General features: G+C 41.5%; 2 protein-coding genes and 1 long non-coding RNA gene across 5 annotated transcripts; all 3 read right to left on the reverse strand.

The window, feature by feature from the left end:
- Positions 1-829: 829 nt before the first annotated feature.
- On the reverse strand, positions 830-3,394 carry LOC121839223. The gene is made up of 3 exons (XR_006078759.1): positions 2,531-3,394; positions 1,934-1,989; positions 830-1,611 (listed from the first exon to the last, which is right to left on the reverse strand). It is a non-coding gene; the product is annotated as an uncharacterized LOC121839223 (long non-coding RNA).
- A 5,550-nt stretch (positions 3,395-8,944) lies between these two features.
- LOC112266357 lies at positions 8,945-29,104 on the reverse strand. 2 transcript variants are annotated; one of them, XM_042296758.1, is made up of 11 exons: positions 28,784-29,103; positions 22,237-22,524; positions 21,855-22,106; positions 21,641-21,703; positions 17,784-17,810; positions 17,575-17,643; positions 14,416-14,460; positions 11,075-11,362; positions 9,575-9,658; positions 9,261-9,348; positions 8,945-9,112 (listed from the first exon to the last, which is right to left on the reverse strand). In XM_042296758.1, exons 1-10 carry the CDS (start codon positions 28,848-28,850, stop codon positions 9,269-9,271), a joined length of 1,263 nt encoding a protein of 420 aa, XP_042152692.1. In that variant the 5' UTR covers positions 28,851-29,103; the 3' UTR covers positions 8,945-9,112; positions 9,261-9,268. The 2 variants fall into 2 exon arrangements, with proteins under 2 accessions (XP_042152692.1, XP_042152693.1); XM_042296759.1 differs by lacking the exon at positions 17,575-17,643 and having other exon boundaries at positions 28,784-29,104.
- Positions 29,105-53,308: 24,204 nt separating this feature from the next.
- Positions 53,309-62,337, reverse strand: LOC112242295 (carcinoembryonic antigen-related cell adhesion molecule 1-like). Of its 2 annotated transcripts, none has more exons than XM_042296761.1 (9): positions 62,164-62,337; positions 58,923-59,210; positions 58,487-58,753; positions 57,944-58,210; positions 57,722-57,796; positions 57,396-57,422; positions 53,919-53,966; positions 53,750-53,782; positions 53,309-53,633 (listed from the first exon to the last, which is right to left on the reverse strand). In XM_042296761.1, exons 1-9 carry the CDS (start codon positions 62,228-62,230, stop codon positions 53,536-53,538), a joined length of 1,170 nt encoding a protein of 389 aa, XP_042152695.1. In that variant the 5' UTR covers positions 62,231-62,337; the 3' UTR covers positions 53,309-53,535. The 2 variants fall into 2 exon arrangements, with proteins under 2 accessions (XP_042152695.1, XP_042152694.1); XM_042296760.1 differs by having other exon boundaries at positions 53,919-53,969; positions 62,164-62,336.
- Between the last annotated feature and the right edge of the window lie 8,050 nt (positions 62,338-70,387).

Raw genomic sequence — 70,387 nt, forward strand, 5'->3', positions numbered from 1 at the left:
TTTGAAATTCACAAGCTGCGATTTAAAACAGAAAGTGCATTGGGTTGGCATTAAGCGCTCTGGGGAAAATACCTGAAAAGGAATCATACAACCACAAAGTGATTGACACTATCAGACCTCATGATAAGGCCCAGACAGTTTGAAGAAACAAAAGTGTATTACAAACAGAGTAGGTAAAACGACAGGTCAACAGGCTCATGGTCAGGGCAGGCAGAGGTTAGTAATCCAGGACAGTGTCACAAGGTACAGAACGGGCAGGCAGGCTCAGGGAAGGTGGGCTCAGGGCAGGCAGGCTCAGGGCAGGCAGGCTCAGGGCAGGCAGGCTCAGGGTAGGCAGGCTCAGGGCAAGCAGGCTCAGGGCAGGCAGGCTCAGGGCAGGCAGGCTCAGGGCAAGCAGGCTCAGGGCAAGCAGGCTCAGGGCAGGCAGGCTCAGGGCAGGCAGGCTCAGGGCAGGCAGGCTCAGGGCAGGCAGGCTCAGGCTCAGGGCAGGCAGATGGTCAAAACTGGGAAAACTAGAAAACAGGGACTAGAAAGACACAGGAGTATGGGGGAAAACACTGGTACGCTTGACGAGACAAGATGAACTGGCAACAGACAAACAGAAAACACAGGTATAAATGCATAGGAGATTATCAGCTTTAATTTGAGGGTATTCTCATCCGTATCAGGTGAGCCGTTTAGAAATTACAGTTTTTTTTTTACATAGGCCTCCCATTTTATGGACCCAAAGTATTGGGACAAATTCACCATATTTGGTCCCATATTTCTAGCACACAATAATTACATCAAGCTTGTGACTAAAAACTTGTTGGATCCATTTGCTGTTTGTTTTGCAGATTAATTTGTGCCCAATAGAAATGAATGGTAAATAATGTATTCTGTCACTTTTATTGTAAATTAGAATATATGTTTCTTTACACCTCTACATTAATATGGATGCTACCATGATTATGGATAATCCTGAATGAATCATAAATAATGAGTGAGAAAGTTAGACGCACAAATATCAGACACCCAAGACTTGCTAACCTCTGCATCTAACTTTCTCACTCCTCACTGCATTATTCATGATTCATTCAGGATTATCCGTAATCATGGTAGCGTCCGTGTTAATGTAAAAGTGTTTAGAAACATTATTTTCTTATTTAGAATAAAAGTGACTCAATAATACACATAAGTGAATTTGTCCCAATACTTTAGGTCCCCTAAAATGGCGGGACGATGTACAAAAGTGCTGTAATTTCTAAACGGTTCAACTGATATGGATGAAAATACCCTCAAATCAAAGCTGTCAGTCTGTACTTTAACTTTATAGTCATTGTATAATTTCAAATTCAAAGTGCTGGAGTACAGAGCCAAAACAACAAAAGATGTCTGTGCCAATACTTCGTAGCTCACTGTACTTCATCTGATTCCATGCATGTTACTTTGTGCAATGTTCGCCTGTTGTTTTCCCTCATTTTACATTTCATTTAAAACATCTCCAACAGTTCAAACATGTTTCTCTCTTCTTGGTCGTTTGTCTCAATGTAACAGATATGGAGTCATGTACTGAGAGCCTTCAAACCCCATGTTTCTGCTCCTCAGTTACCCCACAAGGAAGACCACCAGCTGGAAGGAAGCAACAGAGGAAAGAACTCATGAGACAAAACATTACTAATGACTAGGGCCAGGAGTTTTTCCTGGTCAGGTCACATGGTCTGGAAAAACTCTTGGTCTTTTGTTATAAATGCAACAACAGGTGTTGTTCCTTTCCTTTAAGAATACCAGCACCAATCAGACTTGTTCATCGTTTGTCTTTCATTGCTTCCAAATTAAAAGAAAAATACCATGTTGATCATCACTAACATAATAATGTGATAACAATGTGAGCACTTCCTAATGCCTTCTCAATAAATGTAGTGGTTGGCGTCTTTCTCAGACTCAGACTTACCATCCTAAAATACTGGATTCTTTACTGGTGGTCGATATACTTCAATGGAGTGGCATCTGGCAAGAAAACACACAACAGAAGAGTTGGACATAATCATACGCACATGCAGGTAAACACACACATCCCTGCTCTCCCTTCACACCCTCATAAGCTACAACAATACAAAAAATAAAAAATAAATCCTGGTTAATGTCTATTCTGGACCACTAACTAGCTCTAGTTATATCATTTCAAGTAACACTCTAGATCACGTGACAAACTCATTCCAAGGAGGGTCGAGTGTCTGAGGGGTGTTCGCCCCTCGTACTCGATTGATTAATTAATGTCACTAATTAGTAAGGAACTCCCCTCACATGGTTGTCTAGGTCTTAAACTGAAAGGAAAAACTAAAATCCGTAGACGCTAAGCCCTTCGTGGAATGAGTTTGTTCTAGATGAACCCTCTCTTCTTATAATACAACACACGATAATGTATTTAGCTTTTCAGAATCAGTCAGTTACAGGAATCAAATCATCAGGACAAATATGGTTTGAGTTCACTGTAACTGCCGGAGCACTCTATTACCAGGTGAACTATCTGCTTAAGTTTCATACACACCTTCCTTCCCCTGCCCAGCTTGGTCTGCGTCCTCTTCCCCTTCATTCCCGTTGAAAGCAAGTATCAGAAGCATTCTATGTGTGGTATTTCTATGCTTCCCGTTTCGGGTTTTGTACACCAGCTTCAAACAGCTGAATACACAATATGTTTGGTTATTCAAAATATTTTTTACACAATGACTGCTTATTTTGTCACAAAGTGAAATTATGTACACTTTTATAATTATATCACCCAGGAAATGGAGGAATGATTTCTGTATAGTCCATCTTTAAAGAAGTTGCTTCTGTTTGTACAGCCTTAAATTAACTGGATGACTTGCCTTGTTCTGACTGGACTACATCACTGCCTTTAGTTGACAAGAAGAGAGGAGAGAAGTTGAGCTTAGCATTCTCATACACAGATCACATTAGCATTGGTTGTGTTCACTTCTGGATAACAATGAAAAGGATGCTAAGTGGCAGAATTCCAGGTGAATGCCACTGTCTTCTTACCCTCAGGCTTTGACTCATCTTTAGGACTATTGGATCTGCTAGGTTTATCTGCTAATGAGAACAGAAGGACAAACTCTTTCTAATTCGATCATTTGAAAGAAATCTCCAATACTTTTATAATACACAGTATAATGTATACTAAACAAAAAAATGCTTGTGAGGCATTGCATAACCTTCTACATGACCACGCACAGACATACACACGGGTACATACACAGATATATACATACACACACAGAAACACTTACTGATAACAGTGTACAGTCGTGGCCATACGTTTTGAGAATCACACAATTTATTTTCACAAAGTCTGCTGCCTCAGTTTGTATGATGGCAATTTGCATATACTCCAGAATGTTATGAAGATTGCAATTAATTGCAATTCATCTGATCAAAGTCCCTCTTTGCCATGCAAATTAAAAAACATTTCCAATGCATTTCAGCCCTGCCACAAAAAGACCAGCTGACATCATGTCAGTGATTATCTCGTTAACACAGGTGTGAGTGTTGTAGGCTGGAGATCACTCTGTCATGCTGATTGAGTTCGAATAACAGACTGGAAGCTTCAAAAGGAGGGTGGTGCTTGGAATCATTGTTCTTCCTTTGTCAACCATGGTTACCTGCAAGGAAACACGTGCTGTCATCATTTCTGTGCACAAAAAGGGCTTCACAGGCAAGGATATTGGTGCCAGTAAGATTGCACCTAAATCAACCATTTATCGGATCATCAAGAACTTCAAGGAGAGCGGTTCAATTGTTGTGAAGAAGGCTTCAAGGAGCCCAAGAAAGTCCAGCAAGTGCCAGGATTGTCTCCTAAAGTTGATTCAGCTGCGGGATTGGGGCACCACCAGTACAGAGCATGCTCAGGAATGGCAGCAGGCAGGTGTGAGTGCATCTGCACGCACAGTGAGGAGAAGACTTTTGGAGGATGGCCTGGTGTCAAGAAGGGCAGCAAAGAAGCCACTTCTCTCCAGGAAAAACATCAGGGACAGACTGAAAGTCTGCAAAAGGTACAGGGATTGGACTGCTGAGGACTGGGGTAAAGTCATTTTCTCTGATGAATCCCCTTTCTGATTGTTTGTTGTTGATTCTTCACAAAAAAATACAGTTTTATATCTTTATGTTTGAAGCCTGAAATGTGGCAAAAGGTCGCAAAGTTCAAGGGGGCCGAATACTTTCGCAAGGCACTGTATCTTCAATCCACTGATTCTCAGCTCTCCAGTAGTCTGGTTCAGGGTTGTGCGGTTTATGAAGGCAGCATAGACACCCAGACTACCTGGATCTGTGTACTTCCCATGCTTCCATACGATGCTTGTGATGGAGTCAGGCACTGTGGACTTGTCCGGCGCCAACACGAGCTCACCTCCCAGGTGGTGAAGGTAGGAAACAACATCTCCACCCCGCTGATCCGCAACACTGGGGCCCCACAAGGGTGCGTTCTCAGCCTTCTCCTGTACTCCCTGTTCACCCATGACTGCGTGGCCTTGCACGCCTCCAACTCAATCATCAAGTTTGTAGACGACACTACAGTGGTCGGCTTGATTACCAACAACGACGAGACGGCCTACAGGGAGGAGGTGAGGGCCCTTGGGAGTGTGGTGTCAGGAAAATAACCTATCACTCAACATCAACAAAACAAAGGAGATGATCGTGGAATTCATGAAACAGCAGAAGGAGCACCCCCCCATCCACATCGACGGGACAGTAGTGGAGAAGGTGGAAAGTTTTAAGTTCCTCGGCGGACATATCACAGACAAACTGTAATGGTCCACCCACACAGACAGCGTGGTGAAGAAGGTGCAACAGCGCCTCTTCAACCTCAGGAGGCTGAAGAAATTTGGCTTGTCACCTAAAACACTCACAAACTACCTGCCCTCCAGGACACCTGCAGCACCCGATGTCACAGGAAGGCCAAAAAGATCATCAAGGACAACAACCACCCGAGCCACTGCCTGTTCACCCCGCTATCATCCAGAAGGTGAGGTCAGTACAGGTGCATCAAAGCTGGGACAGAGAGACTGAAAAACAGCTTCTATCTCAAGGCCATCAGACTGTTAAACAGCCATCACTAACATAGAGAGGCTGCTGCCAACATACAGACTCAAATCTCTGGCCACTTTAATAAATTGACTTAATAAAAGTATCATTAGTCACTTTAAATAACGGCACTTTAATAATCTTTACATATCCAACATTACTCATCTATATACTGTATTCTATACCATCTACTGCATCTTGCCTATGCTGCACGGCCATCGCTCATCCATATATTTACATGAACATATTCTTATTCATCCCTTTACATTTGTGTGTATAAGGTAGTTGTTGTGAATTTGTTAGATTACTTGTTAGATATTACTGTATTGTCAGAACTAGAAGCACAAGCATTTCGCTACACTCACATTAACATCTGCAAACCATGTGTATGTGACCAATAAAATTTGATTTGATTTCATGATAAAGATCATCTGAAAAGCAGACATTTCATACATGTATCAGAGTATCAATGTATCCAGGGTAACACATTATGGTGAGGGTATAAATATGTAGTCCTAACCCTATTGGCATTGAAAGTGACATTATTATCAACCTTTACTGTTTATCTAGAATTCTGTTTGCTGATGTGTATCTGGTCTATGTAGTCTGGCCACATTGACTAGTATCCCCCCACCCCCACCACCACCGGAGCAGAAATGTATCTAGACTACACCACAGATTAAAGTCTTTGGGGACACCCTGTCCACTATTATATCAATATAGATCCTATTAAACCACTAGAGGGGCTATGTCATAGTCCCTCAAAGTTCCAGAATGGGGCAAAAATGGCAAACATCTTGTTCAGGGAGAAATCCAAAACCAGTCTAATTGGATTGGATGGCAGTAGAGGCATAGATGATGCACTTCCTGATTTTACTGATGCAGGAAAATAAAAGTAAGGCATGAGATGTATCAGAAATTGTGTAATGAAATTATAGTCAACCTAAAATATTGTCATATAATTATAGATACAGCGTATAGGAAGAGGATGAACTTTAATGTCCCAAGGGGAAAATGGTCTGAGACACACAGTACTGCTGTATACAAAATAGACACTGTACATTACACACTCAACATAATACATACATTACACATAAGCCTTATCATACACTTCTCATACAGCCACGGGGAGGGATGTTGTCTCACACCCATATGGGTTTTATACAAATTGTATGTACTGTACACATAGTCATTAAGATTTACTGAATAAAAATAAAAATATAAACTTAACATGTAAAGTGTTGGCCCCATGTTTCATGAGCTGAAATAAAAGATTCCAGAAATGTTCCATATGCAAAAAAATTCTCTAAAGATTTCTGCACAAATTGGTTTACATCCCTGTTAGTGAACATTTCTCATTTGCCAGGATACAGTGCATTTGGAAAGTATTCAGACCCCTTGACTTTTTCAACATTTTGTTACATTAGTCTTATTATAAAATGGATTCAATAGTTTCCCCCTCATCAATCTACACACAATACCCCATTGTCTGCGTTCGAACGACCACCCCTCATCACTGTCAAACGCTCCCTAAAACACTTCAGTGAGCAGGCCTTTCTAATCGACCTGGCCCGGATATCCTGGAATGATATTGACCTCATCCCGTCAGTAGAGGATGCCTGGTTATTCTTTAAAAGTCCTTTCCTCACCATCTTAAATAAGCATGCCCCATTAAAAAAAATGTAGAACTAAGAACAGATGTAGCCCTTGGTTCACTCCAGACCTGACTGCCCTTGACCAGCACAAAAACATCCTGTGGTGTTCTGCATTAGCATCGAATATCCCCCGTGATATGCAACTTTTCAGGGAAGTTAGGAACCAATATACACAGGCAGTTAGGAAAGCAAAGGCTAGCTTTTTCAAACAGAAATTTGCATCCTGTAGCACAAACTCCAAAAAGTTCTGGGACACTGTAAAGTCCATGGAGAATAAGAGCACCTCCTCTCAGCTGCCCACTGCACTGAGGCTAGGAAACACTGTCACCACCGATAAATCCACGATAAGTGTGAACTTCAATAAGCATTTTTCTACGGCTGGCCGTGCTTTCCACCTGGCTACCCCAACCCCGGTCAACAGCTCTGCACCCCCAGAAACTTGCGCAAGCCTCCCCGATTTCTCCTTCACCCAAATCCAGATAGCTGATGTTCTGAAAGAGCTGCAAAATCTGGACCCCTACAAATCAGCCGGGCTAGACAATCTGGACCCTCTCTTTCTAAAATGATCCGCCGAAATTGTTGCAACCCCTATTACTAGCCTGTTCAACCTCTCTTTCATATCTTCTGAGATTCCCAGAGATTAGAAAGCCGTATTCTCTTTGTTCTTGTTTCCTTATTAGGATGCCGGTGGGCGGAGTTGGGAGGGTCGTCAGCTACATGGGAAACACATGGGCCCCGCTGTGTCATAGAATAAATACTCCACTTCCCCATTCATGGAAGAGACTCTCCATGCAGACACCTTTATAGATTTTGTTGTGTTTCTTGGTGGCTTTTTGGTTGGTTTGCTTTGGCATCTTTCAACACCCTGCATTATCACATTTATGCATGCAAAACACTCACTTACACTACTGATTACTGATTACACACACAACTTTGTATATTGTACTTAGTTTAGTTTATTTAGTAAATATATGTTTTGTTACTCCTTATCTCCACGTTGTCTCCCTTTTGTTACAGGCTTTGAGCTGGTTCGTAACACTATTCTGTATACTTCTGGCCCTTCTTTGGACACTGTGTTAACTAACCTCCAGATGAGCTTCAATGCCATACAACTCTCCTTCTGTGGCCTCCAACTCTTCTTTTAAATGCATGTAAAACTAAATGCATGCTCTTCAACCGATCGCTGCCCACACCTGCCCGCCCGTCCAGCATCACTACTCTGGACGATTCTGACTTAGAATATGTGGACAACTACAAATACCTAGGTGTCTGGTTAGACTGTAAACTCTCCTTCCAGACTCACATTAAGCATCTCCAATCCAAAATTAAATCTGGAATCGGCTTCCTAGTTCGCAACAAAGCATCCTTCACTCATGCTGCCAAACATACCCTCGTAAAACTGACTATATAAACCGATCCTCCGATGTCATTTACAAAATAGCCTCCAACACTCTACTCAGCAAATTGGATTCAGTCTATCACAGTGCCATCCGTTTTGTCACCAAAGCCCCATATACTACCCACCACTGTGAACTGTATGCTCTTGTTGGCTGGCCCTCGCTTCATATTCGTAGCCAAACACACTGGCTCCAGGTCATCTATAAGTCTTTGCTAGGTAAAGCTCCGCCTTATCTCAGCTCACTGGCCACCATAGCAGCACCCACCCGTAGCACGCGCTCCAGCAGGTATATTTCACTGGTCACCCTAAAAAGCCGATTCCTCCTTCAGGCCGCCTTTCCTTCCAGTTCTCTGCTGCCAATGACTGGAACGAACTGCAAAAATAACTGAAGCTGGAGACTCATATCTCCCTCACTAGCTAAGCACCAGCGGTCAGAGCAGCTCACAGATCACTGCACCTGTAAATAGCCCATCCAACTACCTCATCTCCATAATGTTATTTATTTTTGCTTCTTTGCACCCCAGTATCTCTACTTGCACACTCATCTGCTGCACATCTATCACTCCAGTGTTTAATTGCTATATTGTAATTATATTGTAATTATTTCGCCACTATGGTCTATTTATTGCCTGTATATATACTTTTTCTATTGTATTTTTGACTGTATGTTGTTTATTCCATGTGTAACTCTGTTGTTGTTTGTGTCGCACTGCTTTGCTTTATCTTGGCCAGGTTGCAGTTGTAAATGAGAACTTGTTCTCATCTAGCCTACATGGTTAAATAAAGGTGTTTTTTTATATTTTTATAAAATAAAATAGTCAAGAAGTCAAAGTCAAAAAGAGATTCAGTTCCTTTAAATCCATGATTCTCAATAATGATTAAATTCAGATTTTTCCCAAAAAAGGTAAATCCACAAAAAAACGCAACCTCAGAGGGGCACCCATGTCGTCCAGTGCTGGTGGTCAAGATGGGACGGTGCCTTTGGTCCACAGTTCCCTGGCTAGAGAGATGTCAGTTAGGAATAAATCATTAGGAATAAGAGTTGGTAACAGACTAACAGTCTACTTATAGTGAGTTGACCAGAAGTATTGCACAATAAAGGGAAATGAAGTGAAAACAGTCTACATTGTTATCCCACTCCAACTTACCGTCCGTCCTACAATGCTGAATTCTCTTCTGCTTCCACCTTTCCATTGTCGTACTTCACCGTGTCTTCTTTCAGCAGCACGGACCCCTCTGCAAGAAAACACAATAGGAGAACTCAACTAGAGAAATGGAACCATTCAGAATGAATGTGATTCAAGAATGCTGTAATAACAATGGCACTGATTCCTTCTCTGTTATCACCGTTTGTGACAGTTTAAGATGCCAGTCTTTCCCATCCATTTGAGACTGAGGTCTGTACATTTATCCTGACGCATACAGAGGGACTTGAGGTGAACTGTCCCTTTCTCATACACACCTCCATTTGCCTCTCCTTTTTCAGCGGCGTCAAGGTCGCCCCCTGGTGCAGTGCTGCCATTCATTGTAGTCTCATCATCGCCCCCTGAGGAAACACACAGAGAAGGTAAAACATGTACGACAGCCTCTCTACTGAACCACCAGTGTTTCCCAGAAAGTGTTTTCTTAGACAGCAAGCCCTCCCACCACAATATGTTTTTTAAACCAGACTTGTTCTAACAATCCTCAACATATTTGATGGTAGAATTCCAGTGTAACACCACTTTCACCTCAATCTGTAACCAGGTTTCCATCCAACCTTTTTATGCGTACCGTGTACAATTACACCATCAACATTGTTTACAGCAAACAGAGTAGAAGAGGTTCCTTGAATTTAAAATGTGCTTGCCCTTTAAATTTGCATAAGGTTGAGAAAAAAATATTCTCAGCGGTGGGATTTACAGCTGTGCAATCTCACACACTCACACACACACACACACACACACACACACACACACACACACACACACACACACACACACACACACACACACACACACACACACACACACACACACACACACACACACACACACACACACACACACACACACAAAAGGTCCCTAATTGAATTAAAACAGATTTCTGGAGATGGCCATTAGTGGAACCGTAACCTCTCCAGAATCAAATAAAAGGAAAACATCAACTACAGCCTCTCTCCTACTGCATCAAACACTGCTTAAAGCAACAATATGTAACTTTTTGGGCGATCCAACCAAATCCACATAGAAATGTGAGTTATAGATCTTTCACTCCCATTGCAAGCAAGTCTAAGTGGTAGATCTGTTCTATGTGTGATAGTTCTATGCTTCCCATTTTGGTTTTGTACACCAGCTTCAAAAATATGAATATACAATATTTTTGGTTATGGAAAATATATTTTTCAGAGGTTTAGATGGTAAAATGATTCTCTACACAATGGCAGCTTGTTTTTTTCACATAAACTGAAATTAGGCAAACTACTAGAATTTTATCAACAAGGAAATGGAGTGATTTCTGTGTAGTACATCTTTAAAGAAGTTAAAGGCAGTGATGATGTAGTCCAGCCAGAACAAGGCAAGTCATCCAGTTAATTTAAGACTGTATAAACAGAAGTGAGGGGAAGAGAAGAGAGCTTTAGCATTCTCATACACAGACCATATTAGTATTTGTTGTGTTCACTTCTGGATGAGAATGAAAAGGAGGCTCAGTGAATTCCAGGTGAATGCCACTGTCTTCTTACCATCAGGCTTTGACTCACATTTAGGACTGTTTGACCTGCTGCTAAGGAGAACAGAAGTTCAAACTTTCTCGAATCAGATAACTTGAAAGAAAAACTGCAATACTTATAATACACAGTATAATGTGTACTGAACCCCAACAAATGCCTGTGAGGCATTGCATAATCTGCTGTTTTCTACACGGAAACGCACACACATGGGTACATACACACAGATATATGCACACGCACAGAAACACTTACTGATAACAGATATTTTATATGTCTTGTGAAGAAGTTTTCTGTTGAACTCCACAGAATAAACTCCACTGTCTGTTTTCTTCAAGCCACTGATTCTCAGCTCTCCAGTAGTCTGGTTCAGGGTTGTGCGGCCTCTGAAGACACCATAGATCTCCAGACTACCAAATTCCTTGTCCCACTCTGCCACATAGTACACCCCGTGCTTCCATAGGATGCTTGTGATGGAGTCAGTCACTGTGGACTTGTCCGGCGTCAACACGAGCTCACCTCCCACTTTATGATAAAGATCATCTAGGAAAGCAGACATTTCATACATGTATCAGAGTATCAATGTATCCAGGGTAACACATTATGGTGAGGGTATAAATATGTAGTCCTAACTCTATTGGCATTGAAAGATACTTTATTATCAACCTTTACTGTTTATATCTAGAATTCTGCTTGCTGGGTGTATCTGGTCTATGTAGTCTGAACACCGTGACTAGTATGTCCCCCCTCACCACCACCACCACCACCACCGGAGCAGAAATGTATCTAGACTACACTACAGATTAAAGTCTTTGGGGACACCCTGTCCACTATTATATCAATATAGATCCTATTAAACCACTAGAGGGTGTTACGATCAACTAGGAGTGGTGGTGGGTGGAATCAGGTGCAGAGAGCAGGGTTCAGTCTTTCCTTCAAATTTATTCCCCAGTGCAACAAAAACAGTCACGCCAATACACAGGGCGTATAATAAGTTGCCGGTCCAAACAACAGGACAAAATAGTCCGGAGAATAAATGTACGAATAACTCACACCATCAAACACAGAGTAACACAAACAAGCCCGCACAAATACCCAGCGGGCCTAGTGCCCTTAAATACCCTACAAACAAACCCTAATACAAAACAGGTGTACCCAATTACCCAATAACCAAAAACAAACGGAAAGGAAATCGATGGCAGCTAATAGGCCGGCGACGACGACCGCCGAGCACCGCCCGAACAGGAAGAGGCACCGTCTTCGGCAAGGTTCGTGACAGAGGGGCTATGTCATAGTCCCTCAAAGTTCCAGAATGGGGCAAAAATGGCAAACATCTTGTTCAGGGAGAAATCCAAAACCAGTCTAATTGGATTGGATGGCAGTAGAGGCATAGATGATGCACTTCCTGATTTTACTGATACAGGAAAATAAAAGTAAGGCATGAGATGTATCAGAAATTGTGTAATGAAATTATAGTCAACCTAAAATATTGTCATATAATTATAGATACAGCGTATAGGAAGAGGATGAACTTTAATGTCCCAAGGGGAAAATGGTCTGAGACACACAGTACTGCTGTATACAAAATAGACACTGCTACATTACACACTCAACATAATACATACATTACACATTACCCTTATCATACAGCCACAGGGAGGGATGTTGTCTCATACAATCTGTATAAATAGCCTTTAAGATATACTGAATAAAAATATAAACGTAACATGTAAAGTGTTGGTCCCATGTTTCATGAGCTGACATAAAAGATTCCAGAAATGTTCCATATGCACAAAAAAACATGCACAAATTTGTTTACATCCCTGTTAGTGAACATTTCTCCTTTGCCAGGATACAGTGCATTTGGAAAGTATTCAGACCCCTTGACTTTTTCAGCATTTTGTTACATTAGCCTTATTCTAAATTGGAATCAATCGTTTTTCCCCCCTCATCAATCTACAGACAATAACCCATAATGACAAAGCAAAAACAGGTTTGTTTAAATTTTTCGAAATGTACTAAAAAATCAAAAATGTAAATATAACATTACATTAGTATTCACACCCTTTACTCAATACTTTGTTGAAGCACATTTGGCTGCGATTACAGCCTCGTGTCCTCTTGGGTATGACGCTACAAGCTTGGCACACTTGTATTTGGGGAGTTTCTCCCATTTCTCTCTGCAGATCCTCTCAAGCTCGGTCAGGTTGTATGAGGAGCATCGCTGCGCAGCTATTTTCAGGACTCTCCAGAGATGTTCAATCGGGTTCAAGTCCGGGCTCTGACTGGGCTACTCAAGAACATTCAGAGACTTGTCCCGAAACCACTCCTGCGTTGACTTGGCTGTGTGATTAGGGTCGCTGTCCTGTTGGAAGGTGAACGTCTGCCCCGTTCTGAGCGCTCTGGAGCAGGTTTTCATCAAGGATTTCTCTGTACTTTGCTCCGTTCTTCTTTCCCTCGATCCTGACTAGTCTCCCAGTCCCTACCGCTGAAAAACATCCCCAAAGCACGATGCTGCCACCATTCTTCACCGTAGGGGTGGTGCCAGGTTTCCTTCAGACGTGATGCTTGGCATTCAGGCCAAAGAGTTCAATCTTGGTTTCATCAGACCAGAGTCCATCAGGTGCCTTTTGCCAAACTTCAAGTGGGCTGTCATGTGACTTTTACTGAGGAATGGCTTCTGTCTGGCCACTCTACCATAAAGGCCTGATTGGTGGAGTGCTGCAGAGATGGTTGTCCTTCTAAAAGCTTCTCCCATCTCCACAGAGGAACTCTGGGAGAATTGGGTTCTTGGTCACCTCCCTGACCAAGGCCCTTCTCCCCTGATTGCTCAGTTTGGCCGGGCGTCCAGCTCTAGGAAGAGTCTTGCTGGTTCCAATTTTTTTCAATTTAAGAATGATGGAGGCTACTGTGTTCTTGGGGACCTTCAATGCTGCAGAAATGTTTTGGTACCCTTCCCCACATCTGTGCCTCGACACAGTCCTGTCTCGGGGCTCTACGGGCAATTCCTTTGACCTCATGGCTTGGTTTTGGTTTTATATACCTAGGTGTTTGCCTTTCCAAATCATGTCCAATCAATTTAATTCTCTACAGGTGGACTCCAATCAAGTTGTAGAAACATTTCAAGGATGATCCATGAAAACAGAGATGCACCTGAGCTCAATTTTGAGTCTCCTATCAAAGGTTCTGAATACTTATATAAATAAAGGTATTTTTGTTTTATATTTTTTATACATTTTCCAAAAAAATCTATAAACCTGTTCTCGTTTTGTCATTATGGGGTATTGTGTGTAGATTGATAAGTAAAAATGAATTTAAACCATTTTACCAGAATAAAATGGCTGGGCCTGGCTCCCCAGTGGGTGGGCATGCCTATGCCCTCCCATGCCCACCCATGGCTGCGCCCCTACCCAGTCATGTGAACTGCATAGATAAGGGCCTACTGAATTTAATTGAATGATTTCCTTATATGAACTGAAACTCAGTAAAATCGGGGACAGGAATCAACTCATGTGGGACAAATATGTCTTGAGTGTATTGTAACCGCCAGAGCACTCTGTTACCGGGTAAACTGTCCACTTAAGTTTCATACATACCTTCATTCCCCTGCCCCTTTTCAGCTTTATCGGCATTGCTTTCCCCTGTTTTGGACACACACACACACACACACACACACACACACACACACACACACACACACACACACACACACACACACGTGAGTAAAGGTCCCTAATTGAGTTAAAACAGATTTCTGGTGATGGCATTAGAGGAAAAGTAACCTCTGCAGAATCACATGTATTAACATGGTCTATAGACATCTAGAGTGGGTATTAACATGGTCTATAGACATCTAGAGGGGGTATTAACATGGTCTATAGACATCTAGAGGGTGTATTAACATGGTCTATAGACATCTAGAGGGTGTATTAACATGGTCTATAGACATCTAGAGTGGGTATTAACATGGTCTATAGACATCTAGAGGGGGTATTAACATGGTCTATAGACATCTAGAGGGTGTATTAACATGGTCTATAGACATCTAGAGGGGGTATTAACATGGTCTATAGACATCTAGAGGGGGTATTAACATGGTCTATAGACATCTAGAGGGGGTATTAACATGGTCTATAGACATCTAGAGGGTGTATTAACATGGTCTATAGACATCTAAAGGGGGTATTAACATGGTCTATAGACATCTAGAGGGTGTATTAACATGGTCTATAGACATCTAGAGGGTGTATTAACATGGTCTATATACATCTAGAGGGTGTATTAACATGGTCTATTGACATCTAGAGGGTGTATTAACATGGTCTATAGACATCTAGAGGGTGTATTAACATGGTCTATAGACATCTAGAGGGGGTATTAACATGGTCTATAGACATCTAGAGGGTGTATTAACATGGTCTATAGACATCTAGAGCGTGTATTAACATGGTCTATAGACATCTAGAGTGGGTATTAACATGGTCTATAGACATCTAGAGGGGGTATTAACATGGTCTATAGACATCTAGAGGGTGTATTAACATGGTCTATAGACATCTAGAGGGGGTATTAACATGGTCTATAGACATCTAGAGGGGGTATTAACATGGTCTATAGACATCTAGAGGGTGTATTAACATGGTCTATAGACATCCAGAGGGTGTATTAACATGGTCTATAGACATCTAGAGGGTGCCAAATCCCCTGTCAGAGTTTTATTTGTTGACTCTTCTTCTGTTTTCAACACAATCCAGCCTTACATTCTGTCACAGAGACTCATTCGGGAATTCTCCTAAAATGGGGGGCTGGTTTTGTGGCTGTAGGACTTCCTAAGCCAGAGGTCACAGCGGATCAAAGTAGGTCCCCACATGTGGGACATACGCACCATCAACAGAGGCTCTCCTCAGGGATGTGTTTTGTCCCCACTCCTGTACACTAATAGTTGTACTAGTTACCATCCTGACAGACACCTCAATAAGTTCTCTGATGACACTGCCTTGATCAGCCTGTTGCATGATGACGAGGAACAACATGGCCCGGTCCTTTGTAGAGTGGTGTGATGAATTACACTTGGTCCTCAATACCAACAAGACCAAAGAGATGTTCATAGACTTCAGGAAGCGTATAACACCAACCTCTGCAACATCTTTCAGAGGTCAGAATATAGAGATTGTAGAGGAATACAAATATCATGGTGTCCTCTTGGACAATAAGCTTCAGTGGAGTAAATGTACAGACCTGATCTACAAAAATAGTCAACAGAGACTGTACTTTCTCAAAAAGCTGGGATCTTTTAATGTTGACTTTACTATATACTGACAATGTATTGTTTGTTGATTTGGCAATGCCACTGTCAGCCAGAGAAATATGCTGAGAAGGATTATCACCACAACAAGCAAGGTACTTGGAGTCACACAGACAGTCCTGGATGAGATCCTTAAGGTCAGGGCCCTCCGCAAGGCACAAAATCATTTTGGACCCAAACCACTTTAAACATGTACATGACACTGCAACAACATTTCCCCATGGGGACAATAATGTCAGTAAAGTAGGAACTGCAGGAATTTGTTCCAACTAGGCACCACACCAGACCAACTGAGCTAATTGATCAGTTCAGTGATTGCCTATATTCAACACACCTGGTCTGCGGCCCTCCAGGACCAGGGTTACCTACCCCTGCAGTAGATAAATACTGTAAGCTCTAAAAGACACAAAACCTGCAAAGGATTTGAGACGTTCTGATACAAGCTACATCTCTAAACCAGCAACACTCATATCAAACAAAACAACATGGAAACAGTTGTCAGAACTGAAAGCGTCCTGAATGACAACCATGGAGTAAATCAAACAGAGCAGAAGATTGCGAAATAATAGGCTTTTCAACAGTACAAACTAGCAAGGGATGACAGTGACAATCTTTATCCACAGTGTTACCTCTATGGGTGACATTTTGCAGTGCAAAAATGCACAGATGTAAAGATAAACCAAAACCAAGCAGGTTATTTCAAATACTCATCACAAGTACATCATTTACATTAAACATTTTCCTTGCAGATTCCAACTGCATCATTCACATTCAATATATTCTATTCCACACACTGCTAACTTTAAACTCACATTAGTAATCACCTTCTCATACTGTATGTAGATGTCACTAAAACATGTTCTTCAAATAAATGTCACCACTAATAATATGAGAAACACATTTCTGACAACATCTCCACATATCTTCATGGTCAAAATGGCCCTATAGACGTACCATGTAAAAGGTGTGTTAGTGTTACTACCCGTGTTAGTGGGCTGATTGTTATTATTCTGATTCCTGGAGTAATCTCTAGAAGACTTCTCTCCTACAACGCTGTAAACTGTATCCAGGGCAACAGTATTCTGATTGTTGCCTGCATCCCCTGTAAAGTTACACCATCCATCAACATTGTTTACTGTAAACAGAGTAGAATAGGTTCCTTGAATTTAGGAGGCATTTGCCCTTTAAATTTGCATAAGAGAAAACATGGAAATATTCTGGGTTGTGGGATTACTGCTGTGGACTCTATCTCTCACACACACATAGATTAAAAGTTTTCTGGAATGGGACAAATACAACACTACTGTCCTGTGCTGTGAGGAAACGTGTGCAGTGCATGGAAGGTTGTGAATATAGTACAGTACATGAATAATGTTGTGTTTGTATTACTTTGGGGACCCTGTCAGCAGGTTGAATATGGACCAGTCTAGTTAAGGTAAGTAACACTTACCACAAATTCTACCATAAATTCCACCAAAATACTTTCTCAAAAAGTCGATCCAGGTGTCTTGGGAATATTCTGAGATGAAATAGAAACTCAAAAATGTAAGACAATAACATTTTCATTCAAATGGTTCTTTGTTTTCACTGGAATCCAAATGTTCTGTGAAGTAGTGAGTATGAATAATTGAGACAGGAAGAGACAGAGAATCATCCTACCTGTCTTTTTCTTCCACACCAAAAATCCTGAGGAGTACAAATATACACATTTTATTTTCCATGTTGATCCATGGTTCAGTAGCTTATGTGTCATGTTTAACAGAGTGAGAAATAACCCCTCTTAAAGTACAAGTCTGTGTATTAACCATTCTGTCAGCTGTTGAGTGTGACTTCATCCACATTTACATGCTTAAGCTGCAATAAGGAGACATCATTTCTGAGAGCACCAATAAACAACATGCGTACAGTACCTGCACCAGGCCGACATCAATGTGAAAGTAACCAGTGCATAAAATAGCTGATGATGAATGCAAACTACGCTCAATAAATACTACACATGCATTGAAATAAAAGCCATACATCAAATTACATACTAAGGCCTACAATCGACAAGGACGCATGAAGACAAAAAAACCTAAACGAATTTCGAAAATCACAAAATCTGCACATGCTTTTTTAAGGGAACCTAAGGCTGCGTCCGTGACTCAGCACCGCCTCAGGACAGGTAGGCATAGTGGAGCTCCGTGGCGTGGTGCTGAATGGACAGCGCCTCTGTCTAGTCGACAGCTATATCATGATTTAGTTTGTGGGCAGTTAGACATTTTTTGGGCATGGTTAGGTAGCCTACAATGCGCATATGAAAATCATAACTGACACGCAGAACTTTAGAAATGGTAGGAATAAATGTAAATTGGCACTCCAGATGAAAAAGGTTGCCGACCCCCTAGACTATAGCCATCCTTGTGGAACGGAGCATACAGTGTAGATCTGTAATGACCTCCCACCAACTTTGTAGAAAGTGGGAAGAGCACAAGACAATGTTGGTGGGAACTCATGATAGTGTCTTCAACGACAAAGGAGAAGAGAACACGAACAGACTAAAAACCATAAGTAGCCTAGCTTATATAAAACAAACAGGACATTTCTTTTGGGGAAGTTGTTCAGTTGTGTTTATTTTTATAACAATACATTAAACCAAAATGGCACTAACCTCCTGGGCCGAATGAATGAAGATAGCAATTAGGCTACAGCTATCACAACCTATATTTTAATAGCTATAAAATAGCTTTTGGTTTTGAATGGTCACCAAAAAGGAGGACTCCACCACCTCCCAATTCCCTGGCTATCAGATTACAAGGTTTACAAGGCCGAGTTCAAATCCTGACATCAAATTCAAAGCAATTTTAGTCTACTTTTTTGTCTACTTTAAATGATTGTTCTTGAGTGACTGCTAGACCCCGCTATACCCAATGGAAACCCCCAGGGTTAGGGGTGACTGATTACATGTAACCTACCCAACCAGGGAAACACCACAATTCTTATGGTAAAGCCAAACACACACACACACAGCTAAAATTAATCATCATGTTATGGACTTGCAGATAGGCCTTATGCACCGTCACATATTACAGTTATAGTGGATGGTTGATATGGCATCGAACATGTAGCATACTTGTGCGACTAAGGAAGAATATCAATGGCATACTCCTTGCATCCTCTCTCCTACTTCTCAAAACACATTGGATGAGAAAGACAGAGGTCCCTCCCCTCTGACCTTCTCCTCCAATAGGTTTTGTGAAGGAAGCGAGGAGAGAGGATGCAAGGAGTAAATAATTCAGATTCTACCCATGACTTATTATTAGCAGTTTTCTAACATTGTTTTATTGATTTGTGATGTACTTCAAGTGCGCCGCGATGGTGGGAAGTATTTCCATAAAGTTCAGCTTTCCCAACTTTGGTTCCGCCCTGTTCACAACCCTTGTCCATGCTACCAACTGTCCCTCACACACGTTGCTTCTCTTCCATTGGAAATAAATGGCTTTCCGTGGTTTCATCACCCATATCGTCTTCAGAGAGGCACTGTGAGCCTTTTCTTTAAAGTCATGTTTGTAGTTTGTTTGTAACAACATTTGTATAGTATGTTGACTGTGGCTATGTCTTCATATGTTTAGGTTAACACAAAGTAATTACAATTCCTTTAAATGATTCATTCAGGTTAGACTAATCCATACTGTGCGGGGTCCAAATCGGTGCCTCCCTGTGACACATTACGAAGACTGTTCCCTACAGCAGGTGGTGCATCTAACCCCTTGTCTTGACTGTAACAGTAGTCTGAACATTACTGTAAATACAGGTAGAACAGGTATCCCCTTCAGGGGGTATAGCTCACTGTTGTAGCTGCTGTTACAGTGGGGCAAAAAAGTATTTAGTCAGCCACCAATTGTGCAAGTTCCCCCACTTAAAAAGATGAGAGAGGCCTGTAATTTTCATCATAGGTACACTTCAACTATGACAGACAAAATGAGAAAAAAAAATCCTGAAAATCACATTGTAGGATTTTTAATGAATTTATTTGCAAAATATGGTGGAAAATGAGTATTTGGTCAATAACAAAAGTTTATCTCAATACTTTGTTATATACCCTTTGTTGGCAATGACAGAGGTCAAACGTTTTCTGTAAGTCTTCACAAGGTTTTCATACACTATTGCTGGTATTTTGGCCCATTCCTCCATGCAGATCTCCTCTAGAGCAGTGATGTTTTGGAGCTCTTGCTGGGCAACACAGACTTTCAACTCCCGCCAAAGATTTTCTATGGGGTTGAGATCTGGAGACTGGCTAGGCCACTCCAGGACCTTGAAATGCTTCTTACGAAGCCACTCCTTCGTTGCCCGGGCGGTGAGTTTGGGATCATTGTCATGCTGAAAGACCCAGCCACGTTTCATCTTCAATGCCCTTGCTGATGGAAGGAGGTTTTCACTCAAAATCTCACGATACATGGCCCCATTCATTCTTTCCTTTACAAGGATCAGTCGTCCTGGTCCCTTTGCAGAAAAACAGCCCCAAAGCATGATGTTTCCACCCCCATGCTTCACAGTAGGTATGGTGTTCTTTGGATGCAACTCAGCATTCTTTGTCCTCCAAACAAGACGAGTTGAGTTTTTACCAATAAGTTATATTTTGGTTTCATCTGACCATATGACATTCTCCCAATCTTCTTCTGGATCATCCAAATGCTCTCTAGCAAACTTCAGACGGGCCTGGACATGTACTGGCTTAAGCAGGGGGACACGTCTGGCACTGCAGGATTTGAGTCCCTGGCGGCGTAGTGTGTTACTGATTGTAGGCTTTGTTATTTTGGTCCCAGCTCTCTGCAGGTCATTCACTAGGTCCCCCCGTGTGGTTCTGGGATTTTTGCTCATCGTTCTTGTGATCATTTTGACCCCACGGGGTGAGATCTTGCGTGGAGCCCCAGAGCGAGGGAGATTATCAGTGGTCTTGTATGTCTTCCATTTCCTAATTATTGCTCCCACAGTTGATTTCTTCAAACCAAGCTGCTTACCTATTGCAGATTCAGTCTTCCCAGCCTGGTGCAGGTCTACAATTTTGTTTCTGGTGTCCTTTGATAGCTCTTTGGTCTTGGCCATAGTGGAGTTTGGAGTGTGACTGTTTGAGGTTGTGGACTGGTGTCTTTTATACTGATAACAAGTTCAAACAGGTGCCATTAATACAGGTAACGAGTGGAGGACAGAGGAGCCTCTTAAAGAAGTTACAGGTCTGTGAGAGCCAGAAATCTTGCTTGTATGTAGGTGACCAAATACTTATTTTCCACCATAATTTGCAAATAAATCCATTAAAAATCCTACAATGTGATTTTCTGGATTTTTTTTCTCATTTTGTCTGTCATAGTTGAAGTGTACCTAGGATGAAAATTACAGGCTTCTCTCATCTTTTTAAGTGGGAGAATTTGCACAATTGGTGGCTGACTAAATACTTTTTTGCCCCACTGTATGTCAATCTGTGATTCACAACTATGTACATGTACAGTGCTCTGTTACTATAGATGTGCTGTTCTTACCTGCAAACGCTACAATGGCAACGACAACCAAAGCAGCAACAACAGCACCAATAATGGAATGCTCTGAAATGAAAACACATTTTGTATTGATACTTTTGACAAGAGTTGATCAGGAACTCAACATTTTGCCACAATCAAAATGTCCTACAACACTAGCAGTGTTACTAACATATCAATACATTAGACTGTAACACACTTATGAGTGTCCACTCACCTGAACCAAACACCTCCCCAACTGGCTCACTGACTTGCGAACTAACAGCATTACTCAGCTTGCAGGTGTACTTGATACCATTGGTTGATTTAGAGACACTTAGCTGTTTGTCTAAGTCCTCCCACGCCCCCTCTCCCACTTTCCAGCTGTAGGTGACTGGTTCAGCATCAGTGGTGTTGCCCTCACAGGTCAGAGTGCAGGAGGTTTTGTCTGGGTTACAGGAAGAAGTGATGGTGGGTTTGGGGACTGCCTCTGTAAATAGAGGAAAGAAACAGGAATCATTTGGGAAAATGCTTGTGAGGCACTGCAATACATAACCTGCTGTTTCTCCATGACACACACACACACACACAGATATGTACACAAACACAGAAACACTTACTGAAAACAGATAATGTATATGTTTTGTCAAGCAGTTTGCTGTTGAACTCCACAGAATAAACTCCACTGTCTGTTTTCATCAATCCACTGATTCTCAGCTCTCCAGTAGTCTGGTCCAGGGTTGTACGCTCTTTGAAGGAGGCATAGATGTCCAGACCACCAAACCCCTGGTCCCACTCTGCCACCTTGTTCTTCCCATGCTTCCATAGGACGCTTATGATGGAGTCAGGCACCGTGGACTTGTCCGGCGTCAACACGAGCTCACCTCCCACTTTATGATAAAGATCATCTAGGAAAGCAGACATTTCATACATGTATCAGAGTATCAATGTATCCAGGGTAACACATTATGGTGAGGGTATAAATATGTAGTCCTAACACTATTGGCATTGAACTGACATTATTATCAACCTTGACTTTTTATGTATAGAATTCTGCTTGCTGGGTGTATCTGGTCTATGTAGTCTGACCACCGTGACTAGTATGTCCCCCCTCACCACTACCACCACCACCACCACCACTGGAGCAGAAATGTATCTAGACTACACCACAAATTAAAGTCTTTGTCTACACACTGTCCACTATCATATCACTAGCTAGGTTTCTATCCAATTTGCGACAGATTTTCATGCTATTATTCTAAAATCTGCATAAAACAATAATCACATTTCCCCTCAGAGATATGTTTCCATCAGACTGACTTTTTGATGATAAAAGTCTGAGTGATGAGGTAGTGTACATAGCCCTCCACACCTCTCTGATTCAGAGGGATTGGGTTAAATGCGGAAGACACATTTCAGTTGAATACATTCAGTTGTACAACTGAATAGGTATCCACATTCCCTTTCACTTTACATAAAAATAACTTTTGCAGATAAATTCCCATGTACCAAATGAAAAATACAAGTTTAAATGGGTTCCAAAGCATTTTCAACTATACTGATGGTTTGTCACAAACTGCTACATTATATAGACTGTTGTGTTATATACTGTTGTGTTATATAGACTGCTGTGTTATATAGACTGTTGTGCGTTATACAGACTGTTGTGCGTTATACAGACTGTTGCGATATATAGACTGTTGCGGTATATAGACTGTTGCGGTATAGACTGCTGTGTTATATAGACTGCTGTGTTATATAGACTGCTGTGTTATATAGACTGCTGTGTTATATAGACTGCTGTGTTATATAGACTGCTGTGTTATATAGACTGCTGTGTTATATAGACTGCTGTGTTATATAGACTGCTGTGTTATATAGACTGCTGTGTTATATAGACTGTTGTGTTATATAGACTGCTGTGTTATATAGACTGCTGTGTTATATAGACTGCTGTGTTATATAGACTGCTGTGTTATATAGACTGCTGTGTTATATAGACTGTTGTGTTATATAGACTGCCGTGTTATATAGACTGTTGTGTTATATAGACTGCTGTGTTATATAGACTGCTGTGTTATATAGACTGCTGTGTTATATAGACTGCTGTGTTATGTAGACTGTTGTGTTATATAGACTGCTGTGTTATGTAGACTGCTGTGTTATATAGACTGCTGTGTTATATAGACTGCTGTGTTATATAGACTGCTGTGTTATATAGACTGCTGTGTTATATAGACTGCTGTGTGTTATATTTTTTATTTTATTCCACCTTTATTTAACCAGGTAGGCCAGTTGAAAACAAGTTCTCATTTACAACTGCGACCTGGCCAAGATAGAGCAAAGCAGTGTGAAAAAATCAACAACACAGAGTTACACATGTGATTAACAAACGTACAGTCAATAACACAATAGAACAATCTGTATACAGTGTGTGCAAATGAAGTATGGAGGTAAGGCAATAAATAGGCCAATAGTGGCAAATGAATTACAATTGAGAAATTTACACTGGAGTGATATATGTGCAGATGAGGATGTGCAAGTAGAAATACTGGTGTGCAAAAGAGCAGAAAAACAAAAACAAATATGGGGATGAGGTAGGTAGTTGGTTGGATGGGCTATTTACAGATGGGCTGTGTACAGCTGCAGCAATCAGTAAGCTGCTCTAACAGCTGATGCTTAAAGTTAGTGAGGGAGATATAAGTCTCCAATTTCAGTGATTTTTGCAATTCATTCCAGTCATAGGCAGCAGAGAACTGGAAGGAGAGGCGGCCAAAGTAGGTGTTGGCTTTGGGGGTGACCAGTGAAATATACCTGCTGGAGTGCGTGCTACGGGTGGATGCTGCTATGGTGACCAGTGAGCTGAGATAAGGTGGAGCTTTACCTAACAAAGACTTATAGATGACCTTGAGCCAATGTGTTTGGCAACGAATATGTAGCGAGGACCAGCCAACGAGAGCATACAGGTTGCAGTGGTGGGTAGTATATGGGGCTTTGGTGACAAAACGGATGGCACTGTGATAGACTGCAACCAATTTGCTGAGTAGAGTGTTGGAGGCTATTTTGTAAATTACATCGCCAAAGTGAAGGATCGGTAGGATAGTCAGTTTTACGGGGGTATGTTTGGCAGCATGAGTGAAGGAGGCTTTGTTGCGAAATAGGAAGCCGATTCCAGATTTAACTTTGGATTGGAGATGCTTAATGTGAGTCCGGAAGGAGAGTTTACAGTCTAGCCAGACACCTAGGTATTTATAGTTGTCCACATATTCTAAGTCAGAACCGTCCAGAGTAGTGATGCTAGTCGGGCGGGTGCGGGCAGCAATCGGTTGAAGAGCATGTATTTCATTTTACTTGCATTTAAGAGCAGTTGGAGGCCACGGAAGGAGTGTTGTATGGATTGGAAGCTCGTTTGGAGGTTTGTTAACAGTGTCCAAAGAAGGGCCAGAGGTATACAGAATGGTGTTGTCTGCGTAGAGGTGGATCAAAGAATCACCCGCAGCAAGAGCAACATCATTGATATATACAGAGAAAAGAGTTGGCTGTGGGGGGTGCAGAGCTGTTGACCGGGGTTGGGGTAGCCAGGTGGAAAGCAAGGCCAGCCGTAGAGAAATGCTTATTGAAATTCTCGATTATCTTGGATTTATCAGTGGTGACAGTGTTTCCTAGCCCAGTGCAGTGGGCAGCTGGGAGGAGGTGCTCTTATTCTCCATGGACTTTACAGTGTCCCAGAACCTTTTGGAATTAGTGCTGCAGGATGCAGATCTCTGTTACAGGCTGCTGTGCTTTATAGACTGCTGTTATATAGACATTTGTCTGTTATATAGACAGCAGTGTTTTATAGCCTGCTGCGTTATATAGACTGTTGTGTTATATAGACTGTTGTGCGTTATATAGATTGTTGTGTTATATAGACTGTTGTGTTATATAGACTGTTGTGCGTTATATAGACTGTTGTGTTATATAGACTGTTGTGTTATATAGACTGTTGTGCATTATATAGACTGTTGCGCTATATAGACTGTATTATATAGACTGTTGTGCGTTATATAGACTGCTGTGTGTTATATAGACTATATTATATAGACTATTGTGTTATAGAGACTGCAGTGTTATATAGACTGTTGTGCACTATATAGACTGTTGTCTGTTGTGTTATATAGAGTAGACTGCTGTGTTAAATAGACTGCTGCATTATATAGACTGCTGTGTTATATTGACTGTTGCATTATATAGACTGGTGCGTTATATAGACTGTATTATAGACTGTTGTGTTACATAGTAAATGTGCCCAATCTGGTCTTGGCACATGCGCTCTAGCCAACAGCTACAGTGGGGGTAAACTATCTACATTATGACATTATTATGGATGAGAGCAATTATTATTTCTATTTGTCAAATGGCCGCAAAGCATTGATCGTCATGTCACCAAAATAACAATGTCAATATTTAATGGAAAGGAGCATCAAACTCATAACCTTGCACTTTCACCACCCTGTGAAGTTCATCATCATTTATTTCATCTGTAGTCTAATAAACTGCATACAGCACCTTCCCGAGTCATAGTGGGAGGACCACACAACATATCATCACATGACTCCAAGTTTACTTCGATGTGATGGTTATTATATCAAAATGTGTGCATAAAGGAGGGAAGAAGTTATGGGGGCCTGCCCACCCTTGCCTCCTCCTCCAAATAAAATATTTAAATATTGATCATTTATTTGACCGAGACGCACGCCAACAGAAAGAATCATCAATCTCAGATAAAGCGTCCGAGTGAGCGAAACAGCGCCCCTCTGTCTCTGTATGTGTAGATCATGTATCTGATGATGTCTGGAAAAAGGGAGTATGACATTTCATACTTTTTCTGGCCAGACAGTATCAGATACATGGGCCACATATAGTAAGACAGAGGGGTGCTGTTTCCCTTGCTAGTTTCAGCAGGGAGGAAGAGGCTAAGCGAGAGGGTTCACTCTCACCAAAATCTGTCCTGAATAAGCCTGCAGTCTCCGGACAATTCTTGCACATTCATTGTTACATTGTGTGAATTGTTTGCCCTTTTGATTTTGATCAATACCCCATGTAAAGGGAAAGGGGATACCTAGTCAGTTGTACAACTGAATTTATTCTACTGAAATGTATCTTCTGCATTTAACCCAATCCCTCTCAAATGCGTATTTCTGTTTTTAATTTGTAATAAATTTGCAAAGATTTCTAAAAACCTGTTTTCAGTTTGTCATTATGGGGTATTGTGTGCAGATTAATGAGGATTTTTATTTATTTAATGCATTTAAGAATAAATCTGTAATGTAACAAAATGTGTAAAAAGAGGTCTGAATACTTTCTGAATGCACTGTATGTAACCAGTAGGCCTAAATACACCATTCATCACTGTCATTTGGTTACATGAATTACTGTTAATGCAAGCATTCCATTCATTTACTGTCATCATTTTTTGGAGTGGAAACATTGTTTGCAGAGTTCACAACCTACTACACTTGTGAGAAACAAATTTAGGTGAATTTAATAACTGTCATTTAGGAGTTGTACATTTTTTTATTGTCTTTTGTTTTCAGTGCTCCATGTGAGCAATGAGCATGTGTAGTTTCTCTGTCCTGATAATGTTGAGGGATCATGCGAGCAGAACTAACCAGTTGAATGGGCCTTTGATATCCATAGGTGGACACGGCTTGCGCGTTCACAATTTTTTTACAAGGTGTTATAGTGAAGCTCATAGGCAGCTCGTGGGTTTCAAGTTTGGGGAAGCTTACAACTTATCTTACCGTTTCTACCTATCTGCATGAAAGTTTAAGCATGGCTGGCCCTTAAATGTACACGGAGAGCTAACATTAATGATATGCATGTCAATCTCTCATGGCTGAAAGTGGAGGAGATTGACTTCATCACTACTTGTTTTTGTAAGAGGTGTTGACAAGCTGAATGCACTGAGCTTGTCTGTTTAAACTACTAGCTCACAGCTCAGACACCCATGCATACCCCACAAGACATGTCACCAGAGGTCTGTTTAAACTACTAGCTCACAGCTCAGACACCCATGCATACCCCACAAGACATGTCACCAGAGGTCTCTTCACAGTCCCCAAGTTCAGAACAGACTATGGGAGGCGCACAGTACTACATAGAGCCATGACTACATGGAACTCTATTCCACATCAGGTAACTGATGCAAGTAGTAGAATCAGATGATAAAAAACAGATAAAAATACACCTTATGGAACAGCAGGTACCGTGAAGAGACACACACACAGGTAGACACACACATACACACACAAATGTTAGCACACACACTCTACACAGATGTACATTGTAATATTGTTGTATGGTGCTATTATACATTTTGTATTGTAGATGTGTAGTGGTGTAATAATGTCATATGATGTACTGTTTTATCTTTGTTTTGTGTGTAATGTAAGTAAGTGCCTTAATGTGTTTGGACCCCAGGAAGAGTAGCTGCTGCCTTGGCATCCCAAATACTTTAGGGGAAGCCAGCCTCCTTTATCTGGCCTCTGGATCTGATGCGGTCTGGACAGAAATAGTATAACATGCCATACTCTTTTGGTCCAGACAGAATCAGATACATTGTCTACACATACAGAGACAGAGGAGCACTGTTTCGCTTGCTCGGGTTCTTTATCTGAGATTGATGGGTCTTACTGTCGGAGTGCGTCTCAGTCAAATAAATGATCAATATTTCAATATTTTATTTGGATGGGCCCCCCTAAGGCTCGCCCATAACGCAGGGCCTGCCATGATCACGCAGACCCGTCTGTAGGTTTTAGCCTTGGTTAGGCCAGGATTCAACATCTGATCACTTCCTGAAGTTGGCTCTGTGTGTAGCTAAACGGAATATGAAGGGTGCGGTCCGTAACGTAACCCACACAGACGTCGTTTAAAACCATTATTCAATAGGAAGAGTGTGTTTAGGCCATCACTCCATAATGTCGTTTATGATTTCAGATTGCCATGTTCCTTATTTTCTTTGATATGAATCCCACTCGGCGGCTGCAGCGCGGTGTTCATAAGGCACGTTTAGTATGTGATGTTGTAGGCTAGGCTATACAACTAGCACACAATAGCAAACAAGTAGCCTAACAAATATTAGGTAGGCCAAACGCTACGTTCGGCCCGCCAGTCGGTTCAACTTACCTTCGGAGACCACGGTTCGCACCAGATAAAACCAGAAGCACAATCTGATAAGCTTAAGTTTGGACATCTTTGTTAGTTCGTTAGTTTATTTCTATAGTAAATAAAAGTAAGTTCAAATGAGATATGCTAAAACACTATGTGGTTCATAACCTTGCCTACCGAGGCTGTGAAAGTGAAAGTAAAATGTGGGTTTTAGTTCCTTCCTCTGAAGACATGACCACTTGGTTGAAAATAACGTTCCATTTCATTTGTAAATCATGTTTAATAGCTGAAATACAATCACACTGTATACCAACACATTGTATTAGGTTGATATGCTATAATAACTTTCCTTTTGTTTTCTTCCCTAACGTCTGGAATAATCCTTGCCCATACATACCTGGTCTCTGGCGCCTCCCTGTGTGTATACTTGGCTACAAACCTAACCACAATTAACATGAATAAGACAAACGATAACGAAGTGAGTTATCACAATGGACGTGCCAACAACAGCTGAGGACAGATTGGCATCTGATTCGGCGCCAACAAATACATGCTGGATCACTGTGCTATAATGTAACCATAGTTGGCAATATTGTAATATTCAAAGGTAACTTAATAACTATAGTTCATTTAATTTTCCTCCTGTCCACTGAGCCTACTGTATGAGGCATGCACACTAAAACAGTCACACAATGAAATATTTTCTTATGAAATAATACATTTGCCATCTTGTTGCATGGATCAAGATTTCATTATAATTCACATTATTCAGAGTTCATAAAAATCATAGTAGCCTAGGCTAAACATGACAGCACATACAGGATAATTACATGATACATAATAACCCCAAATAGATAGAAAAAGAGAGATGAGTTTACTGGAGAGAAACAAACCTTCCCTGTACAGAATCAAAATATTTATCAAACAAACTATATATTCAACAAGTGCTTTTCAACTGGCTTCTTCTGGTACAGAGGCTGGAGCTGTACTGGTCTGGTCTCTGTTGGTACAGAGGATTTAGCTGTACTTCCCTGTGAAGTAGACAGAGTATCTGAGCTACTCTCTATTAATGTACAAATTGTATCTGAGCTCATGTCTACTGCTCTGGAAGGTGCACCTGAACTGTAGTTTACTGGAGTAGATATTGTACCTACATGCTGTGGCTCTGAGACCAGCTGACAATCCTGGACTGCTTCTATCAGGAGTGTCTGTACTGTCTGACACTGAGTTATTGGGTCTCCTCAGACCTGATAGGTCAGGTGTTCCTCTCTCTCTGTCTACCTGACCACTGCTCCTCTGGGTTTCCATTGTCTTCACTACGCTTCCTTGTTCTACACCCATCTGATAGCCATGATATTGTCTTATAGATCAGGGTATTCCTTGGGTCTTGATGTATGGGAATTCAGGATGGGGGTGTTTCTTTGGGAGGAGTTGGGTTCTTTCACCTCTATCTCTGACGCTCCATATTTGATCTTTCTCTGAGGGGTTGGTGGAGACCTCTGACCGTCAGTCTGGCTGTTGAGTGTGGCTCTGCTGGATTCCTCCTCTTCCTTCCCCTCTCCATCTCTTCTACCCTCTCCCTCCCCCTCTCCATCTCGTCTTCCCTCGTTCTCTTCATCTCCCCCTGTCTCTGCATCATAATCTCAGACCATTGCCTTATGTGACTCCTAGTCAGATCCATTCCCATAATCCTCTGTCCCCCACAGTGTATCCTGTTTGTGCTTCAGGCTGTATCCATCTCTGGTATCCATCTCTGGGCTTTGGAGGGGGTCAGATGAGCCCGTGACATAGCCTCCTCCCCTCCCTTACTCTCTTCCTTCACTTCCCTCTCTCTTTCCATTATTCCTTAGTCAGTGTCCTCACTTGAGATCTATGCTGGAAGGCATTGGAATTCCGGCCCTGATTCTGGTCATTTCGTTTGAGGTGGCTGTTACTCACAACATCACCTGTGTTATCAGTAGATCCTGCCTCATCTAGTAACGGCTTCTTCTCTTCCTCACTCTCTCTGGTTATCACAGCCTTGCTGGTGTGGGTAATCTGGTTATACTTAACAAAAAAGGGGTCAATGGGAAAGGGGGATACCTAGTCAGTTGTACAACTGAATGCATTCAACTGAAATATGTCTTCCGCATTTAATCCACATCCACGTGTTCGGCGTCCAGGGAACAGTGGGTAAGCTGCCTTGCTCAGGGGCAGAACGACATAAGGCCCAAGGAGGTGTGGTATATGGCTAGTATACCATGACTATGGACTGTTCTTATGCACGACGCAACGCAAACCCGAGGTTAATCATTTCTATTATAAACTGGTTACCAATGTAATTAGAGCAGTAAAAATAAATGTTTTTCATACCCGAAAATGCGTGTGTGAGCAAGGAGTCCACCAGCTCTGTCAGGAGGAATGGGCCAAAATTCACCCAACATATTGTGGAAAGCTTGTGGAAGGCTACCCGAAAGCTTTGACCCAAGTTAAACAATTTAAAGACAATGCTACCAAATACTAATTGAGTGTATGTAAACTTCTGACCATTGGGAATGTGATGAAAGAAATAAAAGCTTAAATAAATCATTCTCGCTACTATTATTCTGACATTTCACATTCTCAAAATAAAGTGGTGATCCTAACTGACCTAAGACAGGGAATCTTTACTAGGATTAAATGTCAGGAATTGTGAAAAACTGAGTTTACATGTAAACTTCCGACTTTAACTGTACATATTAACCACAATAACAGTTGTCAGTTTACATGTAAACCTCCGACTTTAACTGTACATATTAACCACAATAACAGTTGTCAGTTTACATGTATGTGGGAATTATGTTATGTGTGATTTATGTATAGCCCTTAAAATAAACTGATGCCAAAATAAAGGGGAGAAGTGTGGGTTACCACGTACAATTTCAGCTGTTAAAATCTCTCTCCTTGCCAATACAATAGGCCAATAATATGTTATCATTGGGGGGCAGAGGTAGAAACCCCAAGGGTTGGGGAGTAACTGACTACATGTAACCTACCCAACCCGCGAAACACCTGGTAGAAACCCCAAGGGTTGGGGAGTAACTGATTACATGTAACCTACCCAACCCTGGAAACTCCCTACTTCTTATGGTGAAGCCACACACACACACACACACACAGCTAAAATGTACCATAATGTTATGGACCTGCAAATAGGCCTGCAGTCACATATTACATTTATGGGGTGCGGTCGATATTGACAACGTAGCCTACTTGTGCGAACATGGCTTATTATTTACTATCAGTTTTGTAACATTATGTTTTATTGACTTGTGATATCCTTGTTTGTAATCAGCACACATAACAGACCAGTATCTTGTAATAAACACGAGTGCATCTTTAAAATAAAAGTTTCACGCCACCCAGACAACAGCCTGTGCAACAGAATAACCTACTTGATGAAACTGCGCAGCGTATCATTTCCGTGAAAAAGACGCTCAAAAGTGAGCCTTTTCTTAGTCATTTTGTTGGTTTGTTTGCAGCTACAGACAAAACAGTCGTGTAGTATGTTGCTCACTGTGGCTGTCTTTAGCCTGCCTACCTAGCAGACATGACATGATGTAAAAGTGAAAGTAAAACTTAAACTTGCCTGTTGAGCCACTAGATTGCAAACAATATGTTTGATTTAAAATCAAATCAAATTTTATTGGTCACATACATGTGTTTAGCAGATGTTATTGCTGGTGTATTACAGTGCAGTAATATCTAACAAGTAATGTCTAACAATTTCACAACATATACTAATACACACAAATCTAAGAAAAGGAACATAATTAGAATATATAAATGGATGAGCAATGTCAGAGCGGCATAGACTAAGATAAAGTAGAATAATATAGAATACAGTATATACATAAGAGATGAGTAATGCAAGATATGTAAACATTATTAAAGTGACTAGAGTTCCATTTATTAAAGTGGCCAGTGGTTACAAGTCTATGAATATAGGCAGCATCCTCTATGTGCTAGCGATGGCTATTTAGCAGTCTGATGGCCTTGAGATAGAAGCTGTTTTTGATGTGCCTGTACTGACCTCGTCTTCTGGATGATAGCGGGGTGATCAGGCTGTGGCTCGGGTGGTTGAGGTCCTTGATGATCTTTTTGTCTGTTTTGTGACATCAGGTGCTGTTTGTGTCCTGGAGGGCAGGTAGTTTGCCCCCGGTGATACGTGGTGCGGTCCGCTCAACCCTCTGGAGAGCCCTGCTGTGGCGGGCGGTGCAGTTGCCGTACCGAGTGTTGATAAGCCTGACAGGAAAGTCTCAGTTGTGCATCTGTAAAAGTTTGTGAGGGTTTTAGGTGCCAAGCCAAATTTCTTCAGCCTCCTGAGGTTGAAGAGGCACTGTTGCACCTTCTTCACCACACTGTCTGTGTGGGTGGACGATTTCAGTTTGTCAGTGATGTGTACGCTGAGGAACTTGAAGCTTTCCACCTTCTCCACGGCAGTCCCGTCGATGTGGATAAGGGGTGCTCCCTCTGCTGTTTCCTGAAGTCCACGATCATCTCATTTGTTTTGGTGACGCTTAGTGAGATGTTATTTTCCTGGCACCACACTTCCAGAGCCCTCACCTCCTCTCTGTAGGCAGTCTCGTCATTGTTGGTAATCAAGCCCACTACTGTTGTGTCATCTGCAAACTTGATGACTGAGTTGGAGGCGTGCATGGCCACGCAGTCATGAGTGAACAGGGAGTACAGAGGGGCAGAGCACGTACCCTTGTGGGGCCCCATGTTGAGGATCAGCCAAGTGGATGTGGTTGTTTCCTACCTTCACCACCTAGGGGCAGCCCGTCAGGAAGTCCAGGACCCAGTTGCACAGGGCGGGGTTCAGAACCAGGGCCTCAAGCTTAATGATGAGCTTGGAGGGTACTATGGTGTTGAATGCTGAGATATAGTCAATGAACAGAATTCTTACATAGTTATTCCTTTTGTCCAGATGGGATAGGGCAGTGTGCAGTGTGATGGCGATTGCATCGTCTGTGGATCTATTGGGGCGATAAGCAAATTGAAGTGGGCCTAGGGTGACAGGTAAGGTGGAGGTGATATGATCCTTGACTAGTCTCTCAAAGCACTTCATGATGACAGAAGTAAGTGCTATGGGGCGATAGTCATTTAGTTCAGTTAACTTTGCTTTCTTGGGTACAGGAACAATGGTGTCCATCCTGAAGCATGTAGGGACAGCAGACTGGGATAGGGAGAGATTGAATATGTCCGTAAACGCACCAGCCAGCTGGTCTGCGCATGCTCTGAGGACGCGGCTAGGGATGCCGTCTGGGCCCGCTGCCTTGCGAGGGTTAACACGCTTAAATGTCTTACTCACGTTGGTCACGGAGAGCCCACAGTCCTTGGTAGCGGGCTGCGTTGGTGGCACTGGGTTACCTTCAAAGAGAGCGAAGGTGTTTAGCTTATCCGGTAGCAAGACGTTGGTGTCCACAATGTGGCTGGTTTTCTTTTTGTAGTCCACGATTGTCTGTAGACCCTGCCACATACATCTTGTGTCTGAGCCATTGAATTGCTACTCCACTTTGTCTCTCTACTGATGTTTTGCCTGTTTGATTGCCTTTCCAGAGGGAATAGTTACATTGTTTGTATTCTGCCATATTCCCAGTCACCTTGTTATGGTTAAATGCAGTGGTTCGCGCTTTCAGTTTTGCGTGAATGCTGCTATCTATCTACGGTTTCTGGTTAGGGTATGTTTTAATAGTCACAGTGGGTACAACATCTCCTATACACTTCCTAATAAACTCAGTCACTGTATCAGTGTATAGGTCTATATTATTCTCTTAAGCTACCCGGAGCATATCTCAGTCCGCGTGATCAGAACAATCTTGAAGTGTGGATTCCGATTGGTCAGACCAGCGTTGAATAGTCCTTAGCATGGGTACTTCCTGTTTGAGATCTGCCTATAGGAAGGGAGGAGCAAAATAGAGTCGTGGTCAAATTTGCCGAAAGGAGGGTGGGGGAGGGTCTTGAAGGCCTCCCGGAAGTTGGAGTAACAGTGGTTGAGTGTCTTAGCAGCACAAGTACTACAGTCAATGTGTTGGTAGAATTTCAACATTCTTTTCCTCAAATTTGCTTTGTTAAAATCCCATTTTGTTAAAAAACTAAATACTGCAAAGTTCCCTAAGAGCTGGAAGCGAAGCAGCCCTCTTTGTCGGCGCCATCTTTAGCCTATGACCAAGGTAAAATAACCTAGCTAGCGACTTCAAATCAATTAAATATCTATCAAGGCTAAACATATGTTTGACAAAGTAATTCTGATTCATTTTACTCTATTTTAGTCTATACCATACTGTGCAGTTGTTTGAGGCCTCCCTGTGCCACATGGTAGGTGGTGCATCTAACCTGCCTGGAGCAGTAGTTGTTTATTTCAACACAAAAATTGCCTGCTACAATGTTTTACATAGAATATGTTTTTATTTTTTAAGATAAAATACTTATTACACACATTAATACATCACACACACACACACACACACACACACACACACACACACACACACACACACACACAATACAGTATACACAGCACATACATATTACAATGAATATAAAACAGGGAGGTGTACAACTGCACAAAATTATATTTGCATGCAGGTTAAAAGCACTGTGTTGTGGTACAACATTATGTCAATATAATCATACAAACGATAGATTTTTTCCAAAAGATTGATTGACACAAATTGTCATGGAAAAATCACATATTACATTTTGATTGCCAAAGTTGATTGTTAACTATGTGGGAGTATGAAAAGCACGCAGAGCAACAACAAAAACCGAAAACCTTCATTTCCCCTCTACTGGATGGCCAGATTGCTAGCAAGAATGACAAGAAACTACCATGTGGGGAAGCATAAGTGGCTCGTTTCAGCTCGTTGTTCTTCATACTATGTCTTGTTTTAGAGGTGTTTTTTCTCATGTTTTTTTCTCATGTCTACGCTAATATGGCTAAAATTCGCTAGCTAGTTAACTAACAACTGTAAAGATGTATTTGAGAGAAAACAAGTGCTCATTGTGAAAATGTATTTATGTTTTCTATGATCATTGGAGACAAAATAAATCTTACATGTTGTCAGCAATCTAAGCCAATCCAATCTGTTTGCCTCATACTTGTGGACGTGTGGATTTGTTGCTAAACAACCAACCCCGCTATAGTGCCAAAACATTATCACCGCATATTGGCTCTGCTTAAACTCCCCTGCCAATGCATTGTTGTTTTTCTCAGACAATTTTTTACAATTATATTTCAACATTTGAGGTAGGCTACATGATCACACCGGTAATAGATCAGTTGTTGTATTACTTGAGGCACAGCTGAATGAGCATACATTTAAATAATGAGTTTTATTTTACTGGGCTGATTTCACTGGTCATCCCCAAAGCCAACACTTCCTTTGGCCGCCTTTCCTTCCAGTTCTCTGCTGCCAATGACTGGAACGAATTGCAAAAATCACTGAAGCTGGAGACTTCTCTCCCTCTCTAACTTTAAGTATCAGCTGTCAGTGCAGCTTACCGATCACTGTACCTGTACACAGCCAATCTGTAAATAGCCCACCCAACTACCTCATCCCCATATTGTTATTTTTCCTCTTGCGCTTTTGCACTCCAGTATCTCTACTTGCACATCATCATCTGAACATCTATCACTCCAGTGTTTTTGCTAAATTGTAATTATTTCACCTCTGTGGCCTATTTATTGCCTTACCTTCCTACTCTTCTACATTTGCACACACTGAATAGATTTTTCTATTGTGTTTTTTACTGTACGCTTATTTATGTGTAACTCTGTGTTCTTGTTTTTGTCGCGCTGCTTTGTTTATCTTGGCCAGGTCGCAGTTGTAAATGAGAACTTGTTCTCAACTGGCCTACCAGGCTAAATAAAGGAGAAATAAATAAAAAAATAAAAAAATGGAGCCTACAGCTGATCAGTCTCAGCGGAGGGAAAGGGAAGCAGCATGATCAGGGTCCGCCTTTCAAAGTCCCTCCACTCTCTCTTTCCTCCGCTGTTTGCATGTCAAATGACGAGACAGTCGTTGATGTGAATAACCACTCTTGTTCAGCGCATTGCAATTCATCAGGGGTAAAGCACACTGGGGGGGGAAACACTGGTGTTGCAATAATTAACATTTACCAACAGACGGCATCAACGTGCCATTTTACACCCATAACATCAGTTGACACTAACCAAAACGGACACCATCTTCCAGATGATGGCGAAACTCGAGTCGCACCATATTATTTCTGCACAAATTCATGTTGTTACTCCTATATGACCAGAGAAAGTGAAATATTCGTTGATATTAAAATGACCCATTTAATGTTGAATAGATAGTGTTGACCCCCCCCCAAGAAGACAGTTTGTACTTCGTACATATGAAATGGTTAAAAATGGGAACACGTCGGGAACACATTTCACCTACAGCGCCAAAGGAATAAAAAGAGGAACTTTGTAATGCGCCAATTGACTTATCATAGATTTCATCATTTGAAGTTGTATTTCATGATTTAAAACTGAATTGAAAAGTCATTTAGTTTTAAAATTATATTTCAATTTAATTGAATATTTCAATTGAATATATATTCAGTTTGGTAGATATCGCATTTATTGTTTCTGCATCAAGTTTTACAAACTATTATTTCAAGTTTATCAAAGTTTCATATATCAAACTCCTCGGATGCATTAAAATTCAGTCCTCTAAATTCAGATTAAAAACCAGAGACAACATCCTGGTTGGATAACAGGGGATAACAGATAGAATAAAACTCTCTCTGTGGTAAAACAGAAGCTTCTGGTGGTTTATGAAGCCAATGTGGAATGTTGAAGATCCATTTTCTAGAGTCTAAGCTTTCAGGTATGGGGTCCATAGTAGCTTATAACCAAAACCATTCAAACACTACAGACAAATTCATAGGAAGAAAATGTATTCAACATTCCACATTGGCTTCAGAAACTGCCAGAAGCTTCTGTTTAAAACAGAGTGATTATCTGTGCTCCTCTACCGTTCCCACTCATTGATATACAAATATCAATGAGTGGGATTAATTATTTAAATTATCTATGTGTACATTAATTTACCCAATTATACATGCATTTATTCATGGTTGATCTATTTGTGGGCATTTATATATATTTTTAAATGTAATTCTAATTACAGGTTTGGTCCTCCGTATGGATAATCCACAAGAAACAAAGTGTACCTTTTAATGGCGCAGAGTATTGCATTGAAAATTGGTCAAACTCTGCTTAGAGCGGCTATTGCAGTAGCCTAGTCTATATTACATGGTTATATTTCTGCGAAAGCTCCCTTTTCGTAGCCTATGAGGTGAAATTCAGCTTGCTACTAGATAACTTCTTGATAATGAAACTGGACTGTTGTGTGACTAAGAGTTTGTTGGCTAAAATGTACATGATTTCAATGCAGCCTAAACTACAGACTACACACATTTCTTAATTGTTACAATGTTAGCGCCTAGATTCTCCATCCTTCTCCCAAAGTCCTTGCCAAGTCGTGTAAAACTCTTTGGCGCCTCCTTGTGGCAATGGCACGGCCTTGTATATTGCTTTCACCAATCAGGGTTGAAAAGAAAATCGACCTGATCACTGAGGTCATAATAATAAAATCCAAAATAGAACTCAAGTCCTTTATTGAAAAAATATAAATATCAAACACCTCAAATTAACAAAAGGATTGTTTGCATATGCAGCCTGGAATTCAACCATTGCAGATAAAATATATTTAACACACTGCGCTTTCAAGTGCATTTGTTTTTCACAGCAGCATGTCTCACAAGGAAGGAGTTGACACTTGATTTAGAATTTGTCAGTCCTGTGGTGTGATCCATTAAGCGAACCTGGCTGAGAAGTAGCCTAATGGTTAGAGCGTTGTGCCAGTAACTGAAAGGTTGCTAGATCAAATCCCAGAGCATACAAGGGAAAAATCTGTTGTTCTGCACCTGAACAAGGCAGTTAACTCACTGTTCCTAGGCCATCATTGTAAATAAGAATTTGTTCTTAACTGACTTGCCTAGTTAAAAAGGTTACATTTTAAAAAATAAATTAAAAAGTAATCCAGTACATGCAATGAGACTGATCTCTAAGTCCAGTGTCAACTAGTCCCTTTCCCCGGCTCACTAGTCATAGATCTGAAGGGTTCAGATAGGGATATGTATGTTGGTGATGTCTGAACCCAGCCCTATATGGACCTTTCTCTGTATTCCTTTCACCAATCAAGTTTGGAAGAAATATATTCTTAAGACAAAGTGCTGAAACAGAATTGGTGTTCAGATGTGTACATGGACAACAAGCATTCAGTTATCAACACATCACTACAAGTTTTTGCATGTGCCAGGACTCCATTTTAGAACAGTCTTGGTCCAGTCCCAGAATAAATTAATGTGAGCTGGTCTCAATTCATAACAGCATCTTTAACAGAATTACATGAGACATACCCGTAACAGAACTAAAACCTGGGATATACCAGGTTAGTGGTCTTCCCCAACAAATGTTCTTACCAATCTGGTGGCAAAAAGTGTTACCCCTTACTATGGTCCATCACAGACTGATGTAGATATATTTGAGAGAAAAAAAATATATCCTAAAATTCAGGTGACAAAATTCTATTGCGAAAACAGATATATACACACACCTGAGGGTAATTTGATGAAGACGAACACTGTTTGTCAAAATCAAATATTAATGAGTAAATGTTTTTTTTTTTAAATACACATGCACCATTGTTGTTAGTAATTAAACATCTCAGTACTGCAGAGCTCTCTCAGCAATAAAACATCTCAGTGCTGAATAGCTCTCTCTCTTTACAAGGTAGATGATAAAACAATAACCTGTACAAATTCCTTGACATAGGTCAAGTGAAATGATATAAGACATTCATTCAGCTGTGATTTAAAACAGAAAGTGCATTGGGTTGGCATAAAGCGCTCTGGAGAAAATACCTGAAAAGGAATCATTCAACCACAAAGTGATTGATACTACGGCTTCAAACAAAAACAACCATCACAAATTGATTGAGATTTTAAAAGATGAGACATGAATACTGAGAAAGGGTAAGAATCCACAAAGCTATTTACCTCAAAGTAGACGATAATCTCTTGTTTTTTTCCCATCAAATTGTTCTGATACAAATATTGCCCTCATTTCTGAAGTACTATAAATTCATAAAGCACACAGCTCATCACATTATACAGTGAGCTCCAAAAGCATTGAGACAGTGACACTTTTTTGGTTGTTTTGACTCTATACTTCAGCACTTTGGATTTTAAATCATACAATGACTATGAGGTTAAAGTGCAGACTGTCTAACTTAATCACTCATCATTATTCACGATTCATTCAGGATTATCAGTAATCATGGTAGCATCCATAGTCAGGTAAACGTGTCTAGAAACATTATATTCTTATTTAGAATAAAGGTTGTGCTGCCATCCTGTTAGGAGGTAACAGATTATTTTATTACAATGGTTCAAATGGATTTTCATTGTGTTCCATGGTGTTATTCGCCCCCTAGTGGAGCTTTCTGGTACTTAGACTGTACGCAAACAGGAAGTAGAGAATTCGTTCTGCACGCATAGAAGCAGCTAAAAACAACGCTACGGTGCAGGTCTTTCAGTGTAGTTATTTCTTGTCACGCTTAAGCCTTGGAAAATATTTGTTTTTTTTTCACAACAAACGTTTTCAATATATTCATTCAAGAAAAGTCACGCCTTGGGAGTTTTATTGAAGACTTAGTTGTTAGCCGTCTGTCTAGTTTTGCATGGGAACGCAACTCATGGGCAGAATAAAAGTAACAATGCATTATTTACCATTAATTTCTATTGGGCACAAAATAATCTGAGTCACAACCAAAACAAACAGCAAATGCATCCAACAAGTTTGTAGAGTCACAAGCTTAATGTAATCATTGTGTGCTAGGAATATGGGACCAAATACTAAACTTTACACTACTTTAATACACATGTGAATTTGTTCCAAAACCTTTGCTCCCCTAAAATGGGGGGTCTATGTACAAGACATGCTGCAATTTCTAAAGAGTTCACCCGATACGGATGACAATATCCTCAAATTAAACCTGACAGACTGCACTTTAACCTCATAGTCATTGTATGATTTTAAATCTAAAGTGCTGGAGTACAGAGCCAAAACAACTAAATATGTGTCACTGACCCAATACTTTTGTAGCTCACTGTACTTCATCTGATTGCATGCAAGTTACTATGTGCAATGTTTGCCTGTTTCCCTTCATTTACCATTTATACACTGAACAAAAATATAAACGCAACATGCAAAGTCTCGGTCCCATGTTTCATGAGCTGAAATAAAAGATCCAAGAAATGTTCAGTACTCACAAAAACCTTATTCCGGACAAATGTTGTGTACATCCCTGTTAGTAAACATTTGTCCTTGGCCAAGATAATTCTTCCACATTATAGGTGTGGCATATCAAGAAGCATGATCATTACACAGGTGCCCCATTTTTCTTGTTCTCATTTACCCCACCAGCTGGAAGGAAGAAATAGAGGAAAGAGCTCATGAGACGAAACATTACTAATGACTAGGGCCAGGAGTTGTTCCTGGTCAGGTCACATGGTCTGGAAAAACTCTTGGTCTTATGTTATATATGCAACAACAGGTGTTGTTCCTTTCCTTTAAGAATACCAGCACCAATCAGACTTGTTCATTGTTTATATTTCATTGCAACCAAATTAAAAGAAAAATACCATGTTGATCATCACTAACATAATAATGTCATAACAATGTGAGCACTTCCTAATGCTTCTCAATACATGTAGTGGTTGGTGTCTTTCTCAGACTCAGACTTACCATCCTAAAATACTGGATTCTTTACTGGTGGTCGATATACTTCAATGGAGTGGCATCTGGCAAGAAAACACACAAGCAGAAGAGTTGGACTTAATCATACGCACATGCAGGTAAACACACACATCAGGGATGTGTGTGTTTACCTGCATGTGCGTATGATTAAGTCCAACTCTTCTGCTTGTGTGTTTTCTTGCCAGATGCCACTCCATTGAAGTATATCGACCACCAGTGTGCTCTCCCTTCACACCCTCATAAGCTACAACAATCAAACAGTACAGGCATTTCCTAGTTGGTCTTTTCTGGACCACAAACTTGCTCTAACAATCCTCAAGGTAAACAACAACAACAACATAGTAGATGGCGGAAAGCCACTGTCTTACCTCAGGCTTGGGCTCATCTTTAGGACTGTTTGATCCACTGGCTTCAGCTGCTAATTAGATCATTTCTAGTAACCCTCTAAATCACGTGTCAAACTCATTCCATGGAGGGCCGAGTGTCTGCAGGTTATCGCCCCTCCCTTGGACTTGAACTCCTTTCACCTGGTTGTCAAATCAAATCAAATGTATTTGTCACATACACATGGTTAGCAGATGTTAATGAGAGTGTAGCGAAATGCTTGTGCTTCTAGTTCCGACAATGCAGTAATAACCAACGAGTAATCTAACCTAACAATTCCAAAACTACTACCTTATATACACACAAGTGTAAAGGGATAAAGAATATGTACATAAAGATATATGAATGAGTGATGGTACAGAACGGCAGGCAAGATGCAGTAGATGGTATCGAGTACAGTATATACATATGAGATGAGTAATGTAGGGTATGTAAACAAAGTGGCATAGTTTAAAGTGGCTAGTGATACATGTATTACATAAAGATGCAGTAGATGATAGAGTACAGTATATACATATGAGATGAATAATGTAGGGTATGTAAACATTATATTAAGTAGCATTGTTTACAGTGGCTAGTGATATATTTTACATCAATTTCCATCAATTCACATTATTAAAGTGGCTGGAGTTGAGTCAGTGTGTTGGCAGCAGCCACTCAATGTTAGTGGTGGCTGTTTAACAGTCTGATGGCCTTGAGATAGAAGCTGTTTTTCAGACTCTCGGTCCCAGCTTTGATGCACCTGTACTGACCTCACCTTCTGGATGATAGCGGGGTTAACAGGCAGTGGCTCGGGTGGTTGTTGTCCTTGATGATCTTTATGGCCTTCCTGTGACATCGGGTGGTGTAGGTGTCCTGGAGGGCAGGTAGTTTGTCCCCGGTGATGCGTTGTGCAGACCTCACTACCCTCTGGAGAGCCAGGCGGTGATACAGCCCGACAGGATGCTCTCGATTGTGCATCTGTAGAAGTTTGTGAGTGTTTTTGGTGACAAGCCAAATTTCTTCAGTCTCCTGAGGTTGAAGAGGCGCTGCTGTGCCTTCTTCACGATGCTGTCTGTGTGGTTGGACCAATTCAGTTTGTCTGTGATGTGTACGCCGAGGAACTTAAAACTTACTACCCTCTCCACTACTGTCCCATCGATGTGGATAGGGGGGTGCTCCCTCTGCTGTTTCCTGAAGTCCACAATCATCTCCTTAGATTTGTTGACGTTGAGTGTGAGGTTATTTTCCTGACATCACACTCCGAGGGCCCTCACCTCCTCCCTGTAGGCCGTCTCGTCGTTGTTGGTAATAAAGCCTACCACTGTAGTGTCGTCCGCAAACTTGATGATTGAGTTGGAGGCGTGCGTGGCCACGCAGTCATGGGTGAACAGGGAGTACAGGAGAGGGCTCAGAACGCACCCTTGTGGGGCCCCAGTGTTGAGGATCAGCGGGGTGGAGATGTTGTTACCTACCCTCACCAACTGGGGGCGGCCCGTCAGGAAGTCCAGTACCCAGTTGCACAGGGTGGGGTCGAGACCCAGGGTCTCGAGCTTGATGACGAGTTTGGAGGGTACTGTGGTGTTAAATGCTGAGCTGTAGTCGATGAACAGCATTCTCACATAGGTATTCCTCTTGTCCAGATGGGTTAGGGCAGTGTGCAGTGTGGTTGAGATCGCATCATCTGTGGACCTATTTGAGCGGTAAGCAAATTGGAGTGGGTCTAGGGTGTCAGGTAGGGTGGAGGTGATATGGTCCTTGACAAGTCTCTCAAAGCACTTCATGATGACGGAAGTGAGTGCTACGGGGCGGTAGTCGTTTAGCTCAGTTACCTTAGCTTTCTTGGGAACAGGAACTATGGTGGCCCTCTTGAAGCATGTGGGAACAGCAGACTGGGATAAGGATTGATTGAATATGTCTGTAAACACACCAGCCAGCTGGTCTGCGCATGCTCTGAGGGCGTGGCTGGGGATGCCGTCTGGGTCTGCAGCCTTGCGAGGGTTAACACGTTTAAATGTTTTACTCACGTTGGCTGCAGTGAAGGAGAGTCCGCATGTTTTGGTTGGCAAAGCGGGCAAAAAGGTTATTTAGTCTGCCTGGGAGCAAGACATCCTGGTCCGTGACGGGGCTGGTTTTCTTTTTGTAATCCGTGATTGACTGTAGACCCTGCCACATACCTCGTGTCTGAGCCGTTGAATTGCGACTCTACTTTGTCTCTATACTGACGCTTAGCTTGTTTGATTGCCTTGCAGAGGGAATAGTTACACTGTTTGTATTCGGTCATGTTTCCGGTCACCTTGCCCTGATTAAAAGCAGTGGTTCGCGCTTTCAGTTTCACTCGAATGCTGCCATCAATCCACGGTTTCTGGTTTGGGAATGTTTTAATCGTTGCTATGGGAACGACATCTTCAATGCAATCAGCGTATTCGTCAATGTTGTTGCAATGTGGAAAATATCCCAGTCCACGTGATGGAAGCAGTCCTGGAGCGTGGAATCAGATTGGTCGGACCAGCGTTGAACAGACCTCAGCGCGGGAGCTTCTTGTTTTAGCTTCTGTCTGTAGGCAGGGAGCAACAAAATGGAGTCGTGGTCAGCATTTCCGACAGGAGGGCGGGGGTGGGCCTTATATGCATCGCGGAAGTTAGAATAGCAATGATCCAAGGTTTTACCACCCCTGGTTGCGCAATCGATATGCTGATACAATTTAGGGAGTCTTGTTTTCAGATTAGCCTTGTTAAAATCCCCAGCTACAATGAATGCAGCCTCGAGGGGGGGACAAAATGGCGCCGTAGAGAGAACACGGTGTTTCAGCGAGCTCTCGTGGCATTCGTAAATTTATATTCTTACATTAATCTCCTAGCTTGAAAAAGTGGTAGAATTGGCTAAATAAGTTACCATATAATGAGTCTTGACGACTATTTCGCAAAAATCTCCGACAACATGCCCAATAGAACTACTAAGAAGTCGACCAAAACCACCACCCCTGTGGATGTGCATGAGGAGCTAGCTAACATTAGCGAAGCTAACACCATTGCGGATCCAGGCACAATGGACCTGATGATTCAAAAGATGACTGTTAACATTACTAAAGTGATCGATGCTAAGATAAGAACGGTCTTGGAAGCAATAGCAGGCCATTCAGCTGAAATACAGAGCGTTGTGAAACGTGTTGTTGAGGCGGAAGGGAGAATTGCTGCAGTGGAAACTTCAACTACATCTATGGACGCTAAGATAAAAGCACTTGAGAAACAGGTGCGCGAAATGGCGGAGCACATTGACGACTTGGATAATCGAGGACGCAGATGCAATATTGGTGTTGTGGGACTCCCGGAAAATTCTGAAGGGACACGTTCAGTAAAATTCTTTGAGGAATGGATCCCTGGCTACCTACAAATGGACACTAAGGCTGGTCGTGTGAAGCTGGACAGAGCCCATCGCTCTCAAGCACCGATACCCGGTCCCAATCAGCGCCCATGGCCGGTGGTTATAAAGTTCCACAACTTCACCGACAAGCAGCGCGTCATGGATGCGGCTAGAAACATCGGCTCTGATGGTAGTCAACATAAAGGTCCAAAGGTCTCATTCTTCAATGATTATTCCACAGCGGTTGTACGAAGACGCAAAGCGTTTGATGAGGCGAAGGCTCGACTCAGGAGAATGAAGATGGACTACGCACTGTTGTACCCGGCCACATTGAAGATTATGGTCAACGGATCACCTAAAAAGCTCTACACACCTGAAGAGGCTGCTGCGTTTATTGACTCTCTCGGGTAAATAACTTTAAGCTGCACCTCCACAGCATTGAATAACTTTGTTTATTTTTGGTTGAATCTGATCATGAAACAGTGGTGTGAGTCCTCACGTACTCCGGCTCAGTAATATTCGTATCTTTATTATTTTTCTTGCTAAAGTAATAGCCGCTATAGCTCAGGCTGAGATATGTGTGAATCCATATTGGTGCCCAGACTTGGTTTTAGGTGGAAGAGCCTCAATCTTCTTCTATTGATTTTCTTTTCCATATACAGTGCCTTGCGAAAGTATTCGGCCCCCTTGAACTTTGCGACCTTTTGCCACATTTCAGGCTTCAAACATAAAGATATAAAACTGTATTTTTTTGTGAAGAATCAACAACAAGTGGGACACAATCATGAAGTGGAACGACATTTATTGGATATTTCAAACTTTTTTAACAAATCAAAAACTGAAAAATTGGGCGTGCAAAATTATTCAGCCCCCTTAAGTTAATACTTTGTAGCGCCACCTTTTGCTGCGATTACAGCTGTAAGTCGCTTGGGGTATGTCTCTATCAGTTTTGCACATCGAGAGACTGAAATTTTTTCCCATTCCTCCTTGCAAAACAGCTCGAGCTCAGTGAGGTTGGATGGAGAGCATTTGTGAACAGCAGTTTTCAGTTCTTTCCACAGATTCTCGATTGGATTCAGGTCTGGACTTTGACTTGGCCATTCTAACACCTGGATATGTTTATTTTTTAACCATTCCATTGTAGATTTTGCTTTATGTTTTGGATCATTGTCTTGTTGGAAGACAAATCTCCGTCCCAGTCTCAGGTCTTTTGCAGACTCCATCAGGTTTTCTTCCAGAATGGTCCTGTATTTGGCTCCATCCATCTTCCCATCAATTTTAACCATCTTCCCTGTCCCTGCTGAAGAAAAGCAGGCCCAAACTATGATGCTGCCACCACCATGTTTGACAGTGGGGATAATATTTTCAGGGTGATGCGCTGTGTTGCTTTTACGCCAAACATAACGTTTTGCATTGTTGCCAAAAGGTTCAATTTTGGTTTCATCTGACCAGAGCACCTTCTTCCACATGTTTGCTGTGTCTCCCAGGTGGCTTGTGGCAAACTTTAAACGACACTTTTTATGGATATCTTTAAGAAATGGCTTTCTTCTTGCCACTCTTCCATAAATGCCAGATTTGTGCAATATACGACTGATTGTTGTCCTATGGACAGAGTCTCCCACCTCAGCTGTAGATCTCTGCAGTTCATCCAGAGTGATCATGGGCCTCTTGGCTGCATCTCTGATCAGTCTTCTCCTTGTATGAGCTGAAAGTTTAGAGGGACAGCCAGGTCTTGGTAGATTTGCAGTGGTCTGATACTCCTTCCATTTCAATATTATCGCTTGCACAGTGCTCCTTGGGATGTTTAAAGCTTGGGAAATCTTTTTGTATCCAAATCCGGCTTTAAACTTCTTCACAACAGTATCTCGGACCTGCCTGGTGTGTTCCTTGTTCTTCATGATGCTCTCTGCTCTTAACGGACCTCTGAGACTATCACAGTGCAGGTGCATTTATACGGAGACTTGATTACACACAGGTGGATTGTATTTATCATCATTAGTCATTTAGGTCAACATTGGATCATTCAGAGATTGTCACTGAACTTCTGGAGAGAGTTTGCTGCACTGAAAGTAAAGGGGCTAAAATAATTTTGCACGCCCAATGTTTCAGTTTTTGATTTGTTAAAAAAGTTTGAAATATCCAATAAATGTCGTTCCACTTCATGATTGTGTCCCACTTGTTGTTGATTCTTCACAAAAAAATACAGTTTTATATCTTTATGTTTGAAGCCTGAAATGTGGCAAAAGGTTGCAAAGTTCAAGGGGGCCGAATACTTTCGCAAGGCACTGTATATAAAGGATGAGGCTATTGAGCGGCAATGCAGACTTAAGAGTCTACATTGGAGAGTTGAAATCCCCTGCATGTTAGCTAGTGGGAAAACCCCCTTTTGGATCTTTACATGTTTCATTTTTGGGTTTAGTATAGTTTGAGTTCAGGGTTCATATTTTTTGTTTATGCTCAGTGAGATAGAGGAGAGTTTAACACATGGAAAAAGGTACCACCCCACTTTTACAGTAGGATCCAGTCTGGATATTGAATGGTCAAGATACAATGGCAGATAACAGACTGCGTGTATGTACGTGGAACATTAGAGGGAGCCATAACCCCATTAAAAGGAAGAAAGTACTGTCTTTTTTGAAAAAAGAAAATATTGATATTGCCCTGTTGCAAGAAACTCATTTGGATGATAAGGAGCACCTGAAATTACAACAAGGAGGGTTTGGTCAAGTGTTTTTCTCATCATTTACATCCAGAAGTAGAGGTGTAGCAATTCTGGTGAAAAAGAACTTACCACTTAAGGTCTTGAATTGTGTGAAAGATAAATTTGGTCGCTTTGTTATAATTAATGGTACTTTACAAGGGCAGAACATTTCCATAATGAATATTTACTTCCCCCTGCTCACCCCCTGATTTCCTCACTAAGGCATTTCTAGACTTTTCAGAATTAAACTCAGACACTGCAGTGGTTGGAGGAGATTTTAACTGCTTGTTGAACCCCCTTATTGATAAGTTTCCCAGTGGTATAGCTTCACTCTCTCCTCAAGCTAAGTCACTTAAAGTTATTTGTGATGATCTGGGGTATGCGGATGTCTGGAGAGCTTTTCATCCCTCCAACAGAGAGTTCACTTTTTTTCTCTGCAACTCATGGATGTCAGACTAGAATAGATTATTTTTTTATGCCCAAGACGTCTTTGCAGTCTGTTTTATCCGCTAGGATAGGAAGCATAGTCATATCTGATCATGCTGAGGTGATCCTGGACATAAAACTCAACGGGGCATTCAATCGGTCAAGACATTGGAGGTTGAACACAACCATTCTTAAAGACCATACATTCACATCATATTTTATAACAGAGTTTAAAGCATTTTTCTCTATTAACTCTCAATCAACAGATAACCCCTTGCTCCTTTGGGAGACCTGTAAAGCGTATGCCAGGGGTCTGATTATGTCATACACAGCTACTAAGAGACGGAAAAAGCGGGAAAAGCAAAAAATGTTAGAGGGTGAATTAGGAACTAAAGAGAAGGACTACATTAAAACGCCCACTCCTGCCCTATTAAAGGAAATATCAGTCATTAGATCAACGTTAGACTCTCTCCTAACACAGGATGCTGAAAAGAAAATGAGATTCGTCAGGCAAAAGCTATATGAACATGGCGATAAGCCAGGAAAGTACTTGGCATACCTAGCTAAAAAGAGGGCTGACTCTCAGTCAATTGCTTCTATTACTGATTCTGATGGTAATCATTTATATGAAAATAAATTGATAAGTGACTCATTTAAGAAATTTTATACAAACCTTTATGCCTCAGAACTGCCAAAGGATGCACCCAAATTAATGGAGAACTTCTTTTGTAAGATTGAGCTCCCTACTATCTCCGAAGAGCAGAGGTCCCTCCTTAATGCCCCTATTACCAAGGAAGAGATAATGTTCGCAATTAAGAATCTGCAAAATGGTAAGGCCCCAGGACCAGACGAGTTTTGTAGTGAGTTCTATAAAGAGTTCCATGGCCTGATCCTTGAGCCATTGCGTGATATGTTTAACCACTCATTTTCAAATGACCAACTCCCTCAAACGCTGAGAGAAGCCAACATTTCACTTATTCTCAAAAAGGGAAAATGTCCAGAGTCTTGTTCCTCGTACAGACCAATTTCCCTTCTGAATGTGGATAGAAAATTGCTTTCTAAAATTCTAGCCACAAGATTAGAGGACTCACTGCCACTAATTGTGAAAGGAGACCAAACTGGCTTCATTAGGGGCCGTAAGTCATGCAACAACGTCAGACGGCTTCTTAATGTAATTCAAGCCTACCAACAAAGTGCTGTGGATGGTCTTGTGCTCTCCCTAGATGCTGAGAAAGCATTTGATCGTGTGGAGTGGTCTTACCTATTATTTGCTCTAAATAAATTTGGTCTGGGGGACAACTTTATAAAATGGGTGAAAGTTTTATATGATGATCCTCAGGCTGCTGTCCTTACTAATGGGCTACGGTCAAATAGCTTCTCTATACACAGAGGTACCAGACAGGGCTGTCCTTTATCCCCCCTCCTCTTTGCACTCGTTATGGAACCACTGGCCGAGGCCACCGGGTAACGCCTGCTATACAGGGGCTGCTCATTGGTGATGTTCACCATAAAATAAGCTTGTATGCTGATGATGTCCTGATATTCATCTCTAGTCCCGAGACTTCAATTACATCTCTTATTAATATTATTGAATCATTCAGCGAATTCTCAGGCTACAAGATTAACCTTACTAAGTCAGAGGCTATGCCACTTGGTAGCCTACACTCTGTACCTAATACTTCTCCCCCCCTTCCCTTTTAAATGGTCTCCCTCAGGTTTCATGTATCTGGGTATATTTGTAACTCCTAAATTCCAGCTAATGTACAAAGCCAATTTTGTTCCCTTGTTTGATACAATAAGACAGGATCTGGAGCGCTGGAACTCTCTCCCGATTTCTTGGTTGGGTAGAATATCCCTCTTGAAAATGAACATTTTACCTAGACTACTTTACCCAATCCAAATGATCCCAGTATTGCTCTCCAATAAGGTAATAAAGGATGTAAATGGATGGCTAAGTTCCTTTATATGGAGTAAACGCAAGCCAAGACTTAAGATGGCAATATTGCAGCTGCCAAGTTCTATGGGCGGCTTGGACCTGCCCAATATCAGGTTCTATCAATGGTGTGCCCACCTTTGTTATATTTCTGACTGGATCACAAATGACTCCTCTATTTGGTTAGACATTGAGACTTCTCTTTCAAAATACCCCTTACAGGAGCTTTTATTTTTCAGAAGTTTCAAGTCTGTAGAAGATCACTGCAATAATCCCGTTACACTTAACACACTCAAAGTATGGAGGTCAGTTCAACGCTTCCTGGGAAGGTCCAAACTAACCTCTGCTCTTACCCCAATTCTTAACAACCCAGATTTCAGTCCAGGATTGCTGGATGCTGGCTTTAATTTATGGCTTAATAAGGGCATACGCAGGCTAAATGACTTATTTGCTGATAAGATTTTGTTGTCATTTGAGCAGATGGTCGAGAAATATCGACTCCCAAAGCAGGACTTTTCCGCTTCCTACAAGTAAGACATTATATTCTGAAGAGCACCACCTTAATTGGTAACCCTGATGTGTCTGTCATTGAAAGAATGCTTTTTTTCCCACAAAGGAAAATGTCTGTAAGTCTGTTTTATGATACTTTAAGGTCCTTTTCTGCTGTCAACACACAGAGGGTGAAACAAGTGTGGGAGAAAGAATTGTCTGTTACTATTGACGAAGAGATGTGGGAGGACATTTGGAGATATGCAAAAACAATATCTATATGTAACCGTACTAGAGCAATCCAATTAAGAATAATACACAGATTGCATATATCCCCAAATCGCAGACATGCTTTTAGCCCCACTTCCTCTTCCCCTCAGTGTCTTAAATGCAAAACTGATACAGGCACCCTAACACATTGTTTATGGTCATGTACCAAAATACAAAGATACTGGTCTGGCGTTCTGCAAGAAATTGAAAAGATCCTAGGGGTTGATCTAGAATTGGACCCAGTTTCTTTACTGTTAGGTCACCCTAGTAGGCATGTTACTTCTGTCGGTAAAAGGAGGCTTTACAACATCCTTACCTTCGCAGCGAGGAAAAACATCCTTTTACAGTGGATTAGTGATAAGGTTCCTTCTATTAAAGATTGGCATAAGATACTATTTGAATGGGTGCCTCTGGAATATCTGACATGTACATTGCATTCTAAAACAGACCAGTTCTACAAAGTATGGGAACCTTATCTAAATTACCTAGAACCTGAGGTATCAGCTATTATGCTGCAAGGATTCTCTTAGAATGGCGGGGATCTATGTATTTCAGAACTACACTGTACGTTCCATGTGTGGAACCTAACCTCTTGGTTTAAACTGAGCTTTTTTGTTTAATTTCTGTTTGTAAGTTTGTTTAAAATGTATGTATTGAGAGACGCAATGATGGTGATGGGGTGAGAGAAGCACCGAGCGGGAAGAGGAAAATGGTGTACATATGTATGGGTGTGTATATGTGTGTGCGTGCGTGTATGTATGCGTATGTGTGTGTATATGCATGGGTATATGTATGTGTGTGTATGTGTGTGTATGTATGTGTATGTATGTATGTGTATATATATATATGCACGTAGATATGTGTAAGTGGGTGCTGTTTTTCTTGTTTTTGTTCTGTGTGCTTTGTCTCTGTTGTTGTATCTCTTAATATGGGTGAAAATTGTGAAATTCCAATGAAAATACTGTTACAAAAAATGAATGCAGCCTCAGGATATGTGGTTTCCAGTTTGCAAAGAGTCAAATAAAGTTCGTTCAGAGCCATCGATGTGTCTGCTTGGGGGGGAATATATACGGCTGTGATTATAATCGAAGAGAATTCCCTTGGTAGATAATGCGGTCGACATTTGAGGGCCGAGTGTCTGCAGGTTATCGCCCCTCCCTTGGACTTGAACTCCTTTCACCTGGTTGTCTAAGTCTTAATTGAAAGAAAAATGAAGGGAAAAAAAGATACTAAGCCCTTCATGGAATGAGTTTGACACCCCAGTTCTAGATGAACCCTCTATACTTATAATAAACAGTATAATGTATTTCAAATCAAATTTTATGGTACATCCGCAGAATACAACAGACCTTACCATGAAATGCTTACTTACAAGCCCTTATCCAACAATGCAGTTCAAAAAATAGTTAAGAAAATATTTCCTAAATAAATCAAAGAAAAAAGAAGAAGAAAATGACATAACAATAACACGGCTATATACAGGGGGTACCGGTACCGAGTTGATGTGCGGGGGTACAGGCTAGTCAAGGTCATTTGTAAAGTGACTATGCATGGATAATAAACAGCGAGTAGCAGCAGTGTAAAAACAAAGGCGAGGGCAATGTAAATAGTCCGGGTGGCCATTTGATTAATTGGTCAGCAGTCTTATGGTTTGGTGGTAGAATCTGTTAGGGAGCCTTTTGGTCCTAGACTTGGTACTCCGGTACTGCTTGACGTGTGGTAACAGACGGAACAGTCTGTGACTTGGGCGACTGGAGTCTGACAATTTTTTGGGCCTTCCTCTGACACGGCCGAGTATATAGGTCCCGGATGGCAGGATGCTTGGTCTCAGTCATGTACTGAGCCGTACGCACTACCCTCTGTCGCGCCTTATGGTCAGATACCAAGCAGTTACCATACCAGGCGGTGATGCAACCAGTCTTGTTCTCATTGAGGGAGAGGTTGTTATCCTGGCACCACACTGCCAGGTCTCTGACGACCTCCTTATAGGCTGTCTCATCATTGTCTGTGATCAGGCCTACCACTGTTGTGTCGTCAGCAAACTTAATGATGGTGTTGGAGTCATGCATGGCCACGCAGTCATGGGTGAACAGGGAGTACAGGAAGGGACTAAGCACACATCCCTGAGGGGCCTCAGTGTTGAGGATCAGCGTGGCAGATGTGTTATTGCCTACTCTTACCACCTGGGGGGGCGGCCCGTCATGAAGTCCAGTTGCAGAGGGAGGTGTTTAGTCCCAGCGTCAGTTACCTTAGTGATCTGTGACCATTGACGTTTAGCATTTAAGAATCAGTCAGTTACAGGAATCAAATCATCAAGACAAATATGGTTGGAGTTCACTGTAACTGCCGGGTAAACTATCCGCTTAAGTTTCATACACGCCTCCATTCTCATGCCCCTTTCCAGGCTTGTCTGCGTCCTCTTCCCCTGCTTTGTGGTTGACCGTCAGCGGAACCATAATCTCTGCAGAATCACACACAGAAGGAAGACATCAACTACAGCCTCTCTCCTACTGCATCAACTGCTATTTAAGAATTTACCTCTGCTTTATACAGTCTTAAATTAACTGGATTACTTGCCTCGTTCTGTCTGGACTCCTTCACTGCCTTTAGCTGAGGAGAAGAGAGAAAAGTTGAGCTTAACATTCTCATACACAGATCACATTAGTATTTGTTGTGTTCACTTCTGGATGACAATGAAAAGGAGGCTCAGTGGCAGAATTCCAGGTGAATGCCACTGTCTTCTTACCCTCAGACTTTGACTCATATTTAGGACGGTTGGATCTGCAGGCTTCAGCTGCTGATGAGAACAGAAGGATAAACTTTCTTGAATCAGATCATTTTGAAATAAACACTCCTATACTTCAAAGCATTCAGATGTACAACTGACTAGTTATCCCCACTTTCCCAATACATAGTGTATTATATTTAACTTTTAAGAATCTGTCATTTACAGCAGTGTTTCCCCTAGGATTGGTCATTCAACATTGGTTTACAGCAAACAGAGTAGAAGAGGTTCCTTGAATTTAGGATGTACAGTTGAAATCGGAGGTTTACATACACTTATGTTGGAAGCATTAAAACAAATTTTTCAACCACTCCACAAAGTTCTTGGTAACAAACTATAGTTTAGGCAAGTTGGTTAGGACATCTACTTTGTTTATGACAAAGTCATTTTTCCAACAATTGTTAACAGACAGATTATTTCACTGTATCACAATTCCAGTAGATCAGAAGTTTACATACACTGAGTTGACTGTGCCTTTAAAGAGCTTGGAAAATTCCAGAAAATTATGTCATGGCTTTAGAAGCTTCTGATAGGCTAATTGACATTATTTGAGTCAATTGGAGGTGTACCTGTGGATGTATTTCAAGGCCTACCTTCAAACTCAGTGCCTCTTTGCTTGACATCATGGGAAAATCAAAAGAAATCAGCTAAGACCTCAGAAGAAATATTGTAGACCTCCCCAAGTCTGGTTCATCCTTGGGAGCAATTTCCAAACGCCTGAAGGTAACACTTTTATCTGTACAAACAATAGTACGCAAGTATAAACACCATGGGACCATGCAGCTGTCATACCGCTCAGGAAGGAGATGCGTTCTGTCTCCTAGAGATGAACGTACTTTGGTGCGAAAAGTGCAAATCAATCCCAGAACAACATCAAAGGACCTTGTGAAGATCCTGGAGGAAACATGTACAAACGTATCTATATCCACAGTAAAACAAGTCCTATATCGACATAACCTGAAAGGTAGCTCAGCAAGGATGAAGCCACTGCTCCAAAACCGCCATTAAAAAGTCAGACTACGGTTTGCAACTGCACATGGGGACAAAGATCGTACCTTTTGGAGAAACGTCCTCTGGTCTGATGAAACAAAAATAGAACTGTTTGGCCATAATGACCATTGTTATGTTTGGAGGAAAAAGGGGGAGGCTTGCAAGCCGAAGAAAGGGGGTGGCAGCATCATGTTGTGGGGGTGATTTGCTGCAGGAGGGACTGGTGCACTTCACAAAATAGATGGCATCATGAGGTAGGAAAATTATGTGGATATATTGAAGCAACATCAAGAAATCAGTAAGGAAGTTAAAGCTTGGTCGCAAATGGGTCTTCCAAATGGACAATGACCCGAAGCACACTTCCAGAGTTGTGGTAAAATGGCTTAAGGACAACAAAGTCAAGGTATTAGAGTGGCCATCACAAAGCCCTGACCCCAATCCTATAGAACATTTGTGGGCAGAACTGAAAAAGCGTGTGCGAGCAAGGAGGCCAACAAACCTGACTCAGTTACCTAGCTCTGTCAAGAGGAATGGGCCAACATTCACCCAACTTATTGTGGGAAGCTTGTGAAAGGCTGCCTGAAACGTTTGACCCAAGTTAAACAATTTAAAGGCAATGCTACCAAATACTAATTGAGTGTATGTAAACTTCTGACCCACTGGGAATGTGATGAAAGAAATAAAAGCAGAAATAGATCACTCTACTATTATTCTGACATTTCACATTCTTAATATAAAGTCAACCGATTATGATTTTTCAACGCCAATACCGATTATTGGAGGACCATAAAAGCCAATACCGATTAAATCGGCTGTTTTTATTTAATTATTTATTTGTAATAATGACAATTACAACAATACTGAATGAACACTTATTTTAACTTAATATAATACATCAATAAAATCAATTTCACCTCAAGTAAATAATGAAACATGTTCAATTTGGTTTAAATAATGCAAAAACAAAGTGTTGGAGAAGAAAGTAAAAGTGCAATATGTTCCATGTAAAATATGCGCCAAGTAAGAAAGCTAACGTTTCAGTTCCTTGCTCAGAACATGAGAACATATGAAAGCTGGTGGTTCCTTTTAACATGAGTCTTCAATATTCCCAGGTAAGAAGTTTTAGGTTGTAGTTATTATAGGACTATTTCCCTCTATACCATTTGTATTTCATTAACCTTTGACTATTGGATGTTCTTATAGGCACTTTAGTATTGCCAGTGTAACAGTATAACTTCCGTCCCTCTCCTCGCTCCTCCCTGGGCTCGAACCAGCAACACAATGACAATTAGTTAGCGCGCGCTAACTAGCTAGCCATTTCACTTCGGTTACACAAAACAAAACACACGAAAGTGCTGTTTAAATTCGTGTTTAGGCGCCTGCTTCTGCCTACCACCGCTCAGTCAGATACTTGTATGCTCAGTCAGATTATATGCAACGCAGGACATGCTAGATAATATCTAGTAATATCATCAACCATGTGTAGTTAACTAGTGATTATGATTGATTGTTTTTTATAAGGTAAGTTTAATGCTAGCTAGCAACTTACCTTGGTTTACTGCATTCGCGTAACTCCTTGTGGAGTGCAACAAGAGAGAGGCAGGTCGTTATTGCGTTGGACTAGTTAAGGTTGCAAGACTCTCGGGATCCCCCAAGCTGACAAGGTGAAAATCTGTCATTCTGCCCCTGAACAAGGCAGTTAACCCACTGTTCCTAGGCCGTCATTGAAAATAAGAATGTGTTCTTAACTGACTTGCCTAGTTAAATAAAGTTTAAATAAATGTTTAAAAAATATATTATATATTTTTTTTTATCGGCGCCCAAAAATACCGATTTCCGATTGTTATGAAAACTTGAAATCGGCCCTAATTTATCGGCCATTCCGATTAATCGGTCGACCTCTAATCCTAACTGACCTAAGACAGGGAATTTTTAATAGGATTAAATGTCAGGAATTGTGAAAAACTGAGTTTAAATGTATTTGGCTAAGGTGTATGTAAACTTCCGACTTCAACTGTATTTTCCCTTTAAATTTGCATAAGGTTATGAGATTACTACTGTGCACTCACTATCTGTACTTTACTATTTATATATATTTGACAACTTTTACTTCACTATATTCCTAAAGAAAATAATGTACTTTTTACTCCATACATTTTCCATGACACCTACAAGTACTTGTTACAATTAGAATGCTCAGGCATGACTGCAATATGGTCCAATCCACACACCTATCAATATAATGCATTGTCATTCCTACTGCCTCTGATCTGGCGGACTCACTAAACACAAATACTGCATTTGTAAACGATGCCTGAGTGTTGCAGTGTGCATACATTAATACATTATTAAGACCATTTCAATTAAATTAAATGCACATTGTCTAACATTTTGGTGAAGCAGTGAGTATGAAGAGTTGGACCAGAAAGAGCCAGAGAATCATCCTACCTTTAATTTTCTTCCACACCAACCAAACTGGGGAGTGAAAATACAAATATTTGACAACTTCTTAAAGTACAAGTCTGCATTAACCATTCTATCAGCTATTGAGTATGACTTCACTGACAATTACATGCTTAAGCTGCAAGAACAGATATTTTCAGACAACACCAATAAAAAACCTGCATATAGTACCTGCACACCTGAACACTACTGTAAATATAGGTAGAACAGGTATCCCCTTCAGGGGGTATAGCTCATCACTGTTGTTGCTGCTGTTATGTCAATCTGTGCTTCACAACTATGTACATGTTAGATAGATGTGCTGTTCTTACCTGTTATGACGGCAACAAGCGCTACAATGGTAACGACAACACCAACAACAACCCCACCACCAATTTCAGAAGGCTCTGAAATGAAAAATACATTTTGTATTAATACTTTGACAGGAGTTTCAGGTATTCAACATAGGACATTTTGAATGATGCACTACAACACTAGCAGTGTCACTAACATATCAATAGATAAGATTAACACACTTATGAGTGTCCACTCACCTGGACCAAACACCTCTCCAACTGGCTCACTGACTTCCTCACTAACAGAGTTCTTCAGCTTGCAGATGTACTTGTAACTGTTGGTTGATTTGCCAGTGTCGCTCTTAGAGACAATCAGCTGTTTTCCTATGACCTCCCACGCCCCCTCTCCCACTTTCCAGCTGTAGGTGACTCGTTCAGCACCAGTGGCGTCGCTTTCACAGGTTAGAATGCAGGAGGTTTTGTTGGAGTTGCAGGTATAAGTGATTGTGGGTTTGGGAACTGCCTCTGTAAATTCAGGAACGAAAGAGAAAGACAAAGCAGGAAAAAAATGCTTGTGAGGCACTGCATTATCTGCTATTTAATATAGAGGCACACAGACAGAAACATTTACTGATAACATAATATATATGTCCGCTCAAGCACTTTGCTGTTGAACTCCACATAATAAACCCCAATGTCTGTTTTCAACATAGTGTAGCATTGAAAATGTCCTACAACACTAGCAGTGTTACTAACATATCAATACATAAGACTGTAACACACTTATGAGTGTCTACTCACCTGAACCAAACACCTCTCCAATTGGATCACTGACTTCCCCACTAACGGAGTTCTTCATCTTGCAGAAGTACTTGTAACTGTTGGTTGATTTGCCAGTGTGGTTCTTAGAGACAATCAGCTGTTTGTCTAAGTCCTCCCACGCCCCCTCTCCCACTTTCCAGCTGTAGGTGACTGGTTCAGCATCAGTGGTGTTGCCCTCACAGGTCAGAGTGCAGGAGGTTTTGTCTGGGTTACAGGAAGAAGTGATGGTGGGTTTGGGGACTGCCTCTGTAAATAGAGGAAAGAAACATGAATCATTTGGGAAAATGCTTGTGAGGCACTGCAATACATAACCTGCTGTTTCTCCATGACCACACACACACACAGATGTATGCACACACACACAGATGTATGCACACACACACAGATGTATGCACACACACACAGAACCACTTACTGATAACAGACAGTGTATATGTCTGGTCAAGCAGTTTGCTGTTGAACTCCACAGAATAAACTCCACTGTCTGTTTTCTTCAATCCACTGATTCTCAGCTCTCCAGTAGTCTGGTCCAGGGTTGTACGCTCATTGAAGGCAGCATAGATGTCCAGACCACCAAAATCCTTGTCCCACTCTGCCACCTTGTTCTTCCCATGCTTCCATAGGACGCTTATGATGGAGTCAGTCACTGTGGACTTGTCCGGCGTCAACACGAGCTCACCTCCCACTTTAAGATAAAGATCATCTAGGAAAGCAGACATTTCATACATGTATCAGAGTATCAATGTATCCAGGGTAACACATTATGGTGAGGGTATAAATATGTAGTCCTAACACTATTGGCATTGAAAGAGACATTATTTTCAACCTTTACTGTTTATATCTAGAATTCTGCTTGCTGGGTGTATCTGGTCTATGTAGTCTGACCATTTTACCAGTATTTTCCCCCTCACTAACACCACTGGAGTAGAAATTGATCTAGACTACGCAACAGATGAAAATCTTTGGGTACACGCTGCCTCGGAGGCCGTCCACTATTATGCAATAGTGGGTCCAATCCTGAATGCTGATTGGCTAAAAGCACATTCCAGATGGTGTCTACTGCACAAGTTATCATCGGCTAAATCTATGATGTTAAAATGCCTATTTACTCTGTTCCATCTGACTGCGCAATCCACTGTCTCCTCATCCCAGGCAGGGAAGATATACACTTGATCCCCACTATAAAAAGCATCTAGACATTATCTCAGATTTGTATAAACCTTACTGTCCGTCTCTCTGACATTTGCAACATTGTTTCAATATTCAAATTTGATCTCCAACTGTACCATAGTAATGAACGTTTAGGGGTCGGGACGAGAGAGAGAGGCAGGCAGTGTTTCTCAGACAGTCAAAATCATGAATCAGCTGGCATCATTTTTATGAATATATATACAAAGAAATGTCAATTTAAAAAAGGTATAACGAAGTGCGGCTAGTTTGCAGTTTTCCAGCTTCAGTTTGAAGTTATTGTGTTAGCTGTGTTGTTGGCTAGCTCTTTTGAACAACAGTGTCCTAACAAGAGTGCACATTTTCTATGCCAGGCAAAATCGTGCATCATTACATCATTTCTATGGATATATCCAAATAAATGTCACTAGAAAACAGCTTAAACAAATGCAGCTACTTTTTTTTCTCTGTCTGCACTGTTTGACGTGACTAAGTTACAGTGGGGCAAAAAAAAGTTCTCCCACTTAAAAAGATGAGAGAGGTCTGTAATTTTCATCATAGGTACACTTCAACTATGACAGACAAAATGAGAAAAAAAAATCCAGAAAATCACATTGTAGGATTTTTAATTAATTTATTTGCAAATTATGGTGGAAAATAAGAATTTGGTCACCTACAAATAAGCAAGATTTCTGGCTCTCACAGACCTGTAACTTCTTCTTTAAGATGCTCCTCTGTCCTCCACTCATTACCTGTATTAATGGCACCTGTTTGAACTTGTTATCAGTATAAAAGACACCTGTCCACAACCTCATACAGCCACACTCCAAACTCCACTATGGCCAAGACCGAAGAGCTGTCAAAGGACACCAGAAAAAAATTGTAGACCTGCACCAGGCTGGGAAGACTGAATCTGCAATCGGTAAGCAGCTTGGTTTGAAGAAATCAACTGTGGGAGCAATTATTAGGAAATGGAAGACATACAAGACCACTGATAATCTCCCTCGATCTGGGGCTCCACGCAAGATCTCACCCCGTGGGGTCAAATGATCACAAGAACGGTGAGCAAAAATCCCAGAACCACACAGGGTGACCTAGTGAATGACCTGCAGAATGCTGGGACCAAAGTAACAAAGCCTACCATCAGTAACACACTACGCCGCCAGGGACTCAAATCCTGCAGTGCCAGACGTGTCCCCCTGCTTAAGCCAGTACATGTCCAGGCCCATCTGAAGTTTGCTAGAGAGCATTTGGATGATCCAGAAGAAGATTGGGAGAATGTCATATGGTCAGATGAAACCAAAATATAACTTTTTGGTAAAAACTCAACTCGTCGTGTTTGGAGGACAAAGAATGCTGAGTTGCATCCAAAGAACACCATACTTACTGTGAAGCATGGGGGTGGAAACATCATGCTTTGGGGCTGTTTTTCTGCAAAGGGACCAGGATGACTGATCCGTGTAAAGGAAAGAATGAATGGGGCCAAGTATCGTGAGATTTTGAGTGAAAACCTCCTTCCATCAGCAAGGGGATTGAAGATGAAACGTGGCTGGGTCTTTCAGCATGACAATGATCCCAAACACACCGCCCGGGCAACGAAGGAGTGGCTTCATAAGAAGCATTTCAAGGTCCTGGAGTGGCCTAGCCAGTCTCCAGATCTCAACCCCATAGAAAATCTTTGGAGGGAGTTGAAAGTCCGTGTTGCCCAGCAACAGCCCCCAAAACATCACTGCTCTAGAGGAGATCTGCATGGAGGAATGGGCCAAAATACCAGCAACAGTGTGAGAAAACTTTGTGAAGACTTACAGAAAACATTTGACCTCTGTTATATACCCTTTGTTGGCAATGACAAAGTATTGAGAAAAACTTTTTTTATTGACCAAATACTTATTTTCCACCATAATTTGCAAATAAATTCATTAAAAATCCTACAATGTGATTTTCTGGATTTGTTTTCCCCATTTTGTCTGTCATAGTTGAAGTGTACCTATGACGAAAATTACAGGCCTCTCTCATCTTTTTAAGTTGGAGAACTTGCACAATTGGTGGCTGACTAAATACTTCTTTGCCCCACTGTATATGCTTTTAAGATTGCTATTTGAGGACCCCTTGTATTAAATGCTTTTATGGCAACAAGTTATTGAGAAATGATTTACAGTATACACATATCCATGCACACCCCGCCCCTTCTGTATGCTTGCGCCTTGGCTAAATTCGTCTGTGCGTAGCTAAACGGAATAAGAAGAGTGCGGTACTCATACAAACCCACATGCCATACGTTTTTTCATTGAATTGATTCCCGACTCCGGCGGCTGCGCTTGTTCGTTAAGTTGCAACGCATATTGTGTTCATAAGGCACATTGATACATATCCTATACCTATTGTACATGACAATCAAACATTATGTGATAATGTTGTAGGCTAGGCTATACAATAAGCACACTAGATATAGCACACAAATATTAGGTAGGCCGGTCGGTTCAACTTACCTCCGGAAACCACCTTTTGCGCCAGACGAAAGCAGAAGCACAATCCAATGAACGTTAGTTTGGGCATATTTGCTAGTTAGTTTGTTTACATATTAAATAAAAGTAAGTTAAAATTTGATGTGCTAAAAAAAACTGTGCGGCTCATAGTCTTCTTCGCTGAGATTTAATAGCGGTTGGCATCCAAAAAAACACGTTGCATTACCGCCACCTATTAGACTGGGGTATAACGCCCTTATACTTTGCTCAAATAAATAAATAACAAAATACCTTACCATCTAACACTAAAAAAAAACTCACAAAAATAACAAAGAAATACCACACTCAACTATTTAAATATATTTAGTCCTACTTCAGGCCAACAGCCTGAAATGATAGGACACTAGCACTTAACACACCCTGTAACTCTTCTGATGTAAAGTCTAGCAGACCCAAATGCCTCTCTGCAGCTGCCACCACAACCTCTATTTTCTGCGACTTACGTTCCATCCCTGCAGTACAATTGATAATCATTACTATAAATGCCCAAAATCCAATCCTACTGAAACATACAGAACCAGCCAAAAGTTTGGACACACCTAATCATTCAAGGGTTTTTCTTTATATTTACTATTTTCTACATTGTAGAATAATAGTGATGATGTCAAAACTATGAAATAACACATATGGAATCATGTAGTAACCAAAAAAGTGTTAAATAAATCAAAATATATTTTATGTTTGAGATTCTTCAAAGTAGCCCCGCTTTGCCTTGATAACAGTTTTGCACACTCTTTGCATTCTCTCAACCAGCTTCATGAGGTAGTCACCTGGAATGAATTTCTAATAACAGGTGTGCCTTGTTAATGTTAATTTGTGTAATTTTTGTCCTTCTGAATGCATTTGAGCCAATCAGTTGTCATGACGTTGCCCTCTTTGGGTACAGCAAGCCCCATCTCCCTCCCTCCTGCACACCGGCTGCTGTGGTCAGAGAGAGGTCGTAAATTCCTGAGGAGATGATCTCCTCATGGCCACAGTATAGAGACATAGTGAATTTTCATAGAGAACAAAGGAATTTCTTCCACCTCACAGAACTTGAGGTCCGAACAACATTTATGTTCCGGAGAAGGTATAAAAGATCGGTAAAGAATCCAGCTACGAACTGGTCCGTTTGTTACAACTTGGGGAAGCTCATGGGAGACGGTGCGGCCACATTACTATAACACTGTTCATATAATAGCCTCAGATATTAGGTTTAAACCTAATTGTTGTATAAGATGAATGAGTGAGGATGATACTGTTTTTAAAATTGTGTAATGTGATTTTGGACTGTTTAATGAAGGAAACTCCAATTCCCTTTTGAGTTTAACTTAATCAGTGGGCCGCCCATGAGCCCAGTTAGGGTCGGGCATCCTGGGAAAGGCCCTTTTCTGCAACTCCTGAATAAAACTCCAACTTTGAGAATGTCTCAACAGACCATGTTTCTCTTAATCACGAGAGGACAAAAGGTTGCAGACCAGCTTACACTCTTAGACTATCGATACCAACAGAATAAGAACAAGTCTTTGATAATAATTACTAGTCTGCAGCTAGGAATTCGCTATCATTGAACGCGAAGAACGACAACCGCCGAAACACCAATCGATAACGACATGAATGAATGTCTTTCTGAACTATCCACTCTAACCACGACAGAGAGAGAGAGAGAGAGAGAGAGAGAGAGAGGAAACTCTCCAACAGAAACTAACTTTTCAGCAGAGATCCCGACGACACACTGAGCGTAAATATACAGTATATATATTGATTGCAATTGTTCCCGAATGAGTGAGCATTTATGTGAAAAGCATTAGCATTTCAATTGTTATAATTATCAACTGTGTGTTGTCTTATCTCAGTCGACCCCCACTCACTTTTGTACACCAAGCCGCCATGCCGGTTTAGCCCGCTAGGGCACATCCCCCTATCATTTCTTGTAACCATATTTACTTTGTTTGATTGTGCACTTCTGCGATTGTTTAGTTAGTTAATAAATAAATGATTTAAGACAATTGATGTATGGATGACTCATAGTGAAGACTGGGTTCGTGCAGATAACCAACAATTTACGACGTTTGGAATGAGACTAACGTGAGGTAAACTCAATAATTCATTAATTCGAAGACTATTGGATCAGATATAAAATATCTGAAAAGTTATATTAGGAAATTATAACTTTGTAATCTGAATATTTTCCTTGGTGCACCGACTTCCTAGTTAATTACAGTTACATGATTAATCAGTTTAATCGCGTAATAATAATTACAGAGAATCTTTGATAAAAACTAAGTCTTCAGTTAATGATAGTATAGACACATATTTGACGCCACCTGTGAGGACTTTAAAACTAGGATGCACGTTTGGGTCATTTTGATAATATACATTTATGACGCCCCCATGCGAGGAATCTAAAATAGAATTGGACTTTGCTGTGGAATTCTACATATCAATTGTGCAAACAGAATTGTACAAACAGAATGCTTTCTATACAAATTGGTTGTGTGTGTGTTTCCATTTTGGAACAAGATATTTTGGGAGCGCCTCCGGTCCTGTGTCGATAGCAATGAGTGATAAATTCCAGATTTAGTCTGTTAGGCCAAACAGTACTATTTCTGTCGGTCAATATTAACTTCTAGAGCAAGGGCAGAGAGCCAGTAAGGTTAGAAACTCGGGGACCGAACCAAAGTATTCTGTCCACCTACCGCACTAAGCAAGTGTGGGCAGACCACGGGCATATCTGTATTTATGTACCCTGTCGCTCCGGTCAACATAACGCTAGCAAAGTATGCTGAATGGTTTAATGTCAGACATCACTAGTAAACCCACCGTTTCCATGGTGAGAGGACCCTATTTTGTGCTTAGAAGTGATATTTCTGATCAACGTAGGATTAGCTTGCACGGGATGCTAAGCTAACAAAGGGGAAACATTTTTCACTTCCTGTTTTCCGTTAAATTCCTCCGCCTTGCGGAGTCCCGCCCTTTGTACTTCCGTTTGATTTCAACATTCTGCGTCACTGGTGGTGAAGAATCGCAAGTACATCTTTCTAGCGCAGGCGGAACCCCTCGACAACATTCCTCTGAAAAGGAGGAGCAAAGGAGCAAAATTCATTTTTTTTTTAAATATGTAACTTTCACACATTAACAAGTCCAATACAGCAAATGAAAGATAAACATCTTGTTAATCTACCCATCAGTGTCCATTTTCAAAAATGCTTTACAGCGAAAGCACAACATATGATTATATTAGGTCATAGCCAAGTAGAAAAACACAGCCATTTTTCCAGCCAAAGATAGGAGTCACAAAAAGCAGAAATATAGATAAAATTAATCACTAACCTTTGATGATGACACTCATAGGACATCATGTTACACAATACATGTATGTTTTGTTCGATAATGTGCATATTTATATCCAAAAATCTCAGTTTACGTGCAGTAATGTTTTGATTCCGAAACATCCGGTGATTTTGCAGAAATACTCATAATAAACATTGATAAAAGATACAAATGTTATTCACAGAATTAAAGATAGACTTCTCCTTAATGCAACCCCTATGTCAGATTTGAAAAAAAAAAAATTATGTCCAAATAGCCACTCGTTGTTAGCGTGTTCAGCCCAGTAATCCATCCAGACAAAAACTCTAAAAGTTCCGTTACAGTCCTTTAGAAACATGTCAAACGATGTATGGAATCAATCTTTAGGATGTTTTTAACATAAAACATCGATAATGTTCCAACCAGAGAATTCCTTTGTCTTCAGAAAAGCACTGGAACGAGAAGTAACTCTGGCGGGAGCGCGCGTCATGAGACCAAGGCTCTCTGCCAAACCACTGACTCAAAGAGGTCTCATGATCCCCTCCTTTATAGTAGAATCCTCAAACCAGTTTCTAAAGACGGTTGACATCTAGTGGAAGCCGTAGGACGTGCAACCTCATCCATATCTCAATGTGTATTCGGTAGGCCAAGCTTTGAAAAACTACAAACCTCAGATGTCCCACTTCCTGGTTGGATTTTTCTCAGGTTTTCGCCTGCCATATGAGTTCTGTTATACTCACAGACATCATTCAAACAGTTTTCAAAACTTCAGAGTGTTTTCTATCCAATACTAATAATAATATGAATATATTAGCATCTGGGACAGAGTAGGAGGCAGTTCACTCTGGGCACGCTATTCATCCAAAAGTGAAAATGCTGCCCCCTATCCCCAAAAGGTTTAAAAGGCAATTACAAACACATACTAGTAGTAGGCTAGTCATTTCTGCTGCTCGAGATCTACATATTTTGGGTGATGCGAAACAAGGTCATCATCTCACTGGCTTCTTCTAGGCCGAGCTCTCATTGGCTATTGCTGATCATCGTTCTCAAAACGCGTTGTTGCACATCTCACACTACAACTCACACTAACCCTATTACAGGGGCCGAGTCACTGGCTTACTGGTGCTCTTTCATGCCGTCCCTAGGAGGGGTGTGTCACTTGAGTGGGTTGAGTCACTGACGTGATCTTCCTGTCTGGGTTGGCGCCCCCCCTTGGGTTGTGCCATAGCGGAGATCTTTGTGGGCTGTACTCGGTCTTGTCTCAGGATGGTAAGTTGGTGGTTGAAGATATCCCTCTAGTGGTGTGGGGGCTGTGCTTTGGCAAAGTGGGTGGAGTTATATCCTTCCTGTTTCTCCGAATAATATGATACATATTAACCCAAAAGAGAGAAGAGTTTACTGAAGAGAAACAAACCTTCCCTGTACAGAATCTAAATATTTATCAAACAATATATTCAACAAGTGCATTTCAACAGTTTTTTTCTGGTACAGACTCTGTAGCTGTACTGGTCTCTGCTGGTATAGAGGATTTACCTATACTTCCCTATGAAGTAGGCAGAGATCAGTTTAACAGTTCTCATATATTGTCGAATCCAAGATGAAATCCAAGATTCTGTAAGAAAAATGATTAAATAAAGTTGCTTTATTTTGCAAGATCACAAGCTCTGAGCTGTTGAAAATTTCACCCACATGTATACTCTAAGCTACTTCAATAATGAGGACACATCAGATAGCACCAATAAGCAACATGCACACCTGAATTACTTCTCTGATTGTCACGGTTGTCCTAAGAACTGGACCAAGGCGCAGAGGATGTTGAGTTCCACATATTTGTTTCAAAGTGAAACTTTATGTAAAAACAATAAATTAATAAACGAACAACGAAACGTGACCACGTGGTGCACAAACACAAAACAATACCCCACAAGCACAGGTGGGAAAAAAAGCTACTTAAATATGATCCCCAATTAGAGACAACAATTACCGGCTGCCTCTAATTGGAAACCATACAAAACACCAACATAGAAACTATTAACTAGAACACAACATAGACATTTTAAACTAGAATACCCCCAAGTCACGCCCTGACCTACTACACCATAGAGAAACAAGGGCTCCCTATGGTCAGGGCGTGACAGTACCCCTTGGAGCTGGAATGGACGCCGTGCCTGGACTGAGCACCGATGCAGGAAGAAGGCTCCGGCCATGGAGCGGACTGGACGTCGGGCCTGGACTGGGCACCGGCACAGAGGAAGGCTCCTGTCTTGGAGCGGGACTGGACGCCGGGCCTGGACTGGGCACCGGCACAGAGGAAGACTCCTGTCTTGGAGCGGGACTGGACACCGGGCCTGGACTGAGCACCGATGCAGAAGAAGGCTCCGGCCATGGAGCGGACTGGACGCTGGGCCTGGACTGGGCACCGGCACAGAGGAAGGCTCCTGTCTTGGAGCGGGACTGGACGCCGGGCCTGGACTGGGCACCGGCACAGAGGAAGACTCCTGTCTTGGAGCGGGACTGGACACCGGGCCTAGACTGGGCACCGGCGCAGAGGAAGGTACCAGCCTTGGGGCGGGACTGGACGCCGTGCCTGGACTCTCCGGACTGTGAACCGTCGCCAGAAGCTCCGGACTGTGAACCGTCGCCAGAAGCTCCGGACTGTGAACCGTCACCAAGAGGCTCCGGACTGTGAACCGTCGCCAGAAGCTCTGGACTGTGAATGCACACTGGAGGCCTAGTGCGTGGAGCCGGTACAGGTGGCACCGGACTGGATACACACCCTTCAGGGCGAGTGCGAGGAGCAGGCACAGGACGTACCGGACTGGGGAGGCGCACTGGAGGCCTGATGCGTGGGGCCGGCACAGGTTGCACCGGACTGGTGACACGCAATTCAGGGCGAGTGAAAGGAGGAGGCACAGGACGTACCGGGCTGGAGAGGCGCACTGGAGATCTGATGTGTGGAGCCGGCATAGGTTTCGCCGGACTGATTACATGCTCCTCCAAACGCCTGCGTTGCCACATACTCCTAGCTAACTCCATTCTCCAGTATCCTTCCTCACACTGTTCCATCGATTCCCAGGCGGGATCTGGTACGCTCCTTGGGTCGACCGACCACTTCTCTATCGCCACCCTGACAGTCTCTGGCTCTTCCCTCTGCTCAGTCGCCAGCTCCATGTGCTCCCCCTAAAAATAATCTTGGAGTTTCTGTGGCCGCGGTCCCCGGCGTTGCCGCTGTCCCCCTATGCTCCTTGGCGACTCCCCGCCAAGGAAGGGTCTCGTGTCCTCTCATGTCCTCCCAAGTCCAAAACTCCCTTACTTCATTTTCACACTGCTTGGTCCTTTGTTGGTGGGATATTCTGTCACAGTTGTCGTAATAACGGGACCAAGGCGCAGCGGATGTTGAGTTCCACATATTTATTTCAAAGTGAAACTTTAAGCAAAAACAATTTATCAATAAACAAACAACAAAATGTGACGCACCTGCTCGCCCGTCCAGCATCACTACTCTGAACGGCTCTGACTTAGAATACGTGGACAACTACAAATACCTAGGTGTCTGTTTAGACTGTAAACTCTCCTTCCAGACACACATTAACGTCTTATGGCTGGGGGGCAGTATTGAGTAGCTTGGATGAATAAGTTGCCCAAAGTAAATGGCCTGCTCCTCAGTCTAATATATGCATAGTGTTATTGGTATTGGATAGATAACACTCTAAAGTTTCTAAAACTGTTTGAATGATGTCTGTGAGTATAACAGAACTCATATGGCAGGCAAAATCCTGAGGAGAAATCAAAACAGGAAGTGAGAAATCTGAGCTTTGTATGTATTCACCAGAGTCCCCAATGAAATCTCCTTGAGATATTAATGATGTTGCACTGCCTAGCGGTTCCACTAGATGTCAACCATCAATAGAAATTTGAATGAGAGTTCTACGGTGTTGTGGGACTGAATGAGAGCAGAATCTATCAAGTGTCTGGCAGTCAGCCATTTTCTGATCACGCTTATTCCTCATGGTATCCACTAGCGTTCCATTGCTCATGAAGACAGAAAGGAATACTCCGGTTGGAACTTTATTGAAGCTATATGTTAAAAACATCCTAACGATTGATTCTGTACCTAGTTTGAAATGTTTCTTCGACTTGTAATATAATTTGTCCAATGTAAATCTGACCAGAATGAGCGTTTGGATATGTATACCAAACGTGCTAACAAAAGAAGGTATTTGGACATAAATAACGGACATTATCGACCAAAACAAACATTTATTGTGGACCTGGGATTCCTGGAGTGCTTTCTGATGTAAATCATCAAAGGTAAGGGAATATTTATCATGCAATTTCTTGTTTATGTTGACGCCATCTTTGCGGCTATTGTGACTTTTACTTCTGAGTGCCGTCTCAGATTATTGCATGGGTTTCTTTTTCCGTTAAGTTTTTTAAAAATCTGACACAGCGGTTAAGGAGAGGTATATCTATAATTCCATGTGTATAACTTGTAACATCATCTACATTTATGATGAGTATTTCTGTTGAATGATGTGGCTATGCAAAATCACTGGATATTTTTGGAACTAGTGAATGTAACCCGCCAATGTAAACTCATATTTTGATAAATATGAACTTTATCAAACTAAACATACAGTGCCTTGCGAAAGTATTCGGCCCCCTTGAACTTTGCGACCTTTTGCCACATTTCAGGCTTCAAACATAAAGATATAAAACTGTATTTTTTGTGAAGAATCAACAACAAGTGGGACACAATCATGAAGTGGAACGACATTTATTGGATATTTCAAACTTTTTTAACAAATCAAAAACTGAAAAATTGGGCGTGCAAAATTATTCAGCCCCTTTACTTTCAGTGCAGCAAACTCTCTCCAGAAGTTCAGTGAGGATCTCT

The sequence above is a fragment of the Oncorhynchus tshawytscha genome, linkage group LG14 (genome assembly GCF_018296145.1).
Source record: "Oncorhynchus tshawytscha isolate Ot180627B linkage group LG14, Otsh_v2.0, whole genome shotgun sequence".
In the NCBI taxonomy this organism is placed as follows: Eukaryota; Metazoa; Chordata; class Actinopteri; order Salmoniformes; family Salmonidae; genus Oncorhynchus; species Oncorhynchus tshawytscha.

Excerpts from the sequence above, each read along its gene's own strand:
- LOC112266357 (XM_042296758.1), bottom strand. The coding sequence starts at position 28,850 with ATGTCCAAACTTAAGCTTATCAGATTGTGCTTCTGGTTTTATCTGGTG. Across the intron at positions 14,461-17,574 it reads AATTTATGGTAGAATTTGTG|GGGAAAGCAATGCCGATAAA; the intron begins GTAAGTGTTACT and ends TGTCCAAAACAG. Across the intron at positions 9,659-11,074 it reads ATATAAAATATCTGTTATCA|GGGGCGATGATGAGACTACA; the intron begins GTAAGTGTTTCT and ends GTGTTTCCTCAG.
- LOC112242295 (XM_042296760.1), bottom strand. The coding sequence starts at position 62,230 with ATGCCCAAACTAACGTTCATTGGATTGTGCTTCTGCTTTCGTCTGGCG. Across the intron at positions 58,211-58,486 it reads TGGAGAGGTGTTTGGTTCAG|AGGCAGTTCCCAAACCCACA; the intron begins GTGAGTAGACAC and ends CTGAATTTACAG. Across the intron at positions 53,783-53,918 it reads ATATGAGTCAAAGTCTGAGG|CTAAAGGCAGTGAAGGAGTC; the intron begins GTAAGAAGACAG and ends TCTTCTCCTCAG.